Raw genomic sequence first — 72,089 nt, forward strand, 5'->3', positions numbered from 1 at the left:
CAATTTGGGGTCAGACGTGGGATAGCTGAAGATCCGCCGGTGAAATTCAGGACGCTGGCGGGTGACCTCCGGGGTTCAATTCAGACAGCAGCAGCAACAAAGTGCGTGATGCGAATCATCTCCTCCGTGGTGACAAATAAACGTTGACTCCAGTCACCATCAAGCTGCCAACTCCTGACATACTAAAGCCATTGAGAGAAACTGAGACTATTTGCGTTTCTCTGTCTGGTTCTTTTTATTGTTCAACTTCTAGTTCAGTTTTTCACCTTTTCACACAGCGTAATGAAGGCCAGTTGAGCAAGTGGAACAAGTGATTTTATTGATGATTGTGGAAGATACAGATTTCATAAGCACCGTTTCATCTCACACCTTTTCCATTAGGTACGATTAAAAAGACAACTGAAAAGCATAACGTTAAAAAATGTTGTTCCAGGAAAAGGTAATTAATTTCATTGATAATGTTTGATCTAAAAACAAAACAACTCATCATCACTCAGAGACAATGGTTATTCTGGCACTGATCACATTGGCTTAATGTCAATAAAAAAAGCTTTTCAAAATTAAATTTTTCATATTTTATTCAAAATCACATTTACATCTTACCACAAAGAGTCAATTCCTTCCGTTTTTTTTTTTAAGCTTCAAGGATTGCTGCAATTCTCACCAGCACAATTGTGACTCTCAGCACCCTGTTTAGTGAAGAATTTTTTAGCACAAACACTGCAACTGAATGGCTTTTCTCCACTGTGTGTTCTTGTGTGGTTCGTTAAAAGCGACTTACGATAGAAACTCTTTCCACAAACTGAGCAGGAAAAGGGTTTTTCGCCACCGTGTGTTCTTCTATGATTTGTTAAAGTTGATTTTTGAGTGAAACCTTTCCTACAAACTGAGCAGGAAAAAGGTTTTTCACCACTGTGTATTCTTTTATGTTTTGTTAAAGTTGACTTTCCAGAGAAGCTTTTGCCACAAACTGAGCATGAAAAGGGTTTTTCTCCACTGTGTGTTGTTGTGTGTTCTATTAAATTAAACTTTCCAGAGAAGCTTTTGCCACAAACTGAGCAGGAAAAAGGCTTTTCTCCACTGTGTCTTCTTAAGTGGCTTGTTAAATTATACTTTTGAGAGAAGCATTTTCCACAAACTGAGCAGGAAAAAGGCTTTTCTCCACTGTGTTTTCTTGTGTGGATTGTTAAATTAGACTTTTGAGAGAAGCTTTTGCCACAAACTGAGCAAGAAAAAGGTTTTTCTCCACTATGTATTGTTGTGTGTTTTATTAAATGCGACTTACGATAGAAATTATTTCCACAAATTGAGCAGGAAAAAGGTTTTTCACCACTGTGTGTTCTTGTATGTTCTGTTAATCGTGACTTTTGAGAGAAACTTTTCCTACAAATTGAGCAGAAAAAAGGTTTTTCTCCACTGTGTGTTCTTGTGTGTTCTGTTAAACTTGAGTTCCTGGAGAAGTGTTTTCCACAAACTGAGCAGGAAAAAGGTTTTTCTCCACTGTGTATTGTTGTGTGTTTTCTTAAATATGACTTTAAAGAAAAGCTTTTGCCACAAACTGAGCAGGAAAAAGGCTTCTCTCCACTGTGTGTTCTTGTGTGTTCTGTTAAATGTGACTTTTGAGAGAAACTTTTTCCGCAAACTGAGCAGGAAAAATGTTTTTCTCCACTGTGTATTGTTGTGTGTTTTATTAAATATGACTTTAAAGAAAAGCTTTTGCCACAAACTGAGCAGGAAAAAGGCTTCTCTCCACTGTGTATTCTTGTGTGTTCTGTTAAATGTGCCTTTTGAGAGAATCCTTTGCCACAAACCGAGCATGAAAAAGGCTTCTCTCCACTGTGTGTTCTTGTGTGCCTTGTAAATTGTGCCTTTTGTGAGAAGCTTTTGCGACAAAATGAGCATGAAAATGTTTTTTCTCCACTGTGTGTTCTTGTGTGTGGTTTTAAAGACAACTTTGAAGTTAATGAGTCAGTGTGACATGCCCTTTCACCTTCGGCTTGCCCATCATCATCATCATCATCATCGTCGTCATGAGCGTCTGATAATGTGTCCTCATTATGTACTTGTGATGGCCCCCAGTGGTCTTCATCACCTTCTGTTGTCACGTGATGACTTGAGCTGCTGCTTGGAGGCTCCGCCCCTCTCTTGTCCTCACTCTCATCCTTGTTTTCATCTTCACTCTTTATAGAGACAACGTTCACTGGTGACTTGTTGATCTCCTCCTCCTCTTCCTTTTTGATGCGAGTCAAGTCTGGCTCCTCTTTCACAGAACAGAGATCGTTTTCACTGACGTCTGTGGGACATAAATAGACAAATTTGGTTTGGTCAAGTCAAACCTCAAGCGGTGACTTTGTCTAATATTGTTTCTACCGTACTACCTTGCCTTGTGCCTGCCGCACACGGAGCAATGCATGCGACCCCAACTTGGACCGGACCATGGGGGCATTTCACAAAATTACGTCCTACGATGTAAACCTCCCTTTAGCAGCACAACTGTGATAAACGAGCATTTAAAAAGGAAGCACGTTGCGGCTGATGCCCGATTTCATTCCTGACATTTTCACAGATGTTTCTGGAAGCGAGCTGAAGTTAGCACACACAGGCTATTGTGTGCGTCTGATGGAACACCTGTTGTGGGACCCTAACATATTGATGGGGACCACTGGGGGCCATCGCAACATAATGTCATTGATAGAAGAGGAATCCTTCAAGTGAAATATCTTTACAAGTTTTTCATTTTGCATTCAGAGATACAGTGGAACCTCGGTTCTCGAACGACTCTGAGGTCGAACAAATCGGAGTTCGAACAAACCTCGGAGTTCGAACGCCGGTACGACGCGTGAGTGCGCACGCGAGGGTGGGATGCTGAGCGGCGTACGGGTGTAGATCGCTCTCTCTCTCTCTCTTCGTGACCAACTGTTGTCGCGTGCGGACGTGCTGCGTTTTGCTCTCGCGTTTTATAGAGGTGTACGAAGTGTTTTAGCCCCTAATCATGCCTCCAAAGAAAGTCAGTGCAAGCAGCAAAGGAATGGTTTCGGTGTTCGAACAATTCGCTTTTCGAACAGGGTCCAGGAACGGATTATGGTCGAGAACCGAGGTTCCACTGTAGTTTCATCGTGGGTACTTTTTGGTTCCATTATATTCTGGATACCTGAAAGAATTAAAGGGGCCCTGGTAGAACAGGGGGTTGTGACGTTCTCCCTTTTTAAGCCCATAGTAGGCCAAAGATGCAGATGCATTCCTTGCAGCATGCGCTTGTTCACTGATGAGATCCATGCAACCTTGGATGGATGCATTAAATGTATTTTAAATGTTTGGATGAGGTGAAACTATGCACATGTGCACAAAACGGTGCAGGCCCACCCGAGGTTCATTGACCGAGCCAGTAAAAATTTCATAAATAAGACCAATACGTACTTGATATTTTAAAAAACGTAATCCTTTGTGTTATATCCACGAAAATTCATCAACCGCCATTGATCATTTTGCCCCAGTGTGTACAGTTTTTAGAGTCAGATTGAATCATTCCAGAAGGAATTGCTTGAACAAGATTTGTCAAAGAAGTTTTCAAAAACGAGACACGCCTGCACAAATAAATCACCCAACCAAGATTGTCTTTGTCACTTGCGAGGAGCAGTCCGGCAAAGAGAAAAGCTTTCCCGCTCCTGTGCGGCGTTTTATTAAAGAGCAGCAAAGCAAATTTGTATATGACAACCCATAAAGAATGGAAAAACATGAACACTTTGACTTGATCACACCCGTCCACACTCTTCCTGTTGTTCTAACGGTTTCAGCTTACAAGACATGTTTTGGGTCACACTTCTGTTAAACGCGAACGGTTTCCTGTCAAACACGGTTCAAGACGTGCATCTGTTTTTGTGACTTCCTGCTAAACTGCCAGCATAGACACAACTCTGTTACCACTGAACTCACGTTTTCCTGTTTAAGAGGTCCATGTTTTTGTGACCTTCTATTAACCTGTGTGGTATATTTTGTTGTTGATGTGTGGGTCTGGCTCAGCTTCCCTCCGGACAGGTCGCCAAGCATGACAGATTTGGTGATGGAAAGAACCTCCCTGACACAGCCATTTTGGTTCGAAAGAGATTTTATTCTTGTCACATGCTGATGTCAAAAGAAGTCTCCCCAAAAAAGAGAAAGGGAAAGGGTGTCTCCTCCCTTTCCTTCTTATTGGGAATGGCCACACCGGACATGAATGTCTAACTTTACTAAGTATAATAAGGCCAAATTGCTCCGTGGCGTCACTCTAACACCTCCTGCAGGACCACACATAAATCCAGCAATAATTCCAAAAAATCCCAAATCAACCACCTCGGTCACGAAGGAGTTCCCCCCGCAATGTTAGATCTTTAAGCAAACCGGCAGTAACACTCACAATTTCCAGTGTAGTCCATGTGGAGGCATCAAAGCTTCGCTGAACCTTCGTCAAAACCCCCCGCCCCCTTCGAAAGAGTGGGGAAAAAGGGGGAGATCCTTTCTAACACTTTCTAGTAAACCTATATTCACAGGTCAAGTAGGATGAAGGAACACCGTTACAGAACAGAATAAATCCACAGCGTGATAAAGGCATGATAGGACAAGACACATAAACACACAAAACAAAAACACGAGTCCAATGATATGCAAAAACATAGTTGACGCCACGCTCCAGCAAGAGAATCCGATGACATCGTGTCGCTCGAGAGCTGCCAAGCCCTCGTCACTGAAGAGCTCTTGCAAACAGTATTGTTTCAGATTATCACGTCCACATCTTATGACCCTCATAGGAGTCCTCCTCGTCGCTTGCTCCAAGTGAGATTCCAGTCTGCATCCAACTCCATCTACACTTCACCTGAAATACAACAAGCAGACACACTCCACACAAAAATTGAGCACCAGAGATGCCAATGAAATCCATTTTCCACAGGAAAGAGTCCATTCCAGGATGTGGAGGAAACCAAGAGCGGTGCAGTCCTCATCCCAGCCATTATGGCCGGAATGCCCCCCTTTGCCCCCAAGGTGTGCCGGCATTAACTCTGTCAAATGGGGAAGGCGCAGATATAGCAAAAACAAATTGGAGACGCTGTGGAGCAGAGCACAACGTCAGTGAGACCCCGGGTCCACGACCCCTCTGGCAGAGACGCAAACAGAGCTTTCGCTTCAGAGTGACCCATTCATTGTCTACCACAGTGCCGAGAAATTCGGAAAATGTTCCATAACAGAGGAATTCGTAATGGGTGCTGAAACACCACCCTGGTCTCAGAGCTGCCTAATCTGCTGGAACGGAGGACAACATATGCTTCCCCCGGCGGAAGTGCACAGTCAAATTCAGTCCCTTCTGGAAATTCAGTCCCACTTGAATTCCGGTGTTTCACAGGTGCGGGTTTGGTCCAGGGCAGGGACTCGGCCAATCTCAAGAGTCCCACAAGCATGAGAGTATTGTTGCTCATCAAGCTTGCAAAGCGTGGAATATCTTGTTCCACCATCAAAAACTGTTGTCCATCAATCGTCACCGGAATGCCAAGACCTGCCGGTCGTTGAATGCTGAGGCTCCGCGGGCACCCCTATCGTGGAATGGGTTCCCAATCGGGTTGAGGCGTCAAGTGTGCATTTGGAAGCCATAGAAGCGTTGTCGGAGGAGGGGGTAGCGATGGCGCCCCCGTGCTAGTGGAGCTCTTTGTGACTGGCATGGCGCTGGACCACAGGATGGCACATTTCAGGAAGTGGCTCGGTTTGGACCGCTCATCACCCAGTGACCCCACAACCCACAGCAAAAGCACGTCCCACTCACAACCCATGTCTATAACCACCCCTACTTCTGTTTTGTGACCTTGTTGACTGGCCGGTGCGGACAACAAGCCTGCTGTGGCACTGCGTCACCAGAACCTGGCCCAGGAGCAGCGGAAACGGAAAGAGCAGACGCAATGGGAACTGCATGCGTCGGCTGCTGGATTAACTGCTTCCCCCAGTTGTCGTGACCCGTGCCGATCACGCCTGTTTTGTTGTTGTTTTCGTCACCTCCCTGCCATGTGCACTTTTGTTTATGTTTCTCAGCTGAGCAGAGGCGTCTCCTCCGACGACCGACTCCGCCCGCGTCATCACGAGTGGGAGACCAGCCCACCGGCGCCGCACCTGACATCCATCCACTGACTAATTACACACACTATTTAAGCCACCTACACTGACTGCCCGGCGTCGGATAATTTTCCTGCACTGCTCACGTTCATGACCCTGGTATCGATTGTTCTCTTGTTCATGCATTTTTGCTCTTGGATCTCTTTGTGTTCCACGTTTTGCCAGCTATTGCTCGGTCTCTTTTTGTTCCTCGTTTTCTCCAATTGGTTTTCCCTCTCGCCCTTTTGGCAAGCTATTTATGTTGATCGTTTTTCCTTTTCCTTGCCGGTGCAAGCGCTTTTCGTTCCGTCGTTTATCTCCTTCCTGGTGTTAGCTTTTCTCCGCCAGCGCTTTGTGTTTTCTCCTGATTTATCGACGGATGTAATGCTAAGATAGATATATTTGCCTTAATTGATGATTGGACTTCCACTATTGTGAATCAATAAACACTCTTTGTTAAACTGATTTTCCTGTGTCCGCGTTTGGAGAGTCCTGCCACCTTCTTCCCAGCGTTTCGCTGGCAAGACCCTGACAGAATTATCCGACCAGAACACGAGTAATCACAGGGTACGTATCTGAACAGCTCTCCACACAACGGTACGCCTCGATCCTTACTGTGTTCCATGCCGCAAAGTGCCCAATACGATACGTGGAAGCGCGCTTCTCTTCATTATTTCTATTTTCAGCTCATAATTTTCCTGCTTAAATTTACACCCTGGCCAGGGTCTGTGCTCAAACTGAGCTTATTCACGACTATGTTGTCTATAGCTAGAGTTTTACACTTCTTATTTCTCATCTCTTTAACCACTAGACCTTTCTTTTCTTTACCTTTTGCACATTTCTCCCGCGCTAGTCCCCATTTACATAGTTCCTATCATTATTTTTTTTCATTTATTTATTTATTTTTTTATACATTTCCGTATGTTCTTTCACAGTGCGGTTACTTTGACATCTTTTAATGTCTTAATCATTATAGAGGCCTCTTGTTTAAACAATAATTGAAACTAACACAGGGACATTTTCCATGACCAACCAGCCAGCAGACCCACACGCACAAGCTTTCTTTAACGACCCCAAAAGCCCCGACCGCTTGGACACAGGCGCACAACACCCATTGTGAGTAAAAGCATCTCAACCTAAAGTTCAGCCGGCCGGCTGTTGAACGCCTGCGCCCCAGCACCCTGAGACCCTCAATGGAGCAAGAATCCTATTTGTGACGCCAAAAATGGGGTATATTTTGTTGTTGATGTGTGGGTCTGGCTCAGCTTCCCTCCAGACAGGTCGCCGAGCATGGCAGAATTGGTGATGGAAAAAAATTCTCTGACACAGCCATTTTGGTTATTTTTGTCACGTGCTGATGTCAAAAGAAGTCTCCCCAAAAAGCAAAAAGGGAAAGGTGTCCCCTCTCTCCGGCCTTCCCTTCTTATCGGGATTGGCCACACCTGACATGAATATTGAAGGATTGTATTATGATTGCTGGCATTATTTTAAACACTTACGGGACAGAAGGTCAATTATTTAATTGAGCAGCTTCATATTTATTGAATATGTTCAACATTGATTAAACAAAAAGCATTTATCAAATGAAAGTAGAAGTGCAGTGCATAGATAAGATTGACTGGGATTGTAGTCATGGTGTTTACTGATGCATTCATATGCTAAATTTATATGACTAAGTTTAAATGTAAGACCTCAAAATTGCACACATAGTATTTTCATGATCCACTCTCATTCAGAAGAAACAGATTCAGTCGGCTCAGGTCAAACTGATGACAAACCAGATAGCACTTCATGGACAAATACGACTAAACACATTCTCCACATAGGCCATAGAAGATACAAACATATCAAGTTGGGCCGGGGAGGACGTCACAGGGACGCTATCAAGAAGACCCAAAAATATAATCTGATCTGGGAAAACATACACCACACAATCTGTACACTGACGAGATTACAGGGGAATGTGAGCAGGAGAGACCGAGAGACTGCCGCCTGCCTGAGAAGGTCAGCCTTGGACGTGGAAGGAGCAAGGATGACCGATTCAACCTACATGACCCTTGACATAGAAAATAAAATCTGAGGCTGGACTGAGATCAGAGCGCCATTTTTCGATTGTACTCGTCTGAGTACAGTTTCTCGTCAGATTAAGAAAAAGCCGCCCAGATACTATTTCCTGAACTCCAGAAATCGAAGAAACTAAAATATCGCAACCCTAATCAGCTGTTGTTGAGTCTTTATTTGACCCTATTCTTCTTGAGTACAAAAACGAACAGGCATTGGAGTAATTTGGCTTTGAAGATTCATTTACTAAATGTTTCTCATTTTCTCGGTGGCTCAACTCCAACAGTGGACAAACTTAATTTGTTTCACACCATTTAAAAACCGGAATATGTAAAATGTTAAATAATCAGTTCAAATTTTAAACTGGGAAAAAAACATGGAGTTCACCCCCCACTATTGTTTTTTCTTTGGCATTTATTTTCTGCACTGATTTCATTTGGCATAAACAAATGTTCAGCCAACTGGCAAATAAAAGGCAACATTTAAAAATATAACGGCAATAACCTTGAACACATTTCCCCAAACAACTTAATGTTGGGATGCATATTTCTAACGATAGAAAGTCGTTCTTTACAAAGCAAATGAGAGTAAAACGTGTACAAACCTGCTTTGTGTGGCACAACACGAAGCTGCTTGTAACCTGCGCCCAGCAGTTGAAGATGTTGCTCGTTCTCTTCTTTTATTTCACAAAGTTCCTCTTTGTACTTGGGTGTCGTTCTAGCACACATTTTCAAATGATAATTCCAAAAAATCCGCACTTGGTCTTTGCTTGGCGATAACTCGTGAGCTTCTCTTTGTTCGACGAGATGAAAGAAAGTCCCACTGAAAGGATTTCCTGTTCCTCACGAAAGCGGAAGATCAGGACACACCCCGCTGTGATATGATTGGCTGCTGGCTGTGTGGAGCACTGTCACCAACTCACCGACAGATGTCGCCATTTGCGATGCAAATCATTGTTATCTTCTAAACATAGAGAAAAACCTAAGATGCACATGAACAAACATTTTAGTTCCCAAATATGAACTTGAGACATGTATTGAATTTTACTTTTGTTGCTGGTGTGGCGGACATTAGGACCATGCCTCTCACCCAGCAGGCATCCCGTTTGGGGGCGTATTCATGTGAATGTTTGTTGGCGCGAATTTGTGATTGTGCGTTATTCTGTTGTTGGCAGTCTTGGAATAAAGACGTGTTCACAGTCAGTCGTGTGTGCTCATTACAACTGCCACACTGGTTTTGTTTTCACATCTGACACCATGTTGTTGGTTGGACAGTATTCCAAATGTATTTCTCTATTATTAACAGTTGACATGATAAAGTGAAACTTTATATCAACATATTTGCCTTTTTACAGGGTTTTTCGCCAGCGACGTGGTTGCGAATTTTAAATTAAAATACATCACTGTTTTATTCTCTAAATGTTAGAGTCTTAAAAAATGATTTAAGTGTTTATAACTTAACAAACTTAAATATTTCATTATTCGTTTCAGTATTCATTAAACTACGGTGATTCATTATTTATTTCAAGATTCATTGAACTGTTTTAGTAATAATTTAGTATTCAATGTTTAATCGTGACTGTATTTACTTTTTCAATATTTGTGTCACTATTTTGTTCAATCTTAATATTATGGAAAATTATTTTGCAAGTAAGGTTTTTGTTATTTATTGTGGCCACCTGCTTTTGAAGAAAGTGTCTTTCGCTTCTTGTACTCGAGGATTCTTTGTGAAGCCAAAACAACACGACCTTGACTGATAAGTAGGCTCAACGCAGAAAAAGTATCTTTTTGTTTTAAGATTACGCAGTTCCTGTCAAATAAATCTTCTTCTTCCTGTGTGCGTCAGTATCTTCCCACGCACTTCTCTCACTGAGATCACTCTGCAGACTGACTCAAAAGAACATTTATTTTCCAGACTATCTCATTGATCTTCCCTAACTGCTGAAAATTCCACAACAATCTGGGGTCAGACGTGGGATAGCTGAATATCAGCCGGTGAAATTCAGGGATGCTGGCAGGTGACCTCCAGTGTTCAATTAAGACAGCAGCAGCAACGAACAGCGTGATGTGAATCATCTCGTCCGTGGTGACAACCAGCGTTGACTCCAGTCGCCATCAAGTTGCCAACTCCTGACATACTAAAGCCATTGAGAGAAACTGAGACGATTTGCGTTTCTCTTTCTGGTTCTTTTTATAGTTCAACTTCTAGTTCAGTTTTTCTCCTTTTCACACAGCGTAATGAAGGCCATGAGCAAGTGGAACAAGTGATTTTATTGATGATTGTGGAAGATACCGATTTCATAAGCAACGTTTCTTCTCACACCTTTTCCATTAGGTACGATTTAAAAGACAACTGAAAAGCATAACGTTAAAAAATGTTGTTCCAGGCAAAGGCAATTAATTTCATTTAAATGTTTGATGTAAACACAAAAAAATCATCATCACTCAGACACAATGCACTGATCACATTGGCCTTGTGTCAATAAAAGAGCTTTGAAAATTCAATATATCATATTTTCTAAATCACATTTACATCTTACCACGAAGAGTCAGTTCCTTCAGTTTTTTTTTTGTCTTTTTTTAAGCTTCAAGGATCGCTGCTATTCTCGTAGGGCTGGGCAATAAACCGAAAATTTACCGTGATCGAAATTTAATAAAATCATTTTGCCCATGTCGGTTAGAATAGTTCTGTGTTTTAAAAAAAAAAAGAAGTCCTTTCTGTCTGCATCTATGTTCATGCCCCTGTAAGACGGCTTGAGCGGCTGTAGTCACGTGACTCCACCCAGCTGAACAAGAAAGAAAACTGACGACGCGGTCGTAGCTGTCGATTCAAATCTAGAAGCAGCTGACACGGCTGAAGACGACGTAATGTTCGTTGAAATTGTTCCCGTCTCGCTTGTCCCGAAAAGAAATTCCGACATCTGTCGTTAAGAAATGTTTTGGGTTCCAAAAAGACGACGTTTGAGCAAAAGAACACGAACTACAAAGTGCATCGTAAGCACTTGAAACAGCGCGTCCAACCTTTTCTTTTTCACCACCCACAACACAACCATGCTGTTGACTTGGAGTTTGTGCTAAAAGTTCAAAGTGAGAAGCAAGGTTGGACCAGTGACAACAGCCCATAACGTAGGCGACACCGTATGAGAGAACGTCTAAGAGGTGGACGCGATAGCCGAGCACATAGCTAAAGATAGAGCTCCTCTAGTTACAGTGGAGCGCACAGGATTTAAACGCCTCATGAAAGTAGCCGACGAGAGGTACGAAAATATTTGTTGCAAACCGTACTTCCCGATATGGACAACATCGGGACGGGAGCGGACACATGTCAAGCATTTTGCATCCACATCCGACTTATGGTCGAGTCGCAACATGGATCCCTGTTTGAGCCTGAATGTGCACTACATAGACGACAAGTGACGACTGCGCACCGGAGTACTCGAGACGGCATTTTCCTAATGAAGCACACTTGTTTATTTGGCACTGGCATTGCATTGACATTTTTTTCCATTCTAATGAGCATTTTGTTTACGGGCGACTAGCTCCTTTGCACATGGCATTATTTATATTGTTTTCAACATACCTTTACATAAATCTAGGCCTTTGCAAATGGCATGACAGCATCTCGGCACAATCGATTTGCAGAAAAAGATTTTGTGAGAGGTACCCTTTTTCTCCTGTTCTTTGTGACATTGTTCAAATCATGCAAAGCAAGATATTTGGAATGTTTATACAAATGGTTTTTGTACTATTATTTTTCATTGAAAGTAATGTGTACGAGTTGGTTAAAAAAAAAAAACAGTTAATATGCATTTCCTGCATTTATTTTGATTTTGGGGGGAATTTATCGTGCATTGATCATTACCAAGGTGAAATTGCTCAATTTATCGCAATATTGATTTTAGGTCATATCGCCCAGCCCTATATTCTCACCATCACAATCGTGTCTCGCAGCATGCTGTTTAGTGGCGAATTTTTTAGCACAAACGCTGCAACTGAATGGCTTGTCTCCATTGTGTGTTCTTGTGTGGCTTTGTAAATGTGACTTTTCAGAGAAGCATTTTCCACAAACTGAGCAGGAAAAAGGTTTTTCTCCACTGTGTGTTCTTGTGTGATTTCTTAAATAAGACTTTTGAGAGAAGCATTTTCCACAAAATGAGCAGGAAAAAGGTTTTTCTCCACTGTGAGTTCTTGTGTGCCTTGTTAAAGTTGACTTATGAGAGAAGCTTCTGCCACAAACTGAGCAGGAAAAAGATTTTTCCCCACTGTGTGTTCTTGTGTGGCTTGTTAAATGAGCCTTTTGGGAGAAGCTTTTACCACAAACTAAGCAAGAAGGAGGTTCTGCAGTGTGTGTTCTTGTATGTTCTGTGAATCGGGACTTTAGAGAAAATCTTTTACCACAAACTGAGCAAGAAAAAGGTTTTTCTCCACTATGTGTTGTTGCGTGTTTTCTTAAATTAGACTTTCCAGAGAAGCTTTTGCCACAAACTGAGCAGGAAAAAGGTTTTTCTTCAGTGTGTGTTCTTGTGTGGATTGTAAACGTTGACTTATGCATGAAGCTTTTGCCACAAACCGAGCAAGAAAACTGTTTTTCACCACTGTGTGTTTTTCTGTGCCCTTTTAAAGACAGCTTTGAAGTGAATGAGTCAGTGTGACATGCCCTTTCACCTTGAGCTTGCCCATCATCATCATCATCATCATCATCATCATTGTCATGAGCGTCTGATAATGTGTCCTCATTATGTGCTTGTGATGGCCCCCAGTGGTCTTCATCACCTTCTGTTGTCACGTGATGACTTGAGCTGCTGCTTGTCGGCTCCGCCCCTTTGTTGTCCTCACTCTCATCCTTGTTTACATCTTCGGTCTTTGTTGGGACAACTTTCACTGGTGACTTGTTGATCTCCTCCTCCTCTTCCTCCTTTTTGATGTGAGTCAAGTCTGGCTCCTCTTTCACAGAACGGAGATAATTTTGTCTGACGTCTGCAGGACACAAAAAGACAAACATACATTTGGTTTGGTCAAGTCAAACCTCGTGCATCGACTTTGTCTTCTTTTGTTTCTACCGTGCTACCTTGACTTGTGCCTGCCGCATTAATGTTGTGATGCATGCAATGCGTGTGACCCCGATTTGGACCAGACCATGGGGGCATTTCACAAAATTACGGCCAACGATGTAAACCTCCCTTTCCTAGCAGCACAACAGTGATAAACGAGCATTTAAAAAGGAAGCACGTTGCGGCTGAGGCCCGATTTCATTCTGGACAAAGTCACAGACGTTTCTGGAAGCAAGCTGAAGTTAGCACACACAGGCTATTGTGTGCGTCTGATGGAACACCTGTTGTGGGACTCTACATATTGATGGGGGCCATCGCAACTTTATGTCATTAATAGAATAGAAATCCTTCAAGTGAAATATGTTTACAAGTTTTTCATTTTGCATTGAGAGATAGTTTCATTTTGGGTACTTTTTGCTTCCATTCTAATCTGGATACCTAAAAGAATTAAAGGGGCCCTGGCATCATATTCGCTATTTATTGCATTATTTATGTTTGTTTTTTGTTTTGGTTTTTTTCCCCAAAATGACATTTAGCCTGCTAGTACGTTCCAACATTCCCCTTTTTATTTTTATTTTTTAATAAAATTTCTGTTTCTAAATAAATTTTAAAACAAAATTAACGTTTGAAGAGTCAAAATCCCTACACATAAATTAAGCAACAACACTTTCACTTTGACATATTTGAATAACGTATATTTTAAAGTTATCCAATATGTATTAAAATTAGACTAAGATACACCATAATATTTTAAGAGTTCACTGAATTATTTTGTAACTGCAATGACGCTTAACAGCCATAGGGTGTCAGTAATGAGTAACAAAGTAACAACAACTCCCATTGTTCCGTCATCATTTTCATTTGCAAAAATTACCAGGAACTATGAGTTGCGGTGGAGATGCAAACCACCTGGGCCACAGGAACTTTATTATCAGGAACTAAATGTTCCTGGGCTTGTTGGTAGAAAAGGGGGTTGTGACGGTATCCCTTTTTAAGCTCATAGTAAGCCAAAGATGCAGATGCATTCCTTGCAGCATGCGCTTGTTCACCGATGAGATCCGTGCAACCTTGGATGGATGCCTTAAACCAGGGGTGCTCATTAAGTCGATCGCGATCTACCGGTCGATCGCGGAGGTGGTACTGGTCGATCGCGGCGTGACATTAAAAAAATATCATCCTAGCATCAATGCCGTCACTTGATTAATATACAAGGCAGCCATTCAGATGACAACTGAATGTTGCCATTCTGTTGACCAATCAAATCAAACAACGGCTCTAAGTGCAGCAGAACTTACGATGTCAGCCTATCATCCATCCCCGTTACTTGATTGACATACAGGACAACCAGTCAGATAACAACTGAATTTTGACCTTTAGGTCACCGCTCATGCGTAAACAACGACGCAAAGTGCTAAGCTAGTCGGCGAATTGTGTCAGATTTTAAGCCCTCGCTAAAGTTTATGGTCACTAAAATGAGTGAAGGAGCTGGACCAAGTAAAAAGGCAAAAGCATATCAATTCCATACAGAATGGGAGGTGGACTTTTTTTTCACAATGTCATTTTCGAAGTGCGTTTGCCTCATATGCCATTCTATCATCGCAGTACCAAAGAAGGGAAATGTGGAGCGGCATTTTCGGACTGTTCAAGAAAGATACGAAAACGACTTCCCGCCGAAAAGCGAGCTAAGAAAGAGAAAGGTGAATGAACTAAAATCCCAGTTGACAACACAACATACTTCAAAAGCGAAGGCGGCCACCGAAGCATCGTTCCGGGTGTGTCACGCCATTGTTAAAAACAAGAAGTCCTTCCAAGACGGAGAGATGGTAAAAGAGGCATTCGTTGAAGCAGCTGACTCATTGTTCCGGGACTTTAAAAATAAGGCAGAGATATTATCTTCAATCAAAGCTCTGCAGTTGTCAAGACATACAGTTACATGTCCCTGTGATGCCATGGCCGAGGATTTAACCCAGCAAATGTGGACGGACATCAGAAATTGTGAATTTTTCTCACTGCAGTTGGACGAATCTACGGATGTGAGTGACACAGCCCAGATGTGCGTTTTCATTCGCATGGTGTTAAGTGATATCACTGCAAAAGAGGAGCTATTAACAGTACTTCCCATGAAAGAACAGACGCGAGGAGAGGACATATTTCAGACGTTTAAAAACTTTATCGAGAAAACTGAGCTCCCAATGTACAAATTGGTGTCTATCACCTCAGATGGAGCACCTGCAATGGTTGGGCGTGTGAATGGATTTATTGCCAAGTGCAGGCAGGATGATGCGTTCCCAGACTTCTTGAATTACCATTGCATTATCCACCAACAAGCGCTATGCGCTAAAATGTTTAACATGAAAGAGATCATGGATGTGGCAACGAAGATCGCATGTTCTATTCGAGCCAGATCTCTTCAAAGACGGTTATTCCGTGCACATCTGGAGAAGGCTGGCTGCGACCACTCTGAGTTGTTGCTACATACTGACGTGAGATGGCTTAGTCGTGGGAAATTCCTCAAAAGATTTCGAGAGCTCTGTCCGGAGATTAAGGAGTTTTTCCGTGTATCTGGACATGCAGAATACAAGCAGCTAAATGACGGCCAGTGGCTGTTAGACTTGGCATTTTTAACCGATCTGACAAACTTGTTGAATGACCTTAATCTTGAGCTGCAAGGAAAAGACAAAACAGTGACCAATATGATCAGCTCAGTTCACGCTTTCAAACGAAAGATGCAACATTTCTCCACAAAGCTGCAGCGCCATGATTTGGCAAATTTCCAGAACCTGGCGTCAGAGTTGGAGACGCAAGGGAAGGCCTGTGAGCAACTTGACAGTGCACGCTACACGGAGCAGATCACCGGTTGTCTGTCAGAATTTAACAAACGCTTTCAAGACTTTTCTTTGCTCGAGCCAGTTGCTACATTTATGTGCTATCCTTTTCAGGAAGATGTTGAGGTTGATTCACTCGCATCAAACATTGCATCACTGTTTCACATGAACTCTTCTGGAGTGGAAGATGAGATTTTGACTCTACAAACCGACATTGAACTGAAGTCGAGAGCTCATGGACAGTTCTGGAACTTACTCACGGAGGAAAAGTACCCTAACATGAGGAAATGTGCTATCTCTTTGACTGCATTATTCGGCTCCACTTATTTATGTGAGTCAGCCTTTTCTTACATGAAGATCATTAAGTCCAAATACCGTTCCACCATGACTGATGAACATTTGGAAGTGTGTTTGAGGCTGGCTATCAGCAGCTACTGTCCGGACTATGCATCCCTGGCTGATTCAATTCAGTGCAAGTCATCAAAGTAAACTCAGTTAATTTAAAAAAATGTTAATAGCTAATTATGTGTGTCTTGCAATATTGGCTCATTTGGTTATGTAAGGTACATCAACATACATTGTACGTACAAATAATCCTTAATACATTTGAAAATAAATAGATGTTTTGCATTTTTGTAGTGGGTAGATCATTTTGACTCGGTCATTTTGAAAGTAGCTCGCATGCTGAAAAAGTGTGAGCACCCCTGGTCTAGATTATATTCAAAGAAAGCTTTTACAACAGTCTGGGAATTGAAATAGATATAGATATAAAATTTGGTGGGTCTACGTTAATTACAATATCTTATTCAAGTGACTGATACAAGCTTCACAAACAAGTTTAAAAAGGTGATTGAGTGCAATTAATTACGGTAGTGTTGCGATTATTTAGTTAAGAAATTTAATTGCGGGACGGCACTAATTAATTTGTTACTTTTTGTTGGCTCATATAACTTTGATTGGGATCAACCCCACTAGGGGGTGGGGTCATAGTATATTTCTTGCCGCATGCATTTTTTGTGGCCACAGGTTGCGTTTTCATTTTGATGGTAAAATATTTTTCGGCGGGGATTAAAGGATTGTATTACGATTACTGGCATTATTTTAATCACTTACAGGACAGTAGGTCAATTATTTAATTTAGCAGGTTCATATTTACGGAATATGTTAAACATTGATGAAACAAGAAGCATTTATCAAATGGAACTAGAAGCACGGGTCACAAGAATAACTGGGATTGTAGTCCTGATGTTTTCTGATTTATTATATTTTTCTCATATGCTAAATTTATAGTACTTAGTTTAAATGTGTGAACTTTATTGAAATTCTCAGTAGTGAGAACAAATTTGCACACATAGCATTTCCATGACTTGCATTCACAGCACTTCATGGACAAATACGACGAAGCACATTCTCCACATTGGCTGTAGAGATGCAAACATACCAAATTGGGCACTGGAGGACTCACACAGACACTATCGCAAAAAATACATTCCGAAAGACATAACAATTGGAGATCGGAGCACATGAACACGCATGCATACACACAGGCACGTACTTACACCTGCACATACACGTGCACATACACACATACACATGCACACCGACAAGATTACAGAGGAATGCCAGCGAGGAGAGCGACGGAGAGACTGCCCGCCGGAGAAGGCCAGCCTTGGCGTGCCAGTCTTGGGGACCAGACGGGAATCAACTTATCCAGACGATGACTAACCTGGGGAGGACCTTCCCTTGGACGTGGACCCGTGCCGTGGGAGGGAGCGAGGACGACCGATTCAACCTACATTACTCTTAACATAAAAAACTCCTATAAAAACTGAAGCTGGGCTGAAAGATGGTGCACATTTTTCGACTGTGCTCGCCCGAGTGCAGTTTTCTCGTGAGATTAAGAAAAAGCCGCCCAGATATCTGTCTTTGTACTATTTCCTAAACTCCAGAAATGGAAGAAACTAAATATCGGAACTCTAATCAGTTGTTGAGTCTTCATTTGACCCTTTTTTTTCTTGAGTACAAAAAACGAACATGCATTGGCGTAAGTTTGGCTTTTAAAGGTTGATTTACTAACTACTTCTCATTTCCACGGTGACCCAACCCAACAGTAACTGTAATGATAGCAGTTATATCATTAGTCACTAGTTGGCAGTATTGCCTGATGTGTGTTTAGTTACCAGACGAACTCGTGTGTCTGCACATAGACGAGAATGCAAGTCAGTAAATAAAGATGAACAAGCTTGCAGCATCACGTTACCTGCGTGACTTCTTAAGATAGAAGCCAGAACGTTACATGGTACCAGGTCGCGGGTCAAGAAAAGGACTGACGCGAGATGGACTCCGTAAGGCCACCAGAAGCGCTGAAAATGACGGGAAATGTGGACCTTGCCGCCGTGGGAGTCGGAAACAGAGCGGACGAAAGAAAAATAGCCCTTTTGCGAACCAATGCCGGAGCCGAGGCCATCGAGGTATTCAACACCTTTGTTTATGATGAACCCGAAGATAAAGACAAGTTTGAAACGGTCCTGTGGATTTAATTGCAGATACACTTGCAAAGACATTTTCAAGTCGGACCTTTCAAGAGAAGCTATATCGTCCAACACTCACTCAGTGGTGCGTAAGTGTGTTTCTGGATATTATTTGTCCAGTCGTGGTGTCATAAATGATGGTATTTTGTTGGGATTTATTCAAGTAGGACAAAGTAGGACTTCACTGAAGGCTCAGGTGTGAAATGCACTGAAGTAACTTAAAAAGTAAAAGTAAAAAAAAATTACGATTGTTTAAGAATGTGCAAGAAAGAAAAATGTTGACAAATGTTGATAAATAATTATATTTTCCAGAAGGTATTTATTTCTTTGTGGTTAATTCATTCAATTCTATACTTATTTCAATATTTGAGTATTATTTTTCTTTCAATATGTAGTATATTTTGTCTTTGAAGTGTGGGTTCTTGCTGCCTTCCGGAGAGGCAGCCGAGCAAGGCTGGATTGGTGATGGAAAAGAACGAAAGAAAGAAGAAAGATTTTATTCTCGTCACATGCTGATGTCAAAAGAAGTCTCCCCAAAAACGTGCGAGCCCCCTCTCAGACATTCCCTTCTTATAGGGAATATCCAAATAGGACATGAATATCTCATTTTCCCTTGTTGCATATGCATTCCCATCACGCTAGTCTTCGGGATTTCCCTCCAAAAGTCCCCCAGAGGGAGAGCAGATGCGTCTCCCCTTTGATACAACCAGTCTACTCGTGACCACATTAAATTACTCTCATACTCTGGAAGGTCACTGACCTGGCGAGAGAATTGCCCCCACCATAAACAATGCTCAGGCCTATTTTCTCTCAGGGCAGTATCTGGTTACATCGGAACTTCAGAACCAAGACTGGTCACGACTGTGAGCTCCAGTCCCTTCATAGTTTCATAAAGAGAATTACTGCCCATATCTAAATTAGGCCATTTAAAAATACACAACTTATTTTTTCATTTATTTCAATTTATATTTAAGCTTGCTTATGTAATACTACAATATTTATTCAATTATTTTAATGTTAAATTGTATCAATATTAATTTAAACCTTTTTATTTGACTCTTGAATATTTCTGAACAAATTTGTTCATTTGAATATGTATGCAATTTAAATTATTCCATCCATCCAGCCATTTTCTGCCGCTCATCCGGAGTTGGGTAATTGAATTTATTTAATATATAAGTATTTTTTATATTTCAATATTTATTCAAGATTAGGACTCTTCTCATTGAGTTCAATAGTTATAAAATGTTTTATATTTCATATTAATTGAATTAGGTCTGTATGTGGTTGCCAATTTTAATATTTCCCTATTTCATTATAAAAATAATCCAATATATAAAAAATATAATAGAGCATGAACAAAAATATTTAGTATATTTGACAAAATTATACGTTTTTTCCGAAGTAAGATTCTGCTTAGCAACAAGCCCCAAACGCTTGATAGAGCTCAACCTGGAAAGAGGTTTTAGCTAGTCAGAAATTTATTCAGAAAGCGAAATATTAAATGTATGTGAGGGGATATTTGAAGAGTTTGAGTTTTGTTCAATGGACCATACATACCCGAGCCACCCAAACACAGCGAGAAAACCAGCGCTGACTCCAGTCACCATCAGATTGCCAAGTCCTGACATTCCAAAACCTTTGAGAGAAACTGAGACTGCTTGCGTTTCTCTTTCTTGTTCTTTTTCGAGTTCAACTTCTAGATCTATTTTTCACCTTTTCACACAGCGAAATGAAGGCCAATTGAGCAAGTGGAACAAGTAATTTTATTGATAGTGGAAGGCACCGATTTCATAAGCACCGTTTCTTCTCACACCTGTACCATTAAGTAAAAAGACAACTGAAAAGCATAACGTTAACAAATGTTATTCCAGGCAAAGGCAATTAATTTCATTTACATCTTGATGTAAAATCACAAAAAAAAGATCATCATCACACAAACACATTGATAATTCTGGCTCTGATCCCATTGGCTTAATGTCAATAAAAGAGCTTTGCAAAATTAAATTTTTCATATTTTATTCAAAATCACAATTACATCTTACCACTCAGAGTCAGTTCCTTCAGTTTTTTGTTTTCTTTTTTTTAAGCTTCAAGGATCGCTGCTTTTCTCACCAGCACAATTGTGACTCTCAGCACCCTGTTTAGTGAAGAATTTTTTAGCACAAACGCTGCAACTCAATGGCTTGTCTCCACTGTGCGTTCTTGTGTGGCTTCGTAAATGCGACTTTCGAGAGAACCTCTTGGCACAAACTGAGCAGGAAAAAGGTTTTTCTCCACTGTGTGTTCTTGTGTGGCTTCGTAAATGCGACTTTCGAGAGAACCTCTTGGCACAAACTGAGCAGGAAAAAGGTTTTTCTCCACTGTGCGTTCTTGTGTGGCTTCGTAAATGCGACTTTTGAGAGAACCTCTTGGCACAAACTGAGCAGGAAAAAGGTATTTCACCACTGTGCTTTCTTGTGTGACTTGTCAAATTTGATTTTAGAGAAAAGCTTTTACCACAAACCAAGCAGGAAAATGGTTTTTCTCCAGTGTGTGTTCTTGTGTGGCTTGTTAAATGAGACTTTCGAGAGCAACTCTTGCCACAAACTGAGCAGGAAAAAGGGTTTTCTCCACTGTGTATTCTTGTGTGGTATGTTAAACTTGATTTTAGAGAAAAGCTTTTACCACAAACCAAGCAGGAAAATGGTTTTTCTCCAGTGTGTGTTCTTGTGTGGCTTGTTAAACCTTCCTTTTGAGAGAAGCATTTTCCACAAACTGAGCAGGAAAAAGATTTTTCACCACTGTGTGTTCTTGTGTGAATTATTAAATGAGACCTTCGAGAGAAACTCTTGCCACAAACTGAGCAGGAAAAAGATTTTTCTCCACTGTGTATTCTTGTGTGGTATGTTAAACTTGAATTTTGAGAGAAACTCTTGCCACAAACTGAGCATGAAAAAGGTTTTTCTCCAGTGTGTAATCGTATATGTGTTTTTAAATTTGACTTTAAAGAAAAGCTTTTGCCACAAACTGAGCAAGAAAAAGGTTTTTCTCCAGTGTGTGTTCTTGCGTGTTCTGTTAAATTTGCCTTTAGAGAGAAGCATTTTCCACAAACTGAGCAGGAAAAAGATTTTTCATCACTGTGTGTTCTTGTGTGGATTGTTAAATGAAACTTTCGAGAGAAACTCTTGCCACAAACTGAGCAGGAAAAAGGTTTTTCTCCACTGTGTATTCTTGTGTGGTATGTTAAACTTGAATTTTGATGGAAGCTTTTGCCACAAACTGAGCAAGAAAAAGGTTTTTCTCCACTGTGCGTTCTTGTGTGCCTTACTAAATGAGACTTTCGAGAGAAGCTTTTGCCACATACCGAGCAGGAAAAAGGTTTTTCACCACTGTGTGTTTTTCTGTGCCCTTTTAAAGACAGCTTTGAAGTGAATGAGTCAGTGTGACATGCCCTTTCACCTTTGGCTTGCCCATCATCATCATCATCATCATCATGAGCGTGTGATAATGTGTCCTCATTATGTACTTGTGATGGTCCCCAGTGGTCTTCATCAACTTCTGTTGTCACGAGATGACTTGAACTGCTGCTTGTAGGCTCCGCCCCTCTGTTGTCCTCACACTCATCCTTGTTTTCATCTTCAGTCTTTATAGGGTCAACGTTCACTGGTGACTTGTTGATCTCCTCCTCCTCCTCCTCCTTTTTGATGTGAGTCAAGTCTGGCTCCTCTTTCACAGAACGGAGATCGTTTTCACTGACGTCTGCAGGACACAAAAAGACAAACACACATCATTTGGTTTGGTCAAGTCAAGTCAAGTCAAGTCAATTTTATTTGTATAGCCCTTAATCACAGACAGTCTCAAAGGGCTTTACATAGCCACAATCGACATCCCCGATCTTAACCCCCAGAAGGGCAAGGAAAAACTCACAAAACCTCATTAGGGGAAAAGTGAGAAACCTTGAGAAGGGACCACAGATGGGGGAATCCCCCTTCCAGGATGACCAGGCTGCAATGGATGCCAACTGGGCAACATTTGACACATACAATGATGCTATGCAATGATAGATGAGATAATATAAGAGTCAATTGAATGAAGCGCTGCAGGAAGATGACTTCAGTGGAGTGGGTCCTTATCCAGGGCCGTAATATCCATGGCAGCATATCCGAAGATGAGCCTTCGATCTTGTACCAGTCAGTTGGTGTAAATTCAGATCAAACCTCATGCGGCGACTTTGTCTTATATTGTTTCTACCGTGCTACCTTGACTTGTGCCTGCCGCATACGGAGCAATGCGTGGACCCCAACTTGGACCGGACCATGGGGGCATTTCACAAAATTACGTCCTACGGTGTAAACCTCCCTTTAGCAGCACAACCGTGATAAACGAGCATTTAAAAAGGAAGCACGTTGCGGCTGGTGCCCGATTTCATTCCTGACATAGTCACAGACGTTTCTGGAATATGTATTCAACTAAGATACACCATAATATTTTAAGAGTTCACTGAATCATTTTGGAATTGCAATGATGCTTAACAGCCATAGGGTGTCAGTAATGAGTAACAAAGTAACACAAGACCTCCCACTGATACATCATGATTGTCATTTGGATAAATTACCAGGAACTATGAGTTGTGGGAGTGATGCAAACCACCTGGGCCACAGGAACTTTATTACCAGGAACTAAATGTTCCTGGACTTGTAGGTAGAAAAGGGGGTTGTGACGTTCAGCCTTTTTGAGACCATCGTAAGACAAAGATGCAGATGCATTCCTTGCAGCATGCGCTTGTTCACTGATGAGAACCGTGCAACCTTGGATGGATGCATTCAATGTATTTTAAATGTTTGGATGGGGTGAAACTACGCACACGTGCACAAAACAGTGCAGGGCCACACGAGGTTCATTGACTCTCACCCGACCAAGCCAGTACAAAGTTCATAAATGAAAAAGACCAATACGTACTTGATTTAAAAAAAAAAACTTAATATTTTGTGTTTTATTCACTAAAATTGATCAACCGCCATTGACGTTTTTGCGGCAGTGTGCACATTTTTAGAGTCAGGCGGAATTGCTTCCGTAAGGAATTGCTTGAACAAAATATAAAAACCAGAAAATGTTTTGTTATTTTAAATGTAAATTTTATACTGGGAAAAACATGGAGTTCACCCCCCACTATTGGTTATTCTTTGGCATATATTTTCTGCACTGATTTCATTTGACATAAACAATTGCTCAGCAGACCTGCAAGTAAAAGGCAATATTTAAAGATAAAACGGCAAGAACCTTGAACGATTTCCCCAAACAACTTAATGTTGTGATGCACATTTTTAACGATAGAAAGTCGTTCTTTAAAAAGCAAATGAGAGTAAGACGTCTACAAACCTGCTTTGAGTGGCACAACACGAGGCTGGTTGCAAACTTCGTCCAGCAGTTGAAGATGTTGCTCGTTCTCTTCTTTTATTCCACAAAGTTCCTCTTTGTTCTTGGGTGTTGTTCTTTCACACATTTTCAAATGATAATTCCAAAAAATGCGCACTTGATCTCTGCTAGGCGATGAGTCATGTGCCTCTTTTCGTTAGCGGCTAGCTAGCTAACAAGCTAAGCTAACTACGCCGAAAAGCATCAACGCGCGAAGATGAGGTTATCGGGACACAAAGACTTAATGAATTATGTCGTAGTCCTTTAGAGTAGCACTGGACATCCTATGAGAAATTTACAGTCAGTTCCACACTAAATCAGAAGAATTTAGCGGTTGGTGTTTTTATTTCGGAGTGGACGGGTCGGTGGACGTGGTCGAGGTCCTTCGGAAGCTGCGCGCTTGCTTATGACGTCATGCTTTAAGCGCGTATTTTCCAAATATATTTCTTTGCCTCAGTGGGTTTTTTTTTACACCTGGCTGTTCTATTTTAATATATATTTTATATAAAATTTTAATTCGGTTGATAAAAAAAATTAACAAAATATCTAAATTAACGCCACAGTAGCGCGTCATCTCTCGCGTCACTTCCGCCTATGCCCCGAGAAGCCGCTGCTGGAACAGCAGTGGGAAGGTTACGTTTCTCCGACCGAACTTGCAACAATGCTGTGGTTCACTCGTGCTGCAAGATTGTATGAATATAATGTCGGCATATACTCGCATTGCCTCTCAATTATTTCACGCCCGCCCCTTCCAAGAAGAAAAAGATTCGCGCCCCCCCACCACCAATTGTTTTTCTGTCTTTGTAGATTGATATTAGATTGTCAATAAAATATCCCTTAACTAACCTAAATTGATAAGAAATATAATTTTGAGAACTATTATAGTGAGGATCTCGAAACTCAGTACTCTGTTGTGCAAATATTGATGAGATGACAAATATTTGTCATGTCATGTCATTATCCACACGGCTTATCCTGAACAGGGTCGCGGGAGGGTACTGGAGCCAATTCCAGCTGACTTCGGGCGAAAGGCGCACTACACCCTGAACTGGTCGCCAGCCAGTCACAGGGCAGACATAGACACCGTCACTGAGTGGGAACTGAACCCACGCTGCCTGCACACAACTCAGGCGAGTGTACCACTCCACCATCAGTGACATGATAAATATTTACGAATACGTTTTTTGTCAAAAACTTTATTAACATTAACAAACAGTTATTAATACGTACATAATATAGAAAAGACAAAAAGAGCTAGGGGGATTTAAAATAAAAATTCTATATGAATAACATCAAGCAACAGCTTTAGCTTTGTTGGAGTTGAGTCACCGTGGAAATGAGAAGTAGTTCGTAAATCAACCTTTAAAAGCCAAACTTACGCCAGTACGTGTTCGTTTTTTGTACTCAAGAAGAAAAGGGTCAAATAAAGACTCAACAACTGATTAGAGTTTGGATATTTAGTTTCTTCAATTTCTGGAGTTCAGGAAATAGTACAAAGACATCTGGGCGGCTTTTTCTTTATCTCACGAGAAACTGCACTCGGGCGAGCACAGTCGAAAAACGCGCCCCATCTTTCAGCCCAGCTTCAGTTTTCAAAGGAGTTTTTTTTATGTCATGGGTAATGTAGGTTGAATCGGTCGTCCTCGCCCCCTCTCACGGCACGGGTCCACATCCAAGGGAAGGTCCTCCCCAGGTTAGTCATCGTCTGGATAGTTGATTCCCGTCTGGTCCCCAAGACTGGCACGCCAAGGCTGGCCTTCTCCGGCGGGCAGTCTCTCCGTCTCTCCAGCTGGCATTGCTCTGGAATCTTGTCGGTGTGCATGTGTGCGTGTGTATGTGCACATGTATATGCAGGTATACGTGTATGTGCAGGTCTAAGTGTGTGTCTGTGTGTATGCATGCGTATATGTGCATGTGCTCTGATCTCCAATTGTTCTGTCTTTCGGAATGTGTTTTTTTTATAGCGTCTGTGTGAGTCCTCCAGTGCCCAATTTGGTATGTTTGCATCTCTACAGCCAATGTGGAGAATGTACTTTGTCGTATTTGTCCATGAAGTGCTGTGAATGTGAGGGCAGCTCATGGAAATGCTCCGTGCGCAAATTTGTTCTCACTACTGAGAATTTCAATAAAGTTCACACATTTAAACTAAGTACTATACATTTAGCATATGAGAAAAATATAATAAATCAGAAAACATCAGGACTACAATCCCAGTTATTCTTGTGACCCGTGCTTCTAGTTCCATTTGATAAATGCTTTTTGTTTCATCAATATTTAACATATTCCGTAAATATGAACCTGCTAAATTAAATAATTGACCTTCTGTCCTGTAAGTGTTTAAAATAATGCCAGCAATCAAAATACAATCCTTCATTTACCATTGCAGTCGTCTTATCATTGCAGTTGTCAGGGTCGCCGGTCGGCAAGGAGGAGGTGGACCCAGAACGCGAGGAAGCTGGAGAAGGTGTAACTTAAGCAATTTATTAGGGGACCAAAATAATGACAGACAACGGGGCAGGGTGCAAAATAAGAAAGGCGAACTTAACGTGGCTAACTGGATCACAAGAGTGAGGAGCAAGGACAGGGACAAATGCTAGGGGGCGAGAGTGGGGGCGAGAGTGGGGGCGAGAGTGGGGGCGAGAGTGGGGGCGAGAGTGGGGGCGAGAGTGGGGGCGAGAGTGGGGGCGAGAGTGGGGGCGAGAGCGGGGGCGAGAGCGGGGGCGAGAGCGGGGGCGAGAGCGGGGGCGAGAGCGGGGGCGAGAGCGGGGGCGAGAGCGGGGGCGAGAGCGGGGGCGAGAGCGGGGGCGAGAGCGGGGGCGAGAGCGGGGGCGAGAGCGGGGGCGAGATCAGAGAGCGATCGTGACAGTCCGTAACGGAGCAATGCACCACCTATGAGTTGTTGGAGTGAGGTGTTCATATAGTCCAGTAATTAGGGGAGCAGATGGGCATCAGGTGTGTGAGGGTAACGGGGAACAGGTGCGTGGCTGGTGGGGAACGAGTGCTGGAGGGAACGCCCCACTCAGCTGACTAAATAAACAGAATGAGCACATGGCAGGAAGGTGAAGAAAATAATAACATAAACACTGACATGACCGACACGGGTTATGACAGCAGTATTTTTTATCATTGCAGCACTTTATTAATTTTCCCTCTGTACCATAGACAGACATTCGGAGTGTTTCCTTACACTTGTAAATGTTGTGGGATGTAAGTGTGTATATACACATGGGGATTTGTGTGTTTACGTATATACTGTGTATATTCGCATAGGTTTGCTTTTTCTGAATGTCTGCTGCTAATGTTATACATTAACGGCCACATTGCACCGCCGCCTCGGTGTGATCTATATCTTTGCTGCTGTAACACTGCAAATTTCCCCATTGTGTGACTATTAAAGGACATCTTTATCGTTATCTTATAAAACCTTGTGTTGGTGCTTGCAAAATAATTTTCCATAAGATTAAGATTGAACAAAATGGTGAAACAAAAATTTAAAAAGTAAATACTGTAACTATTAAACATTGAATACTAAATTATTCCTAAAACAGATCAATGAATCTTGAAATTAATAGTGAATTATTGTAGTTTAATAAATACTGAAACGAATAATGAAATATTACAGTACTTTAAATAAATACCGAAATCATTTTCAAACACAATAACAGTTAAGTAATAAAAGAGTGACATATTTTAATTTAAAATTCGCAATCACATCACAACCTGGTGAAAAACCCTGTAAAAAGGCAAATATGTTGACATAAAGTATCACTTTATCATGTCAACTGTTAATAACAGGGAAATAGATTTGGAATACTATCCAACCAACAACATGGTGTCAGATGTGAAAACAAAACCAGCAACAAAAGTAAAATTCAATACATCTCTCAAGTTCATATTTGGGAACTAAAATGTTTCTTCATGTGCATACGGTTCAAATCGTACGTTTTTCCAATGTTTAGAAGAAGATAACGATGATTTGCATCGCAAATGGTGACATCTGTCGGTGAGTTGGTGACAGTGCTCCACAAAGCCAGCAGCCAATCAAATCACAGCGGGGTGTGTCCTGTTCATCCGTTTTCGTGCGGAACAGACTGCCATTTTCTCGGAGGATATCCTTTCAGTGCGACTCTGAAAAAACGACGCCATCTTTCATTCGTCTCGTCGAACAAAGAGAAGCTCACGAGTTATCGCCAAGCAGAGATCAAGTGCGGATTTGTTGAGATTGGCGTTTGAAAATGTGTGAAAGAACGACACCCAAGTACAAAGAGGAACTTTGTGGAATAAAAGAAGAGAACGAGCAACATCTTCAACTTCTGGGCGAAGGTTGCAAGCAGCCTCGTGTTGTGCTACACAAAGCAGGTTTGTACACGTCTTACTCTCATTTGCTCTGTAAAGAACGACTTTCTATCGTCAAAAATATGCATCACAACATTAAGTTGTTTGGGGAAATGCGTTCAAGGTTATTGCCGCTTTATTTTTAAATATTGCCTTTTACTTGCCGGTTTGCTGAACATTTGTTTATGCCAAATGAAATCAGTGCAGAAAATGGATGCCAAAGAATAACCATTAGTGGGGGGTAAACTCCGTGTTTTTTTTCCCAGTTTAAAATTTGAACTGATTATTTAACATTTTACATATTCCAGTTTTTATACGTTGTGAAAGAAATTAAGTTTGTCAAGTCTCAAAACTATGCTGACAGATGTAGTGTATTTTTATATCCACTGTTGGAGTTGAGCCACCGAGAAAATGAGAAACATTTAGTAAATGAATCTTCAAAGCCAAACTTACTCCAATGCGTGTTCGTTTTTTGTACTCAAGAAGAATAGGGTCAAATAAAGACTCAACAACAACTGATTACAGTTGCGATATTTTAGTTTCTTCGATTTCTGGAGTTCAGGAAATAGTACAAAGACAGATATCTGGGCGGCTTTTTCTCAATCTGACGAGAAACTGTACTCGGACGAGCACAATCGAAAAATGGCGCGCTGATCTCAGCCCAGCCTCACATTTTCTAGGAGGTTTTCTATGTCAAGGGTCATGTAGGTTGAATCGGTCGTCCTTGCTCCTTCCCCCGGCCCGGTCCACATTCCACGTCCAAGGCTGACCTTCTCAGGCAGGCGGCAGTCTCTCCGTCTCTCATTCCCCTGTAATCTCGTCAGTGTACAGATTGTGTGGTGTATGTTTTCACAGATGAAATTGTTATGTTTTTGGTGTTCTTGATAGCGTCCCTGTGACGTCCTCCCCGGTCCAACTTGATATGTTTGTATCTTCTATGGCCTATGTGGAGAATGTGTTTAGTCGTATTTGTCCATGAAGTGCTATCTGGTTTGTCATCAGTTTAACCTGAGCAGACTGAATCTGTTCTGAATGAGAGTGTGGGTCATGAAAATACTCTGTGTGCAATTTTGAGGTCTTACATTTAAACTAAGTCATAAATTTAGCATATGAATGCATCAGTGAACACCATGACTACAATCCCAGTCAATCTTATCGATGCACTGTACTTCTACTTTCATTTGAGAAATGCTTTTTGTTTAATCAATGTTTAACATATTCAGTAAATATGAACCTGCTAAATTAAATAATTGACCTTCTGTCCCGTAAGTGTTTAAAATAATGCCAGCAATCATAATACAATCCTTCAATATTCATGTCAGGTGTGGCCATTCCCTATAACAGGGGTCTCAAACTCGCGGGCCATTTGCGGCCCGCGCGATGTTAGTTTGCGGCCCCCGCCTTATTATGAAAGTTTAATGTTCGTGCGGCCCGCGAATTTGATATGACTGGCACTTTACAGTGTTTTGTGCGGAGCTGAACGAACCTACCACATCTTCAGCTTTAAAACGAGGGTAGGATTGTAATTTTTTTTTCGATGTTTTAGTAGGGGTTTGATTGATGAATGTTCGGATTTTGTGGCGTCTGAAAATTACTTCCGGTTTTTATTTAGTGAGCAGGCTGGTTGAAAACTTTATCGAAATATAAACTGAGTTTTTATTATTTACTTTTGTTCGTGGCTCAGCTATGCAAAAGGAAGCGCTGCCAGGTCTCTAGCAGCAAGATGTAGGCATGAGAAGCCATGTTCAGAAGATCAGTTCATGTTCAATGTTCCACTCATGTTCATGACAATTCATGTTCAGAAGAAGATTAAAGAACTGTGAAGACAGACATTTCACTCATTATTATTATTTATTACGGATTAATTTTCTTATTAATTTCTTATTTATTTTCTTATTAATTGCTTATTTATTTTTAAATCCTATTTTGTGTTAAAAAATAAAAATAAAGACATTTGAGAAGATTAGATTTTTTTTTTTTTTTTTCTTGCGGAAAACCTGATGCGGCCCAGCCTCACCCAGAGTCTGCCTCTAGTGGCCCCCAGGTAAATTTAGTTTGAGACCCCTGCCCAATAAGAAGGGAACGTCGGAGAGAAGGGTACACCTTTCCCTTTTTTCTTTTTGGGGAGACTTCTTTTGACATCAGCATGGGACGAGAATAAAATCTCTTTCGAACCAAAATGGCTGTGTCAGAGAATTTTTTTCCATCACCAATTCTGCCATGCTCGGCGACCTGTCCGGAGGGAAGCTGAGCCAGACCCACACATCAACAACAAAATATACCACATTTTTGGCGTCACAAACAGGATTCTTGCTCCATTGAGGGTTTCAGGGTGCTGGGGCGCAGGCGTTCAACAGCCGGCCGGCTGAACTTTCGGTGAGATGCTTTTACTCACAATGGGTGTTGTGCGCGTGTGTCCAAGCGGTCGGGGCTTTTGGGGTCGTTAAAGAAAGCTTGTGCGTGTGGGTCTGCTGGCTGATTGGTCATGGAAAATGTCCCTGTGTTAGTTTCAATTATTGTTTAAACAAGAGGCCTCTATAATGATTAAGACTTTAAAAGATGTCAAAGTAACCGCACTATGAAAGAACATTAGAAAAAGTATAAAAAAATAAATAAATAAATGGAAAAAAAAAATGATGATAGGAACTAAGTAAATGGGGACTAGCGCGGGAGAAATGTGCAGAAGATAAAGAAAAGAAAGGTCTAGTGGTTAAAGAGATGAGAACTAAGAAGTGTAAAACTATAGCTCTAGACAACATAGTTGTGAATAAGTTCAGTTTGAGCACAGACCCTGGCCAGGGTGTAAATTTTAGCAGGAAAATTATGAGCTGAAAATAGAAATAATGAAGAGAAGCGCGCTTCCACGTATCGTATTGGGCACTTTGTGGCATGGAACACAGTAAGGATCGAGGCGTATCGTTGTGTGGAGGGCCCGACGGTTTCGCTGCTACGTAGCAATTGTAATGCATTAAGTCTGGGCCGGTTCAACTCCGCTGTTCAGATACGTACCCTGTGATTAATCGTGTTCTGGTCAAGGCCACGCAAAATCAAAAACCTGGCTGTGGTCCGCCCTGTATTGGCTCAGGATGTACGCAGGGGTTTGTGAAGAGATGAGATGAAAGTACGTGGAAGTTCGGCCTAATTAGGGGGGTTGCTGCTTCGTTTGTTTTTATTGTTATTTGTGTTGACATGTGGTGCATGTGTCAAAGGGGGGAGATAGGTGCAGTATTTTGTTCTCATAATTGTTTTTTTGCATGTAAGGATTTTTAATAGGACATGTCAACAATGATCATGCAGAGGTGAAAGAGTTGAAGATTGGGCCCAGCAGGAAGAATGCAAGCAGAGCCCTTAGTGATGAAAATGTTAACATATGGTTAAGGAACAGGTCTCTTTGACGACAAAAGTCTGACTATGGTAAACAATTGATAATTAGACCTCAATGAAGTGATTGTGCAGTTGAAAAAGTTCATATCTTGACTGTGCAAAGCTAAAGTGAGAAACTAGGATTAACTATTTGGCAAACACTCGAACGTATTCAGTCTCGAGGAAGACTGAATGCAGTAAAATTGCAATAAGAAGAACAATAAACCAGCCCAGAGTGTTACAATGTCCTGGAAACAAAAGTTTGGGATTACCCCTGAGGGTGAAATTCCTCTCTGAACTCCTCCTTTTTGCCCCCGGCAGCAACTCATGAAACAGGGATACTGAAAAGAGATGCAATTTTGTTGAAACAGAACATGCAAGGTTAAAGGTCATGCAAAACAAAAAAAACCCCATCTAATGTTCCATACTTCAGTTTTGCGACCGATGTACTACGGTAATTCAATTAATGGAACGACATTTTGAGATGGAAATGACAGGAATGTCATGAATTATCATGTTATGAGGGGACTTTTGATTTACAGTAAATTGATTTAAATTAAATTACAAATTTTTAGTCTGCGGATATTCCACTTCAAAGAATACTGACTCATTGGTTGAGGAAAACGGGGTTATATTAGTTAGTTAAAAAAGAATAGCTAAATTATAGTTGAGATGTTCATGGGGATTGAATATGAATCATAAACAGAAGACAAAACCAATTGGCATTGGCATTTGTAAGATATGATGAGGGATTAAGTTGGTGAGCTCTTGTGGGAGACGGGGCGAGACGCGAATGGATTGAAGCTTCCGCCAGTGACCCGTCCAATAGTGTCACCACCACACAGCTGTGCCGGGTGGCCGTCCTCGAGGACGTGCGCCTCCCAGTTACTGACATCATGCGAAACAGTCCGTCAATGAGAAACTGCTAATCAGAATGAGTAGAACCCCCGTTTTTGCATCGATGAAAGAAAATATTGTATTGGATGGAGAAAAAGAATTGTTACACTTGCGGGTTCAGGGGGCCAAGAGTGCTAATTCACCGGGAAAAGAAAAAAAGAATATGGGGGGGAAAAAATTATATAAAACGGGGCGGAAGCAGCTCATGCAGCAGCCGACGCATGCAGCTCCCATTGCGTCTGCTCTTACCGTTTCCGCTGCTCCTGGGCCAGGTTCTGGTGACGCAGCGCCACAGCAGGCTTGTTGTCCGCACCGGCCAGTCAACAAGGTCACGTAACAGAAGTAGGGGTGGTTATAGACATGGGTTGTGAGTGGGACGTGCTCTTGCTGTGGGGTCACTGGGTGATGAGCGGTCCAAACCGAGCCACTTCCTGAAATGTGCCATCCTGTGGTCCAGCGCCATGCCTGTCACAAAGAGCTCCTCTAGCACGGGGGCGCCATCGCTACCCCCTCCTCCGACAACGCTTCTATGGCTTCCAAACGCACACTTGACGCCTCAACCCGATTGGGACCACATTCCACGATAGGGGTGCCCGCGGAGCCTCAGCATTCAAGGACCGCCAAGTCTTAGCATTCCGATGACGTTTGATGGACAACAGTTTTAGATGGTGGAACAAGATATTCCACGCTTTGCAAGCTCCTTCTGCATATCCCAATGAGCAACAACACTGTCACGTTTGTGGGACTCTTGAGATTGGCCGAGTCACTGCCATGGACCGAACCCACACCTGTGAAACAAACACTGGAATTCGAGTGGGACTGAATTTCCAGAAGGGACTGAATATGACTGTGCGCTTCCGGCGGGGGAAGCTTATGTTGTCCTCCGTTCCAGTCGACTGGGCAGCTCTGAGACCAGGGTCTCCATCCTCCTGCGGGTGGTCCGTCCTGTTCCTGCTCTGGTTTGCCCAGTGAAGCCGCCTCCACCCCTTCAAACCACCAATTGGTCCTTTGCATTGAACACTCAGTTATGATGATTTGGTTAGTCAGGATGCATTCACCCAATTTCGAGGGTCAGAAGTGCGTCTTGCATTAGGATTATGTATTTGTGATGTCTACCGGTGCTGCCTCGCATTTGTGCCTTGCCCCAGAGCAGAGGAAACGGTATGAATTGTCTATGATCGCTGAGCCACAAATCACATTAACTATCGGTGCGCATCATCATACTCAAGATTTAGGCCCATTGGTGAAGACGGTTGGCAGGGTTAATTTTTGATGTCGAATACTCCGTCACTAGCAGGGTGTGGTGTTTCAGCACCCATTACAAATTCCTCTGTTATGAAACATTTTCCGAATTTCTCGACACTTTGGTAGACAGTGAATGGGTCACTCTGAAGCAAAATCAGTTTGCGTCTCTGCCAGAGGGGTTGTGGACCCGGGGTCTGACTGATGTTGTGCTCTGCTCCACAGCTTGTCCAATTTGTTTTTGCTATATCTGCGAAAGTTTTTATATTATCGTGAAAGAAATTAAGTTTGTCATGTCATCATGTTTCAAAACTATGCTTACGGGTTAATAGAAGGTCACAAAAACATGGACCTCTTAAACAGGAAAACGTGAGTTCAGTGGTAAAAGAGTTGTGTCTATGCTGGCAGTTGAGCGGAAGCCACAAAAACCGATGCACGTCTTGAACCGTGTTCGACAGGAAACCGTTTAGCTCGCATTGAACAGAAGTGTGACCCAAACATGTCTTGTAAGCTGAAACCGTTCGAACAACAGGAAGCGTGTGGACGGGTCTGATGAAGTCAAAGTGTTCATGTTTTTCCATTCTTTATGGGTTGGCATATATAAATTGCTTCAATAAAACGCCGCACAGGAGCGGGAAAGCTTTTCTCTTTGGTGGACTGCTCCTCGCAAGTGACAAAGACAATCTTGGCTGGGTGATTCATTTGTGCATGCTTGTCTCGTTTTTGACAAAAACTCTGACATATCTTGTTCAAGCAATTCCTTATGGAATGATTCGACCTGACTCTCAAAACTGTGCACATTGCGGCAAAAAGATCAATGGCGGTTGATGAATTTTAGTGGATAAAGCACATAGGATTCATTTTTCTTTTAAAAATCAAGTACGTATTACGTATTATTCATGAAATTTTTACTGGCTCGTTCAATGAACCTCCGGTGGCTCTGCACTGTTTTGTGCACGTGTGCGTAGTTTCACCCCATCCAAACATTTAAAATACATTGAATGCATCCATCCAAGGTTGCACGGATCTCATCAGTGAACAAGCGCATGCTGCAAGAAATGCATCTGCATCTTTGGCTTACTATGGGCTTAAAAAGGGAGAACGTCACAATGCCCTTTTCCACCAACAGCCCCCAGTGGCCCCCATCAATATGTTAGGGTCCCACAACAGGTGTTCCATCAGACGCACACAATAGCCTGTGTGTGCTAACTTCAGCTCGCTTCCAGAAACATCTGTGACTATGTCAGGAATGAAATCGGGCATCAGCCGCAACGTGCTTTCTTTTTAAATGCTCGTTTATCACTGTTGTGCTGCTAGGAAAGGGAGGTTTACATCGTAGGACGTAATTTTGTGAAAATCAAGTCAAGGTAGCACGGTAGAAACAATATCAGACAAAGTTGCAGCCTGATCTTTGACTTGACCAAACCAAATTTGTCTTTTTGTGTCCTGCAGACGTCAGACAAAATGATCTCCGTTCTGTGAAAGAGGAGCCAGACTTGACTCACATCAAAAAGGAGGAGGAGGAGGAGGAGATCAACAAGTCACCACTGAACGTTTTCCCTATAAAGAGTGAAGATGAAAACAAGGGTGAGCGTGAGGACAACAGAGGGGCGGAGCCTCCAAGCCACAGCTCTATTCATCACATGACAACAGAAGGTGATGCAAACCACTGGGGGCCATCACAAGCACATAGTGAGGACACATCATCAGATGCTCATGACAATGATTCTAATGATGATGATGATGATGATGATGGGCAAGCCAAAGGTGAAAGGGCATGTCACACTGACAGTTGGGTATGTTCTCAGTGTGGGAAATCATCAACTTCAAAGTCGTCTTTAAAATGGCACACAAGAACACACAGTGGAGAAAAACCTTTTTTATGCTCAGTTTGTGGAAAATGCTGATCTGAAAAGTCACATTTACAAATCCACACAAGAACACACAGTGGGGAAAAACCCTTTTCATGCTCAGTTTGTGGCAAATGCTTCTCTCGAAAGTCTGATTTAGTCAGGCACACAAGAACGCACAGTGGAGAAAAACCGTTTTCTTGCTCAGTTTGTGGAAAATGCTTCTCTGAAAAGTCACATTTACAAATCCACACAAAAACACACAGTGGAAAAAAACCTTTTTCCTGCTCAGTTTGCGGTAAATGCTTCACTCAAAAGTCTCATTTTGTAATGCACACAAGAACACACAGTGGGGAAAAACCCTTTTCATGCTCAGTTTGTGGCAAATGCTTCTCTCAAAAGGCACATTTAACAGGGACGTAATTTTGTGAAACGCCCCCATGGTCCGGTCCAAGTTGGGGTCGCACGCATTGCTCCGTATGCGGCAGGCACAAGTCAAGGTAGCATGGTAGAAACAATATAAGACAAAGTCGCCGCATGAGGTTTGACTTGACCAAACCAAATGTGTGTTTGTCTTTCTGTGTCCTACAGATGTCAGTGAAAACGATCTCCGTTCTGTGAAAGATGAGCCAGACTTGACTCACATCAAAAAGGAGGAGGAGGAGGAGGAGGAGGAGATCAACAAGTCACCACTGAACGTTGTCCCTATAAAGACAGAAGTTGAAAACAAGGATGAGAGTGAGGACATCAGAGGGGCGGAGCCTACAAGCAGCAGCTCAAGTCATCACGTGACAACAGAAGGTGATGAAGACCCCTGGGGGCCATCACAAGCACATAATGAGGACACATCAGACGCTCATGACAATGATGATGATGCTAATGATGATGATGATGATGATGATGGGCAAGCCAAAGGTGAAAGGGCATGTCACACTGACTCATTAACTTCAAAGCGGTCTTTAAAAGGACACAGAAAAACACACAGTGGTGAAAAACCTTTTTCTTGTTCAGTTTGTGGGAAATGCTTCTCTCGAAAGTCTCATTTAACAATCCACACAAGAACACACAGTGGAGAAAAACCCTTTTCCTGCTCGGTTTGTGGCAAAAGCTTCTCTCGAAAGTTTCATTTAACAATCCACACAAGAACACACAGTGGAGAAAAACCCTTTTCCTGCTCGGTTTGTGGCAAAAGCTTCTCTCGAAAGTCTCATTTCGTAAGGCACACAAGAACGCACAGTGGAGAAAAACATTTTTCCTGCTCGGTTTGTGGAAAATGCTTCTCTCATAAGGCAAATTTAACAAGCCACACAAGAACACACAGTGGTGAAAACCCTTTTTCCTGCTCGGTTTGTGGCAAAAGCTTCTCAAAAAACGCAACGTTAACAAGGCACACAAGAACACACACTGGAGAAAAACCATTTTCCTGCTTGGTTTGTGGTAAAAGCTTTTCTCAAAAATCAAATTTAACAAGTCACACAAGAAAGCACAGTGGTGAAAAACCTTTTTCCTGCTCAGTTTGTGGCAAAAGCTTCTCTCAAAGGTTTGATTTAACAATCCACACAAGAACACACAGTGGAGAAAACCCTTTTTCCTGCTCAGTTTGTGGCAAGAGTTGCTCTCATAAGTCTCATTTAATAATTCACACAAGAACACACACGGGAGAAAAACCATTTTCCTGCTTGGTTTGTGGTAAAAGCTTCTCTCAAAAGTTTGATTTAACAATCCACACAAGAACACACAGTGGAGAAAACCCTTTTTCCTGCTCAGTTTGTGGCAAGAGTTGCTCTCGAAAGTCTCATTTAACAAGGCACACAAGAACACACACTGGAGAAAAACCATTTTCCTGCTTGGTTTGTGGTAAAAGCTTTTCTCGAAAATCAAATTTAACAAGTCACACAAGAAAGCACAGTGGTGAAAAACCTTTTTCCTGCTCAGTTTGTGGCAAAAGCTTCTCTCAAAAGCTTGATTTAACAATCCACAAAAGAACGCACAGTGGAGAAAACCCTTTTTCCTGCTCAGTTTGTGCCAAGAGGTTCTCTCAAAAGTCGTATTTACGACGCCACACAAGAACACACAGTGGAGACAAGCCATTCAGTTGCAGCGTTTGTGCTAAAAAATTCTCCACTAAACAGCATGCTGAAAGACACAATTGTGCTGGTGAGAATCCTTGAAGATTAAAAAAAGAAAAAAAAATGAAAGAACCGACTCTTTGAGGTAAGATGTAAATTTTGATTTTGAATAAAATATGATATATTGAATTTTGCAAAGCTTTTTTATTGACATTAAGCCAATGTGATCAGTACCAGAATAACCATTGTGTCTGAGTGATGATGATTTGTTTTGGTGTTTACATCAAACATGTAAATAAAAATAATTGCCTTTGCCTGGAATAACATTTTTTAACATTATGCTTTTCAGTTGTCTTTTTAATCGTATTTAATGGAAAAGGTGTGAGAAGAAACAGTGCTTATGAAATCGTTGCCTTCCACAATCATCAATAAAATCACTTGTTCCACTTGCTCAACTGGCCTCCATTACGCAGTGTGAAAAGGTGAAAAACTGAACTAGAAGTTGAACTATAAAAAGAACAAGAAAGAGAAGCGTGAATAGTCTCAGTTTCTCTCAAAAGTTTTGGTATGTCAGGAGTTGGCAACTTGATGGCGACTGGAGTCAGTTCAAAAATCCTCTGGATAAATTCCATACCAGTATTTTGGCGAATCAGATTTTCCCTGCGAAGAAAAGATACTTTTTAGAAAGTTTTGAAGATGCTACCAAAGACGCTCATGGGTATTTATTGGTGGATTTAAATCCTTCATGTCCAGAACAACGGGTGTACTTCCGGATCAGTGGCCTACCGTCTACATCCCCAAAGGCTAACATGTCTAAGCTTTTAAAAACAAACGCTCCGCTCCTCAAGACCCTGTTTAAAGCCTCGACCAAGAAGCGTAAAGACATACTGACCAAGGGTCCGGCCTCTTTGATCAAGGTATTGTGCGAAATTGCTTTCAATCTGTTGAAAGGTCATATACCCCTTTCACCTGCACAGTTTAAGAAATTAGAAAAACAAAAGAAAATTATTAGACTATTGGCCCATAAAAAAACGAGCCTGAAGAAAAAACGCGCCGCTTTGACTCAAAGGGGTGGATTTATTCTTCCTCTGCTGGGGACTGTTGTACCCCTCCTAGGTAATCTTTTAGAAGGATTAATCAACAAAAATTAACCATCATGAGTTTAAAGCAACCCAGAAGATGTTTCTTCTATCGCCTCAACAACTGGAACGACTGAAAAAACCCGAACCTACCATCAGACAAACGGCTGAACAGGCTTTGGATGTGAAGATGAAAGCCAATTTAGAAGATCGATCGTTAACCCAGCATGAAAAAATAACAAAGTATCAGTCTTAACTGCACCGTTATTTAACTCTTCTCAAACAAGGAGAAAAGGAAGAACGACCCCTGGCAATGACCCTACCGCTAACACCAGAAGTTTTGAACTCTTCAAAGAGCTCGGTTGTCGAAGTGCAAGACAAAAAGGTGGGGGATGAAACTGAGTCCTGGTTCGATATCCTGCAAAACGTTCCGACTCGTTATCGGAAAAACGACAACTATGTTTTGAGAAAACTCGAGGACGCCCATAGAAGTTGGACCCCTCGTCACGAATTTATGTATCAAGATAAACCGATAAAAGGATCTCATATGACCGATTTACTCAGACAGATTACTGTGACGGGCAAAAACATCGCGACTCAAACACCCAGTGGCTGGAAGGAGTTTCTGCACACTCTATACGAACTCAATATTCCTGAAACCACCATCGTCAACCCCCACGCCTGCGATGAATTCAGAAGATTGAAACTCAGAGGGTCGTTAAACTCTGATGATGGTGATATCGAGAAGAGGACAGCCATTAGGAAGAAGATGAGTAGAAAAAGAAGACCTGCTTCTGTAAAGTGGTTGGGTTATACCCCCTCAAGTGTCAATGAAAAATCGGAAATGTTTATGTTTTTACATGTTTTATTCAATAAAAAACATTTTTGAAATCATTACAGACAATGACATGTTTTAAATTTGTGAAAAGAACACGGCGCCTGTCCGATACATGGCTTTTCTACACACGTTTGATAATGTTTAACAAAAGTAGACACTATGGCGTCGTTATGTAACACATCATCCTTGTAGCATGCTAGCACATCCTGATAACTCAACCCGCAACCTCTTAAATAATAGACGCAATGTTGACCAAAGGTGATTGACAGTTCGTGTTGTAGCCGTCTGTTATGGTACAAAATACGTCGGGAATGTTTTTTCAAAAATGAGTTTATGGTTTGCGGATAATATTGAAATTCCGGGGGAATTCCAAAAGCATAAAAAAAAGTACTCGTTCCATCTTTTTCCAGCGTTAGAGCTAGCCAATGCTCTCCAGGTAGGTTGCGAGGATGTGTGTTGACGATGTAGAAGATTGGTGGGGTAGGTTGCAGCGAATTTATTTCATCCGAAGCGTAAACGCCTCCAAATAAACGCCCTCGTAGACGTTTCATGAGTTTCTCCAGCTCTCTCCCGTTCATCAGTAATAATCCACTAAGACTTGTCGTTTTGAATTAATTTCCAAGATGGAATCGTAGCAGGCGTACACAATAAGGGTGGTTGTGTGTGGGAGTGGGACTCTGAATCTCATCTCTAACCTCAAACTCCCGTTGGAGACGGGTGCAAGAGCTCCGGAATCATCGTTGGGGTTTAAGTTAAAAACATAGAGCGCGTATCCGCCTGAAAAGTCCTCCCTGTTGATGCAAAGAGGTAAATCTTTCAAATGTCTTCCTGTCGCTGTAAACAAGTTATGAAGCTCTCGAACCGCGTTTCCCGCATTAAATTGGGGTTGGCAGGCTTTGGCTGGAATCTGTCTCCCTTCTTGACATAGCGCTAAATATTCCAAATGATGATGAGCAAAATTAAATGGATTCAAATCTTTTCTGCCCACAAAGGCGTTGTGGTTGACAAGCCCTAACACCACATAACGAGATGTACGGCCGAGGAAAAGGTTGTCTTGCTGACATGTTCTGGAATGTTGGAGGATAGAATAAGTTTTCACATTAATTCTTGATAACGGGCATAAAGCATTTTCTTTGTTGAGCGCCGCAGCATGACCGATAGAGATGGCCGGTGAGACGGCGACTCTTTTCACAAAGAGGGATGCGCCCATGATTTTCAGATGATAGTTCATATCGGGAGGACTCATAAAACAAAATTGGTCGTTGGCTTTGATTAGTTTCACTCGTAGATCCACGTTATTGAGAAGATGTCTCGAATATGTCGGTGTGTAGAGGTCCTATCACGGTGAATGGTCGGGAACCCGTCACAAATTCCGATCGGCGTATCAAACCTTTGTTAACAGCATCCCCCGTTAAGGCTGTTGAATCCATATGTCCTGGTGTATCTTTGTAAAACATAGCCGCTATACTAGCCAGTATACTAGTAGGCTAGTGAGGTATTGACTGTCTGTTTGCTTAGATTGGCTTGGCTTGACGCGCTGGCGGCTTTGCTACCTGTGATTGCTTTGCGATGTTATTCACCAAAGAGTCCATGAGTATCTTGTTAAAAGGTTAGGTTTATTTATCAATCGTCAATATTAAAATCAATCTAAAACACCATAAAGTTGCACACGCTCCGCCCAAGCGGTCAAAAACCTGTATGCCCTTTAAGTCCGTACCTGGGCATACCTTCTTCCTCTTCCCTTTTATATAATCAGTCAGAGCGCCACACAGTGCTCAACAAAAGTAATACACACACACATTTGACCCCTATTTGGCGTCTACACACCGGCCCCTAATTGACATGGTTCACAAACATGGCAATTCCTAAAATATATTCCCCCCCGCCCGAACATTTTAAATAAATTAGGTCTCACAGACTAAGCATAATTTGGAAATTGGTCTTTCAACTATATTGGATTTTGTTCTCAATTTTACGGATCTCACTAACCCAAGTGCATCTGCATAAACTTCCAAGACTCTCCCTAGAAGCCAGGATCCCCGTGGAGCAGATGGATCCATAATGGTCACAATGTCTCCGACAGCCAGGTTCCTTTTCTTGTCATTCCATTTCTGTCTTTGTTGAAGCAATCGCAAGTACTCACGAACCCATCTCTTCCAAAATAAATCAGCAAGGAATTGGATTTGCTTCCGCCTCCTTTTCCCATACTGGTCCTCAGCCGAAAAGACACCAGGCGAAATTGACGGCTTCCCTCGTAACAGGAGAATATGATTGGGCGTGAGTGGTTCCAAGTCATTGGGGTCATCTGACAGCTTGGTGATTGGTCTATCATTCAAGATAGCTTCTGCCTCACATAACACTGTTGCCAGTCCATCATCATCCAAGGTTTGTTGACGTAAAACAGAGTTTAGGACCCTTCTCACTGAACAAATCATCCTCTCTCAAACGCCGCCAAAGTGGGAGCACGGAGGTGGGTTAAAAGTCCAATTAACTCCAACTTGCGCAAGATGTCCTGTTATCGCTGCCTGATCCAAATTGGCTAGAAATATGCAGACCTTTACCAAGGATGACTGGATGCTTGGCCTCCTCTGGCATTGCACCTTTGCCTAGCCTACCTCCAACTCTTAGCAGCCCATCATCTAAGGTAGGGTCCAATTTACAGATAGGGCTATGGCGGCTCACACTCGAACCCTTTGCAAGAGCTTCTATTTCCAACTTAAACCTCTGATGCTGACAGTAACGGATGATGGAAATGTCAGCATCTTGTAAATCTTTTAATGCTAAAATGTGTCTTTGTGGCTTTCTGATGGGCTTATTACATAACACGGTGACATTTCTTGAGGGAAGCAGCTGCTTGTTCCCCTTGCACTTTTCCTTCAACCATGATTTCAACTTTGAATACCCAGACGCTGCTCTTTTTAGCCTTCTCCAATCTGAGAAGAATAGGATCAGCTGATCTGTTGGTACAGGAGTGCACACACTGACAGCATGAGCTGCTGCCTCCTTCCTGACTTCTTTATCTTCCACGTCCAAAGAGACATCCAGCAGTGTCTGTGGCCACTGATCCTCTTCCCTCCACAGGTATTCTGGTCCTTCCAGCCATCTTCTGCTTTTCAAAAAGTCAGAAACACTCAGACCTCGCGACACATAATCAGCTGGATTCTCCCTTGTACCAACATCTCTCCATTGTGCAGGCTCAGACAAGTCTCGTATTACGGCAACTCGATTTGCAACAACTGTATAAAATCGCCGATCTTCATTGCAAACATACTTCAGCACGGATGTGCTATCGGTCCAAAACACAGACCTATTAAGGTGCATTCCAAGCTCAGCCTTGATCATAGCATCCATCTTCACAACGAGAACAGCTGCAGACAGTTCAAGTCGGGGAATAGTCACAACCTTTAAGGGTGTTACTCTACCCTTGCCAAGGAGAAAGGATACGTGAACTTGGTTTTCGTCGCTCACTAAACGCACATCTGTGACAGTTCCATAGCCTCCTTCGCTGGCGTCAGAAAAATGATGTAATTGTGCCTGCTTTACAGCTCCAAACCCAGCTGGTCTAATACACCGGTCAACTTTAAATGTAGCTAGCTGGCCCAAGTCCTCCAACCACCTTCTCCATCGCTTTAAAATGTCTTGTGGCAAAGGATCATCCCAACTGCAGCCCCTTCTACACAGCTCCTGTTGCATTATTTTGGCCTGAAGGGTCACTGGCGCCAGGAAACCCAATGGGTCGTAAACAGAACTGTTGACTGATAGCATCCCACGTCTGGTCAGAGCCCGATGCTTTATTTCCGATCCAAAGACGAAAGCATCCGTCTCCACACACCACTGAAGACCAAGCGCTCTTTCTACTGGAAGCTTGTCATTGTCCAAATCCAACATCTTCAGCTCTTTGACTCTCCATTCTTCAGAGATGGCTTGCAAAACAACACGACTGTTGCTAATCCACTTTTCCAAAGCAAAGCCTCCTTGTTGACAGAGAGCAATGAGGCCCTGTATCAGCTGGATAGCTTTTGTGACAGTGGCTGTGCTCTTCATACAATCATCAACATAAAAGTTCTGTTGAACAGCTTCTATAACAACCGGTAGGCACTTAGACTGATTGTCTTGAGCCGTTCTTCTCAGAGCATAAGCTGCGCAACTTGGTGATGAGATGGCTCCAAATAAATGCACCATCATTCTGTAAGGGACTGGTTGTTGTGTTGTGTCTCCATTAGGCCACCACAAAAAACGTAGAAAGTCCCGATCCTCCTCTGGCACACGGACTTGATGGAACATAGCTTGAATGTCTCCCATGAAGGCTGTTGGCTGTTGTCTAAACCTCATGAGGACGCCCATCAACGTGCTTGTGAGAAGGGACCCTTGCAGCAGCTCCGTATTCAGGGACAAGCCTTTAAACGTGGCACCGTAGTCAGACACGACACGCAGTGTTCCCTTTCTGGGATGATGGACACCATGATGGGGAATATACCAAACTCTTCCTGAATCAAGGTCTCTTTGATCATCAGGTACTTGTTCTTGTAACCGTTGTTGGGCCACAGCAAAATTGTTTGGCAAGAAGACATCTTTCTTCTTGAAAGGTAAGTTTATAGTATACTTTCCATCCTGTAACTTGGCAGATGTTTCCATTATATTGAGAGACTGCTGGTCTTCTCTTGACATTTCCTGGCTTTCCATGTGCTTCTCGCAGAAATCATGATTATACTGGTTCATTAGCAGCTCCTCCAGCCTGCTGACACCAATTCTATTCACAGATACGACAGAAGCTTCCATCCTACTATTCCCATCCAGTGGGCCATTAACCACCCAGCCGAGCACAGTTTTGACAGCATACGGACCATTACCTTGACTATTAATAACTTCCCATGGCTCCAATAGCTTGGGTGCATTGATCCCGATCAACAGGTCAACCTTGGCTTGAATGGTCGGTACCTGTATACCTGACAAATACGGCCATTTACGGAGGTCTTGAGATGTTACCATATCGTCTGTAGTGACTGGCATTTGCGCCTGTGTAAGCACTTTCGGCAGTGGATGGAACTGAGAGCTTTCCAGGCCGGCCACCTCGAGATTAAAAAGTGAAAAGGCATGACTCATCTTTGTTTGACCCATTGTTCGTATCAGGACTTGGGTTCTCTTTCCAGAGAGGTTCAAGCGATTCATCAGTTGTTCAGAACAAAATGTTCCGGTGCTGCCTGGATCCAAGAATGCATATGTTAAGATCACACAGTCACCTTTGGCAGCTTTTACTTTAACAGGCAGCACTGACAACATGGTGCGACAATTGCCGGCCCCTGTATGTCCACAAGTCGTGTGAGAAATGGGAATAAGCTCTGGTGTTTCCAACTCTTGTTGAGGAGCAGTTGCCTGTCTATTTATGTGCAACACTGTTGGATGATTTTGCTTGCAAATGTCGCATTTCAATCTCATATCACAGTCACGGCTAATATGTCCATGACGAAGGCAGCCAAAACATAAACCTCTTCTCTTCAAAATAAACATCTTGTCCGTGTGTTTCTTTCTTCCAAACTGCTTACAATTTTCCGGCAAATGTTCCAGTGAGCAAAAAACACAACGGCCATTTTCATAGTCTTCGAAGGAGTGTGGCTGCTTAACCTTGGGAGGATCTGTCTCAGTCACGGTACTGGCCACCACGTTCCCCTTCACTCTACTGCCCGCATATGACCTGCCTTGACTTATTGATGTTGAGTTAGGGCTGTAATCATGCAGATCTCCAAAGAAGGGGTCCGAAAGAATTCTTACGTGCCGCTCTATGAACTGTACCAAGTCAACAAATCCAGCTCTGTATCCTGTTGATTCCATGATGTCATGAGCCTTGCCACGCCAACGTTCTCGTAATTTATAGGGCAACTTGGCCAAGATTGCCCTCAAGTTCGCAGGCATGTCCAGTTCCTGCACATACTCCAGTTCCTCCATGATGTTACAGCAGCCGCGTAGAAAAAAGGAGTAACTGTGCAGTGCCTTTGTGTCATCTGCTTTTATTGCTTGCCATGACAGAGCCTTACTAATGTATGCAGTGGCCGTTTTGTAAGGATTTCCAAAATGATCCTGGAGCAAAGCCTTGGCCACGGCATAACCACGATCTGAAGCCTTGTGTTGACAACTTCGCACAAGTTCCTGAGGTTGCCCTCGGGTGTATTGCTCCAAATAATACAAACTGTCTGCTGCGGCTGCTTTACTTTCCACTCCTTGCTCAAATGCTTTAATGAAAGTTCTGTAGTGCAATGGATCACCATCAAATATTGGAATGTCTCTTGGTGGAAGTGTCATTGAACGCTGTTGGTTCATTAAGGCTGCTGTAATCTCAGTTTGTCTGCTCATAATGGTCAAAAGGTCTGCAGGAACCTGTGAAGTGGTTGATGAATGAGCTTGCGCATCACTTTGTGTTGACCGTACCTTTACTTCCATTGCTTTTCCATCTTGCTCCACCACAGGGTGCTCCTGATTTGTGTTCCATTTCCTTTGTTCCAGGAGGTTATGCTGTTGCTTTATATTTGATGCAATCAATTTCTTTGGCCTCACATCCGTTGTTTTGTTTTCCATTTGTGGCATCCTAAATCTCTCCTTTTGTTGTGCTGTTTCCATATCATCATGATGAGGTTTAAACTCTTGGACTGTGGGGTTTAAACCTTGTCCATTCATTGCTCCATTTTTCTTTACAGTTGACTGCGCTTGAGACTGGCCCTCTTCATTGGCATTATAAATGTCCATCTGTGCTTCAAATGCCACCAGTTCCGCCTCCAAATCAAGCATCTCCATTCTTCTCCTTAGTTTTGCTTCTTCTTCTTCAATCGCATGTCGTTGTTCCAATATTTTCACACGAGCCAGCACTGCAGCTCTTTCCGCTGCTGCCTTTAGTTTAGCAGATGAAGCAGAGGACTTGGTACTTTTTTTGCTAACCCTGCTGCTCATGTTTGACACACTATCTTCAGGAGAGATTTCATCATTAGCATAACCTTTATCGGTTTCTTTTATGATTTCTTGTATTTGTGTTGAACCTTGAGAAAGCCATAGATTGACCCTTGAAAAACACTCATTGTTTGGGATCATTTTGGCTTTAAACCATATTTCGTGCTTTTCACCCTCTTCAACAGACAACAAACCCATCATTGAATCATGTACATTTTTAGCATCAACACACAACCCTTTCAACTCGTCAAGACCATTTATCACCTTGGTTTTATCACCACAAGACATGAATGCATTCAATTCGCTTCTAACTTTACTCGCATTGTTAAGTTTACATTTCCTATTGTTTTGTAACCTTTCAAGTTTATCAACCAAACCCTTTTCTGTTAATTTAACAATACGTTTTTGAGTTCCCGAATCATTAAGTACTTCATTTTCATTATTTGTGTCCATGTCCGCTGCACAGGCTTCCATTGTACGTGCTGGCAGTAAACGCAACGCAAAGTTCAGCTCAGGTGATCACGCGAAGGTTGGTCAGTGTTGTATCCTCTACTATTAATTCGGGTAAGGATGAATGAAGGCTCAGGTGTAGACGGATGACTTTTTAATTACAACGAAGCAAAACAGGAAGACTTGAAGAGCTCTCATTTACAGTGCTCAACCGCACGCGCTGCTTGATGACGTCACGCATAACCACGTGATTCAACACAGACCACAAATACATAACATCTCCTCCCCTCTTACATCAGAAGCAGTAAATTCCCTTTTTCAGTTTTTTTTCTTTAGACTCTTTAACTAGGTAAGAAAACACCAACAACTCAGAACATTTTTTTTTTTTTCCAACACCTTTCTGACCTACAAATTCAAACGATCAGGTGCCTTCCTTTCCCGAGTAGGATAGCGACGTTCTAGCGCTACAGCAGTCTTTTCCATATGACTAGGTTCTAGTACTGGTGCGCTCTCTTCCACAGACTTATCTGAACCATGAACAACAGCAGGGCTAACGGAATTTGCCACAGGTAAAGGTACATTACAAGGTTCAGGTAAACATTCCTCAACGTTTTTGTCACAATCGATAGTCACAGACAATTCAGGGGTGCTTGGAGACGCCCTTAAAAGTTGGTCCACATGGCGGCGCCAAACACCATCAGCTGGCTGAACTGTGTAGGAGACAGGTCCTGTTTGGGCAATCACAGTAGCAGGAATCCACTTAGTTTTGCCTTGATAATTCCTTGCGAGCACTTTCTCTCCTGGTGTGAAAACTCTGTCTTTTGCATGAATGTCCCGTTGCATTATTTGTTTCCTTTGACTTGCCCGAACAATGTCTTTCACTGCTGCAGGCTTAAGAATATCCAAGTTGGTCCGTAGTTCTCTGTTGAACATCAGGCTGGCGGGTGATGTCTTGGTAGTTGAATGTGGAGTGGTCCGGTATTTGAGAAGAAACTCATGTAGTCTCTGGTGGAGCGTTCCTTGTCCTTGTGATGTTTTAAGTGCATTTTTTAGTGTTTGCACGAACCTCTCTGCTAACCCATTCGTTGCAGGGTGGTATGGAGCTGACTTGATGTGCTGTACTCCATTGACATGCAGAAAGTCTGACATTTCTTTTGACACAAGTTGAGGGCCATTATCTGAAACAAGTTGGGCAGGAGCACCAAATCTACTAAAGATTTCTCCCAATTCCTCAACTGTCTTTTCGGCAGTTGTGGATTTCATTATAGCCACCTCTGGCCACTTACTGTGTGCATCAACAGCAATCAGGAACATTCTGTCTTCAAATGGACCCGCAAAATCGATATGAATCCGATACCAAGGGTCCTGAGGAAAATCCCATGGATGGAGTGGTGCTGCTGGAGGATTGTTACTGGTTTTGTGACAGGATGGGCAACTCATGGCCATATGCTCGACTTCCTTGTTTAGCCCTGGCCACCAAAAGTAGCTTCTGGCCATCTCCTTCATTTTCACTATTCCACTGTGTCCCGCATGAAGCTGCTCCAACATTTTAGCACGCAGTGACTGTGGAATGATGACCCTCCTTCCCCACAGCAGACACCCGGACTGGACAGTAAGTTCCCACCTCCTATTACTGTAAGGTTTCAGTGTAGCACTATCACCTACTGAACGTCCATTCATGACCATGTCCATAACCACTGACAAGTCAGGGTCAGTATGTGTCGCCTTTTTCACTTGGGATGCAGTTATAGGCGCTCTTTCAACGCTCCTGAAGTAGAAGATGTCCACGGTGTTCGACTCATGTTTCGTGACAGGGAGTGGCAACCTTGAAAGTCCATCTGCGTTGCCATGAGAGACTGATTTCCGATACTTAATGTCGTAGGAGTGAGCCGACAACAGTAAAGCCCATCGCTGGAGACGCGAAGCTGCCAGAGATGGTATTCCTGTGTGTGGTCCCAAGATAGTTGTCAGAGGTCGATGATCTGTGAGCAGAGTAAACTTCCTTCCATATAAGTATTGGTGAAATTTTCTCACGCCAAAAACAATGCCCAGTGCTTCTCGTTCCAGTTGAGCATAGTTCGACTCTGCCTTGTTCAATGTCCTGGATGCAAACGCAATAGGTCTGTCCTCACCATTTGGAAACACATGAGAGATGACAGCACCCACTCCATAGGGTGACGCGTCGCATGCCAGTTGGATTGGTAATGACGGATTGAAATGTGTTAACACCTTAGACGTGGTTAATGCATTTTTAGCATCATGAAATGCTTGTTGACATTCACTAGTCCATTTCCATTTCTTGTCTTGACATAACAGTTCATGTAGCGGTCGTAGCAGTGAAGCTAAATTCGGTATGAACCTTCCATAATAATTCAACAATCCGAGAAAAGATCGCAGCTGACTCACGTTCTCAGGTGGCGGGGCGTCCACAATGGCTGTGATCTTTGAAGGTGACGTATGCAGGCCTTTCCCATCGATGACGTGCCCTAGATACTCCACAGATGGTTTCAGGAAGTCACATTTCTCCTTGCGAACTCTGAGTCCATAATCACGTAATCTTTGCAGTGTGGCATCCAAATTTTGAAGATGTTCTTCATCGGTTGCTCCGGTGCACAGTATGTCATCCAAATAACACTGTACACCACGTAATCCACTGAGAATTTGATCCATGGCACGCTGAAATATTGCTGGAGCCGATGTAATACCAAATGGCAGTCTGCAATACCTAAACAGTCCTTTTTGAGTGTTTATGGTTAGTATTTCACGTGACTCTTCCTCCACATGCATTTGCAGATATGCTTGGTTTAAGTCAATCTTACTGAACTTTTGTCCACCGCTCAGTCCAGCAAACAAATCATCAATCAGTGGGAGTGGATATTGCTCTGCACTCAACACCGGATTGACAGTCACTTTGAAATCTCCACATGTGCGTATTCCTCCATTCTTTTTAGGTACTGGCACAATGGGAGTTGCCCATTCACTTGTTAAAACAGGTTCCAGCACTCCACTTTTGACCAATGCTTCCAAGTCTGCCTCGACTTTGTCACGAATGGCATAAGGCACTGTCCTAGCCTTCATAAACACTGGTTTGCTTCCTTGCTTAATGTGTAGTTTCACTGTGATATTTTTCATGCTGCCCAACTCTGGTCGGAAAACCTCCTCATTCTTGTCAAGGATGGTTTGCAGTTGTAAATTCTCGTTTGACAACTGTCTGACTTCTTGCCAATCAAGACGTAATGCTTTCAGCCACACACGCCCCATGATTGGTGCAAAGTTTCCTCTCGTAACATACACTGGTAGCTTAGCAGTTTGACTGTTACACTCAACCGTTATATCGGTCATTCCTTTAATGTGCACTTTGTGTCCTGTATATGCCTTGAAAACAGTGTCAGAGGGGCGTAAAGGAACATGTTTCATGCACCGTTTGTAGATCTGATATGACACTAGTGATGCCTTGGACCCTGTGTCTATCTGCATTTTAACTGGATGCCCTTCTAGGTTAGTCTGAGCCCAATAGCAATCTGAGCTTTCATCTGCATTCATTATACGCACTGTGTTGACGTTCATTTCTTCATCAGAAGATGAGCTTTTGTCATTTTTTACAGTGTACACTTTTTTTTTATTTCTGAATTTGTCTTTTAAATCCCGTTTCTTACTCTTTTCCATAGTTTTTCTGTTCCGACATGCTCTTTCCACATGTCCTTTCTTGCCACATTGACGACAGTCCATTTCTTTACACCAGCAGGTAGATGCAAGATGACCTGTGTTACCACACCTATAGCACGGTCCCGGAGAGCTGCTCTGACTGCCGGCAACGTTGTGCACTCTTCCTGTAGCATTTAGTTGCTGAGCCTCTCTCTGGACGCCATTTCCATTGTAACACTGATGTTGATAGCCTTTTCCAGGGTCAGGTCACTTTCAGTCAGCAACTTTTTCTGTGCTGCTTCATTCCTTAATCCACACACTAGTCTGTCCCTTAGTGTGTCATTTAGCACCTCTTTGAACTCACAATGTTCAGCTAGCTTTCTCAAAGCTGCCACAAACATGGTTACGGACTCCCCCTCCTCTTGACAGCGCTTGTGAAATCTATATCTCTCGGCAATTACAAGAGGTTTTGGTGAAAAATGTCCAGTGAGAACACCCACTATCTCTTCATATGTTTTACTCCCCGGAGCAGCTGGTTGTACCAGACTACGAAGCAAAGTAAATGTCTTCGGGCCCATCACACTCAAAAACGTTGGTACTTTCCTTTCGTCCTCAATAGCATTAGCTTGAACGAAATAGCCAAAACGTTCCGTGTACGAGCTCCACTGCTCAACGTCCTCGTCAAAGGGGCCAATCGAGCCGATAACTCCCGCCATTCTGCGCCTGGTTAATCAGCCTGCCACTTACTTGACTGTCTTCCTCAAAACTTTTAATGTCCGCGGCTTCCAAAAACCTTGTGCCGCCACTTCTCCTCCGCACTCAGCGCAAAGTCCACCCCGAGAGAGAGAGAAAAAAAAACGTCGCAGGTTCAGACGTCCTCGTCGCCACTTTTGTTGTATCCTCTACTATTAATTCGAGTAAGGATGAATGAAGGCTCAGGTGTAGACGGATGACTTTTTAATTACAACGAAGCAAAACAGGAAGACTTGAAGAGCTCTCATTTACATTGCTCAACCGCACGCGCTGCTTGATGACGTCACGCATAACCATGTGATTCAACACAGACCACAAATACATAACAATTAGAGTTCCGATATTTAGTTTCTTCAATTTCTGGAGTTCAGGAAATAGTACAATGACAGATATCTGGGGGGCTTTTTCTTAATCTCACGAGAAACTGCACTCGGGCGAGCACAGTCGAAAAATGCGCGCCATCTTTCAGCCCAGCTTCAGTTTTTATAGGAGTTTTTTTATGTCAAGGGTAATGTAGGTTGAATTGGTCGTCCTCGCTCCCTCCCACGGCACGGGTCCACGTCCAAGGGAAGGTCCTCCCCAGGTTCGTCATCGTCTGGATAGTTGATTCCCGTCTGGTCCCCAAGACTGACACGCCAAGGCTGGCCTTCTCCGGCGGGCAGTCTCTCCGTCTTGCTACCCGCTGGCATTCCTCTGTAATCTTGTCGGTGTGCATGTATATGCAGGTATACGTGTATGTGCAGGTGTATGTGCAGGTGTAATTATATGTCTGTGTGTGCGCGTGTGTATGTGCACGTGTATGAGCACGTGTATGTGTGTGTCTGTGGGTGTGCATGCGTATGTGCATGTGCTCTAATCTCCAATTGTTCCGTCTTTCGGAATGTGTTTTTTTTATAGCGTCTGTGTGAGTCCTGCAGTGCCCAATTTGGTATGTTTGCATCTCGACAGCCAATGTGGAGAATGTGCTTCGTCGTATTTGACCATAGTGCTGTGAATGTGAATGCAAGTCATGGAAATGCTATGTGCGCAAAGTTGTTCCCACTACTGAGAATTTCAATAAAGTTCACACACTAAGTAGAATAAATTTAGCATATGAGAATAATATAAGAAATCAGTAAACATCAGGCCTAAAATCCCAGTCTTTCTTGTGACCAGTGCTTCTAGTTTCATTTGATAAATGCTTCTTGTTTCATCCATGTTAAAAATATTCAGTAAATATGAACCTGCTAACTTTAATAATCGACATTCTGTCCCGTATGTGTTCAAAATAATATCAGTAACTGTAATACAATCCTTCACCTTTTACTTGTCGGTTTGCTGAACATTTGTTTATGCCAAATGATATCAGTGCAGAAAATAAACGCCAAAGAAAAACCAATAGTGGAGGGTGAACTCCATGTTTTTTCCCTAGTATAAAATTGGAACTGATTATTTAACATTTTACATTTTCTGGTTTTTATATCTTGTTCAAGCAATTCCTTACAGATACTTTTTCTGCGTTGAGCCTACTTATCAGTCAAGGTCGTGTTCTTTTGGCTTCACAAAGAATCCTCGAGTACAAGAAGCGAAAGTCACTTTCTTCAAAAGCAGGTGGCCACAATAAATAAAAACCTTACTTGCTCAATATTTTTCCATAACATTAAGATTGAACCCGCCAGGACATCGTGGACATTGGATAGAGGAATGTTGCTATATGATCGCAAAATTCCGGACGAACTGGCGAGGCCGCCCGGCTCACTGTGGCTTGTCATCGGGACCGGGAGGCGGCGCAGGCGACGCAGGGAGAGGAAGCAGAAGCGGGGCTGCAGGTTCGGTGTCTTGCTACGGCTGCAACGGCAGCCCCACAGGCAACCACTGCCGAGTCTCTACCAACGCCCCTCACTGTCGGACATCTACACCGCCCGGTACCTCAGAAGGGCTCTCAACATCGTTGTGCCGTTATAGCGAGGAACACCTTTCTTATATCAATGACTCTGCAGACATGGCTGTTGTCAAAGCAGGTTTACTGATACTCAAAAGGGTAAAACTGTGAAAATCAGAAATGAAATACAATTACAAAATGTATAAACAAATTGTACATCACATTATGCTGTATATAAGCATCCTAGACACCATCTTAAGCACTCTCATGTTCGTGAGTAGCAAGCTACAAACAACACTGCTACGGGCCATTTGAAAATTACAGCCGGCAAATATACATCAAACCAAACAATTCCGCTTTTAAACACAAATGAATTATACGCACCGGCGATGCAACCTCGAAATAAAGACATGTGCGATCTCTCAGGACCGCAGAGAAACGTGCGTCGTCGTGCGTCTTGTCGTCTATTTGCAATACGGCACGTCACTTCCGCATTGTAATAAAAAAAGGCACACTAGTTGTAGTTACCCGTAATTTCCTCTAGAGAGCACCAAAGGCATTTGAATATTTTCAAACAGTCTCAGAACACCGACACACAGAAACAAACACAACTTTTACTGCGTAACAGAACATAAATATTTCCCGATTTCATTATATAAGCAATCCAAAGTATAAAAAATATAATATGGCATGAAAAAAAATATTTGGTATATTTGACAAAATTATAGTTTTTTTCCGAAGTGAGATTCTGCTTAGCAACACATCCCAAACACTTGATAGAGCTCAACCTAGAAAGAGGTTTTAGCTAGTCAGAAATTTATTCAGAAAGCGAAATATTAAATGTATCTGAGGGGATATTTGAAGAGTTTGAGTTATGTTCAATGGACCATACATATACAAGCCAGCCAAACACAGCGAGAAAACCAGCGCTGACTCCAGTCGCCATCAAGTTGCCAACTCCTGACATACCAAAACCTTTAAGAGAAACTGAGCCGATTTGCGTTTCTCTTTCGTGTTCTTTTTATAGTTCAACTTCTAGTTACGTTTTTCACCTTTTCACACAGCGTAATGAAGGCCAGTTGAGCAAGTGCTACAAGTTATTTTATTGATGATTGTGGAACGCACCGATTTCATAAGCACCGTTTCTTCTCACACTTTTTCCATGAAGTACGATTAAAAAGACAACTGAAAAGCATAATGTTAACAAATGTTATTCCAGGCAAAGGCAATTAATTTTTTTATTTACATGTTGGATGTAAACACCAAAACAAATCATCACTCAGACACAATGGTTCTTCTGGCACTGATCACATTGGCTTTGTGCCAATAAAAGAGCTTTGCAAAATTCAATTTCATCATATTTTATTGAAAATCACATTTACATCTTACCACAAAGAGTCGGTTCTTTCAATTTTTTTCCTTTTTTTAATCTTCAAGGATCGCTGCAATTCTCGCCAGCACAATTGTGTCTCTCAGCTCCCTGTTTAGTGAAGAATTTTTTAGAACAAACGCTGCAACTGAATGGCTTGTCTCCACTGTGTGTTCTTGTGTGGTTTCGTAAATGTGACTTTTGAGAGAAACTCTTGGCACAAACTGAGCAGGAAAAAGGTTTTTCTCCAGTGTGTGTTCTTGTGTGATATTTTAAAATTGACTTTACATTAAAGCTTTTGCCACAAACTGAGCAGGAAAAAGGTTTTTCACCACTGTGTGTTCTTGTGTGTTCTGTTAAATATGTCTTTTTCGAGAAGCATTTTCCACAAACTGAGCAGGAAAAAGATTTTTCACCACTGTGTGTTGTTGTGTGGCTTGTTAAATGCGACTTACGCAGGAAGCTTTTGCCACAAACCGAGCAAGAAAAAGGTTTTTCACCACTGTGTGTTCTTGTGTGGCTTGTTAAATTAGACTTGTCAGAGAAACTCTTGCCACAAACAGAGCATGAAAAAGGTTTTTCTCCACTGTGCTTTCTTGTGTGATATGTTAAACCTGTCTTTTGAGAGAAGCATTTTCCACAAACAGAGCAAGAAAAAGTTTTTTCACCACTGTGTATTCTTGTGTGGCTTGTTAAATTACACTTGTCAGAGAAACTCTTGCCACAAACTGAGCATGAAAAAGGTTTTTCTCCACTGTGTGTTCTTGTATGTTGTGTTAAATTTTCCTTTCGAGAGAAGCATTTTCCACAAACAGAGCAGGAAAAAGATTTTTCACCACTGTGTGTTCTTGTGTGAATTATTAAATGAGACCTTTGAGAGAAACTCTTGCCACAAACTGAGCAGGAAAAAGGTTTTTCTCCACTGTGTATTCTTCTATGTTTTGTTAAAGTTGATTTTAGAGAGAATCCTTTGCCACAAACTGAGCAGGAAAAAGGTTTTTCTCCACTGTGTGTTCTTGTATGTTGTGTTAAATTTGCCTTTCGAGAGAAGCATTTTCCACAAACTGAGCAAGAAAAAGGTTTTTCTCCACTGTGCGTTCTTGTGTGCCTTACTAAATTAGTCTTTCGAGAGAAGCTTTTGCCACAAACCGAGCAGGAAAAAGGTTTTTCACCACTGTGTGTTTTTTTGTGCCCTTTTAAAGACAACTTTGAAGTTATTGAGTCAGTGTGACATGCCCTTTCACCTTTAGCTTGCCCATTATCATCATCATTAGTATCATCATCATCGTCATGAGCATCTGATAATGTGTCCTCATTATGTGCTTGTGATGGCCCCCAGTGGTCTTCATCACCTTCTGTGTTCACGTGATGACTTGAGCTGCTGCTTGTAGGCTCCGCCCCTCTGTTGTCCTCACTCTCATCCTTGTTTTCATCTTCAGTCTTTATAGGGAGAACGTTCACTGGTGACTTGTTGATCTCTTCCTCCTCCTCCTTTTTGATGTGAGTCAAGTCTGGCTCCTCTTTCACAGAACAGAGATCATTTTGTCTGACATCTGCAGGACACAAAAAGACAAATTTGGTTTGGCCAAGTCAAAGGTCAGGCGACGACTTTGTCTTATATTGTTTCTACCGTGCTACCTTGACTTGTGCCTGCCGAACACGAATCAATGCGTGCGACCCCGATTTGGACCGGACCATGGGGGCATTTCACAAAATTACGTCCTACGATGTAAACCTCCATTTTCTAGCAGCACAACAGTGATAAACGAGCATTTAAAAAGGAAGCACGTTGCGGCCGATGCCCTATTTCATTCCTGACATAGTCACAGACGTTTCTGGAAGCGAGCTGAAGTTAGCACACACAGGCTATTGTGTGCGTCTGATGAACACCTGTTGTGGGACCCTAACATTGATGGGGGCCATCGCAACATAATGTCATTGATAGAATAGGAATCGTTCAAGTGAAATATGTTTACAAGTATTTGTTTTTGCATTTAGAGATAGTTTGATCGTGGGTACTTTTTGCTTTCATGATAATCTGGATACCTAAAAGAATTCAAGGAGTCGCTATTTATTGTATGATTTACGTTTGTTTGTTTTTTACCCCAAATGACATTTATCCTGCGAGTAAGTTCCGACATTACCCTTTTTATTTTTATAAAATTTCTGTTTTGAAATAAATTTTAAAACAAAATTACGTTTGAAGAGTAAAAGTTCTTACACATAAGCATTAAGCAACAACACTTTCTCTCTGACTTTCATGTTGACATATTTGAATAATGACTGTATATTTTAAAGTTATCCAATATGTATTCAAATTCGACGAAGATACACCAAAATATTATGAGTTCACTGAATTATTTTGTTACCGTAATGATGTATAACAGCCATAGGGTGTCAGTAATGAGTAACAAAGTAACACAACACCTCCCATTGATACATCATCATTATCATTTGCATAAATTATCAAGAACTTTGAGTTGCGGGGGAGATGCAAACCACCTGGGCCACAGGAACTTTATTACCAGGAACAAAATGTTCCTGGCCTTGTTGGTAGAAAAGGGGGTTGTGACGTTCTCCCTTTTTAAGCCCATAGTAAGCCAAAGATGCAGATGCATTCCTTGCAGCATGCGCTTTTTCACTGATGAGATCCGTGCAACCCTGGATGGATGCATTAAATGTATTTTAAATGTTTGGATGGGGTGAATCTACGCACATGTGCACAAAACAGTGCAGAGCCACCGGAGGTTCATTGACTCTCACCCGACGAAGCCAGTACAAAGTTAATAAATAAATAAATAAAACCATTACGTACTTGATTTTTTTTTTTAAAACTTAATATTTTGTGTTTTATCCACTAAAATTGATCAACCGCCATTAATGTTTTCGCCGCAGTGTGCACATATTTTAGATTCAAACAGAATTCCTTCCGTAAGGAATTGCTTGAACAAGATATAAAAAACAGAAAATGTAAAATGTTAAATAATCAGTTCAAATTTTATACTGGAAAAACACGGAGTTCACCCCCCACTATTGGTTATTCTTTGACATTTATTTTCTGCACTGATTACATTTGACATAAACAATTGCTCAGCAGACCTGCAAGTAAAAGGCAATATTTAAAAATAAAGCGGCAATAACCTTGAACGATTTCCCCAAACAACTTAATGTTGTGATGCATATTTTTAACGATAGAAAGTCGTTCTTTACAAAGCAAATGAGAGTAAAACGGGTATAAACCTGCTTTGTGTGGCACAACACGAGGCTGGTTGCAAACTTCGTCCAGCAGTTGAAGATGTTGCTCGTTCTCTTCTTTTTTTCCACAAAGTTCCTCTTTGTACTTGGGTGTCGTTTTTTCACACATTTTCAAATGATAATTGCAAAAAATCCGCACTTGATCTCTGCTTGACGATTAGTCATGTGCCTCTTTTCGTTAGCGGCTAGCTAGCTAACAAGGTAAGCTAACTACGCCGAAAAGCATCAACGCGCGAAAATGAGGTTATCGGGACACAAAGACTTAATGAATTATGTTGACGTCCTTTAGAGTAGCACTGGACATCCTGTGAAAAAATTACAGTCAGTATCACACTAAATCAGAAGAATTTAGCGGTGGTTGTTTTTGTTTCGGTGTGGACGGGTAGGTGGATGTGGTCGAGGCCCTTCGCAAGCTGCGCGCTTGCTTATGACGTCATGCTTTAAGCGCGTATTTTTCAAATATATTTCTTTGCCTCTGTCTTTCTTTTTACCCCTGGCTGTTCTATTTTAATATATATTTTATATAATATTTAAATTCGGTTGATAAAAAAACAAAACAAAATAACTAAATTAACGCCACATTGGCGAGTCATCTCTACGTCACTTCTTCCTTTGCCCCGAGAAGCCGCTGCTGCAACAGCAGTGGGACGTTTACGTTTCTCCGACCGAACTTGCAACAATGCTGTGGTAATGTCTGCATATACTAGCAGTGCTTCTCAATTATTTCACGCCCGCTCCTACCAAGAAGAAAAAGATTCGCGCCCCCCCACCACCAATTTTTTTCTGTCTTTGTATATTGATGTTAGATTGTCAATAAAATATCCCTTAACTAAGCTAAATTGATAAGAAATATCATGTTGAGAACTATTATAGTAAGGATCTCGAAACTCAGTTTTGCAAATATTGATGAGAGGACAAATATTTGTCATGTCATTGATGGAGTTGGGTCACCGTGGAAATGAGAAGTAGTTAGTAAATCAACCTTTAAAAGCCAAACTTACTCCAACGCGTGTTTGTTTTTTGTACTCAAGAAGAATAGGGTCAAATAAAGACTCAACAACAACTGAATAGAGTTCCAATATTTAGTTTCTTCAATTTCTGGCGTTCAGGAAATAGTACAAAGATATCTGAGCGGCTTTTTCTTCATCTCACGAGAAAACTGCACTTGGGCGAGCACAGTCGACAAATGCGCACCATCTTTCAGCCCAGCTTCAGTTTTTAGAGGAGTTTTTTATGTCAAGGGTCATGTAGGTTGAATCGGTTGAATCGGTCGTCCTCGCTCCCTCCCACGGCACGGGTCCACGTCCAAGGGAAGGTCCTCCCCAGGTTAGTCATCGTCTGGATAAATTGATTCCCGTTTGGTCCCCAAGACTGGCACGCCAAGGCTGGCCTTCTCCGGCGGGCAGTCTTTCCGTCTCTCTCCCCGCTGGATCATCACGTTGTCGTCGTGCGGTGGCAGAGTACCCATACGGGGAAACCAAGAATGATCCAAAAACCCGGCGTCCGAACCGAAACTCTGTTTCGCTCCCGGACCCACACCTCTATGAATAGAGGTGTAGCCATGCGAAACTTACTTACTTCTTTCTCCCCGCTGGCATTCCTCTGTAATCTTGTTGGTGTGTGCGTGTGCGTGGGTATGTGCAAGTGTGTATGTGTGTGTGCTCCGATCTCCAATTGTTATGTCTTTCGGAATGTGTTTTTCTTTTGATAGCGTCTGTGTGAGTCCTCCAGTGCCCAATTTGGTATGTTTGCATCTCTACAGCCAATGTGGAGAATGTGCTTCGTCGTATTTGACCATGAAGTGCTGTGAATGTGAGGGCAGCTCATGGAAATGCTATGTGCGCAAATCGATTCTCACGATTGAGAATTTCAATAAAGTTCACACATTTAAACTAATTACTCTAAATTTAGCATATGAGAATAATATAATAAATCAGTAAACATCATGACTACAATCCCAGTCATTCTTGTGACCCGTGCTTCTAGTTTCTTTTGATAAATGCTTTTTGTTTAATCAATGTTTAACATTGTAACAATATTATTGTTAGTTATGTTATGTTGCTTTGGGGCCGATTACAGTGACGGACGAGAGAAAGAGGAAGTGACGTTTTCCCTATGTCAACAGACTGAAGTAACGTACTGTACTGCAAAAGTTAAGAAGTTAATAAAAGTGAAGTAAGCAAGTCAATGCTTTAACCGTCCACTCTGTATGAGAAACAGAACAGAGTGAAACATGGTGGCAGCGCGTGAGTCATAACTGGCGACGGGAAGAGAGTGTTGAAAGGATCGCTAGCTTGTTAGCACGGAAGCTAACTACGGACAGTCGCTACGATGGAAGGACTGCGACCGCCGCCGATTCTGGCTTTGGATTCAAACAATTTGACGAAGACGTGGAAAGCGTGGAAAGAGGAATTCACATTGTATGTGGACCTGACAATGCCGGACTCGGAGGAATCCACGAAATGCAAGCTGTTTCATTAGCTCATAGGCAGGAGGTAGAGAACTGTTGAACACGTTGTTGATGGATGATGTGTCGGCAAGAACTACCGTGAGGGAGATGATGAGAAAATTCGACGAACATTGTAACCCTAAGTTAAACGAGACTGTGGAGAGATACAGATTCTTCATGAGAGATCAGACACCGGGCGAAAATGTGGACAAGTACGTTACTGAATTGAGAGTTTTGGCCAGCACCTGCAATTTTGAGCAGCTGAGAGACTCATTGATAAAAGATATAATCGTGTGTGGCACAAACGACAATGCGCTGAGGGAAAAAGATAGAATCGTGTGTGGCACAAACGACAATGCGCTGAGGGAAAAAGATAGAATCGTGTGTGGCACAAACGACAATGCGCTGAGGGAAAGACTGCTGAGAGAAGACAATCTGACATTAGAAAAACGCATGAAGATTTGTCGAGCAACAGAGTTGTCACGAGAAAATGGTCAAACACTGCAAGGGCAGTCAGAGGAGGAAGTGCATCTACTCAAACAAGAAAAAGCAAGCAGAGGTGATGTTTGCTGTAAGTTTTGTGGCAAGAAGCATGAGTGGAATAAAAAGAAGTGCCCTGCTTTTGGAAAAAAGTGTAAAAAATGTGGGAAGGATAATCATTTTGCTGCTATGTGTAAGACAAAAAATGCACATGGTAAAAATGATAGAGCTGTGAATGCAATTCAAGAGCAAGATAAAAAAGAATATGAAGATATTATGATGATAACCCACATCGTTGAGACAAAAGAGAACGTGAACCAGATTGGAGACAGACATACTCCAGAAAAACAACTCTTTGCTGGTATGCTAATTGACACTACACAAGTTAAATTTCAAATAGACTGTGGAGCGAGCTGTAATGTCATTCCTGTGCATCACTGAAGTGAAATATGGTTTATTAATGTTGTTTTACCACATAAATGCTGCATAATAACCATTTTATACCTATATACATGCGTTAGTAGATGTCTGTGTCTGTGTTATGAGAATGGGAATAATTGGAGGGAATTTGCACAGGCTGTGTCTATGTGTTATGAGAATGGGAATAATTGGAGGGAATTCGCACAGGGCCTAAGCACCAGGAATGTCTGACTCATGCGAAAAGGTACAGCCGATAACGAAAAAAGGGAGTATCGAAAAGGGAGTAAGGATTGGCAAAGGCCAAGGTTGTGCAAAGGGCCATGCAAACCATCAAAGCGCACTCGAACGGGAGGGGATGGGGTGCGATATTGGCTATAAGAATGTGACGGAGGCAAAACGTAAGTGGAGTCGGCTGAGGGTTTTACGCGCGGACGCCCAGCATCGTATTTTTTGCTCGCATTACTGAGGACGCCGGGGCTCTCCGTCCTTCCAGCACACGGTAATGAGATTTATGTATTGCATGTAATCTATGAGCTGAGATACAATTGTTGCTTGCTTGCTTGTACACTTTATACTGTGGGTTAAATAAAATGTGCCGCTTGTTTAACGCAGTGAAGTGTTTGCTGTCCATGTAAGTCGCCGACGATCCGCGATCCTGAAGTTAATAATAAGTCATAGCAATTGATCATGAGTTGTGACTATTATATTATTTGATACTGTAACTGATTATAAGCAGTGTCTACTCAAGGGCTCACGCTTGTCTGATTGGATATAACAGACAGCTTAACCCATTGTAGCCTGGCGATTGGGTATCAGTCTCGCTACTAGTCACTCTTATTGATGCTGTAATTGATCATAAGCAGTATCAGAATTGTTTCAAAACAGGATTACAGAGTTACATGCGGGACAAAATTTACTTGTCAGGAACTGTCCTTACTTGAGGCCGAGGCCAGACCTACAGACCAGCATGACGGTCACCGGCTGAATGGGGACACCTCAGGTGAGATTGGCCGTGCCGTGCATCAGATATTTCTGGCCCTGTTGGGGCCGATGTGGCTGTATCTTTCAGGTGGGGAGCGGAGGAGACAGGCCTGGTCTATGTGGCCAGGGCGAGACGTGAATGGAGTGAGACTTCCGTCAGTGACCCATCCAATAATGTCAACATTACACAGCTGTTCCAGTTGGCCGTCCACAAGGGCGTGCTTCTTCCGGTGGCAGACATCAGGCGAAATAGTCCATCAATGAAAAATGCTAATCGGTCCAAGTAGAACACATTTTGTACATAATTTTGCACGACATCAGAAAAGGAAAATATGGGATTGGATTAAGGAGCGTGACTAAACATTGTTGTACTTGCAGGTTAAGGAGGCCAAGAGAAAAAAAAGGGAGGGGAGCAGCTAATGCAGCCGTTGACGCAAACAGGTCCCATTGCACCTGTTCCTTCCACTTCTGCTGCTCCTAGGCAAGGTTCGGGTGACGTGGCGCCACAGCAGGCTGGCTGTCCGTACCAGGCTGGTCAACGATTGCGGTAACAGAGGTAGGGGTGGTTGAACTAAACTGAAACATCTGAGGGCAGCTCTGAAACCTGGTTCTTCATCCTCCCGCGGTGGGTATGCCCTGTTCCTGCTCTGGTCTGAGTGGTGTAGCAACCTCCACCCATTCAATTCACCAATTGACATTACATTGTACATGTGGTCACACATGATTTGGTTTATCAAAATGCATTCATCTAAATTTAGTCAGGAGTAGATCTTCCATTAGGATTATATATTTGTTGTACGTTGCCTCGTACGCCTGCCTTGTCCCTGAGCAGCGGAAATGGTATGAATTATTTACTTTCACAGAACCACAAATCACATTGAATATCGATGCACATCATCATACAAAAGATCTAGGCCCCAGAGTTGTTGAATACTCCGCGTCACTATCAGAATATCATATTTTAACACCCACTACAAATTCTTCGGTTTTGGCAACATCCAGAATTTCACAAGACGGGTCACTCGGAAGAGGTAATTCGGTGTGTGTGTATTGTTTTTACTGTCTCTACACCCTCCCCAGTTGACAGAATCAGTGTGGGCACGGCCTGTAGGTGGATTGAAGCATTCGGGAGACAATAGGAGGTGAAGACTGCAGCAGTCTTGGAGCTGTCTATGTCTTGGAGAACACCTATTCTTCCCGTTAAAAAAGAAAAAAAAAAGGTTTAATTTGGTATCTGCGTTATTATAGTTTTGGGATATTTTAAGCATAAATGGTTACTATTTCATTTGGGTTGCTTTAAAAATTTGTCAAAAAACAGTCCAAATTGGAGCGTTAGATCGAGGCTTAATTTGTAATCTCTAAACACAGTTAGATATTTGAACTCAGTGAACTAAATTTTATTTAATTCAGGAATGATTTACCCATGTTGCGAAGTCAAATTCTAATATTGTGCCATATTAGCTGGATATCATTAGGACATTATTGCGAACCAACACTGCTGGATTGTGGTGATTATCAGCAAAACTAAATTCATACGTTGGAGAATTGTTTCTGGGGGCAATGCCTGTGAGGATGACACGGTCTAGATTATATTCGAAGAAAGCTATTACAACAGTCTGAGAATTGAAATAGATATAATATTTGGTGGGTTTACGTTGATTAAAATATATTATTCAAGTGACTGATACAAGCTTCACAAACAAATTGAAAAAGGCGATTGAATACAATTAATTATGGTATTATTGCGATTATTTAGCATGCATTTTTTGAAGGATTGTATAACGATTGCTGGCATTATTGTAAACACTTACGGGACAGAAGGTCAAATATTTAATTTAGCAGGTTCATATTTACTAAATATGTTAAACATTAATTAAACAGAAAGCATTTATCAAATGAAAGTACGGTAGATACAAAAGGTCGTAAGTGGTTCCATTACTCACAACTTCGACCCGCACCGGAGTTCTTTCCCCGCTATGGTAAGCCTGAAGGTTGACCGCCCGGACAGGCAGGTCAAGAGAGGGTGAGATACTGACCAATTGAAACACATACAAATCAAACATAAAAATGGACACGGCTGTCCTTTTCCTTATTATTTCTGAATGATAGGCTTGCTTTCCGCGCTTTTAGAATGTTTGCTTCTAATCTATGAGACTGTTTTTTAGACAGACGGAGGGGAGACAAAAATTGTGATGTTACAGTACCACTGCAACCAGACGGTCATGTACGAGGAACGGGAGGACAGCTCGGATAGGTTGACAGACGCACAGGTGATATTGTTTTATAAAATTTGTGACCAAGACCCCGAGGTTGGTATATATGCGGAATTATTCAATCACACAATTTTACGTGTTTGAAGTTGAATGGAGCAGGACACACAATTGGACAAATACCGTGGGATTGGTGTGAAACGAATGTGTCTCTTCCAGCAGGACCCCCGCTTTCCCGTGCAGACGTCTGGTTGTGTTATGGTGGAAAATTTCTATACGACAGGCTGCCGACCAATGCCTCTGGCAGGTGTGCCCTGGTGACTTTAATTATGCCGGTGAGTGTGACACCTGTAGATTTGGACCAGTTAAATTGGGATCAATTAGAGGCGGTACATAAACAATTGTCAAAAACCTTATTAATAATGTTTCAAAATAGGATTGCTTTAGATAGGTTATTGGCTGAAAAACAAGGAGTGTGCGGGATATTTCGGGATCAATGTTGTAGTTTCATCCCAAACAACACGGCACCGGATGGGCGTCTCACCAAGGCATTGGAAGGTTTGCAAACTTTGAACAAGGGGATGAAAAAACATTCAGGTGGAGATTCGGAAATGTGGTCAGGATGGTTGAATGTCTTTGCTAAATGGACAGGTCTGATTAGCTCTATATTAATCTCAGTGGCAGTATTTACAGCTAATTATGGTGCTTTGCGGATGTTGTTGTATACCTTGTATCAGATCTCTTACAGTTAAAACCCTCGAGCGCACCTTGGGCCCGTTGCGACCGGGTGGCAAGTACATGATGATCCCCCTGTCGGACCCACAGCCAGTTCCTCTGGCAGCCAGCAGGTCCATGGGGTTCAGCGGAGTCAGTGGTAATGGCCTCAGTTGTCTGAGGCCATGAGAGGGAATAAAATTTTAGATATCATTCTACATTTTTTACTGTTATTATTTTTCTATTATTATTTTGGCGGGGGTGATGGCCTCAGTTCGCTGAGGCCATGAGAGGGATTAAAGGATTTTATAAGCTTGACTACAAGTGACATGTATTCAGTTTAATGCAATAAAGATATATACTGATTGGGCTTTAAATCAATGCATGAGAAAAGGTCAGGCCAGGCTGTGTGAAATGCATGGGTGGCAGATGTTTTGTGCAGGATGAGCCGCACGTCGGAGAACTGAGTGTGCAGACGCGAAGGGTCCCGGACTTCGATCAAGGCCACCCGGCTGTTGTTGTGTGAGATGGTCACACGGTCGACCGTGAGAGCAGAATAACAGATCCAGTGGTTCATCGGCAGTGGAGCGCACAAACAACTGCCATGGCGCGCACCGTGGGAAGAGCCGACACGTCACCTTGCGGGCAGAAGACGTCCACTAAGAGAAAGCTAAAGTTAACTGCAGATGACACATAGCCAATAGGGGAAGAGTAGGAAGTCTTGGCTTTGTTTGCTGAAATGTATAAATGATCCTGGGCAACTTAGGGGGGGGGCGTTGTTTTTTCCTGTTGGTTGCTGTAACCGGGCCTCTCAGACTTTGTACTAGATCTCCTGTTAAGAATAAATCCACTCCCGTGTGAAGTTGCCGGCATCCTGGTCATCTTTCTCTCAAAACGAGCGCGCATAATTGTTGGATGAATGGAGGTTGTGTTTGGTTAACCATTAATGGAGTCAGATAATTAATTAAACTATTTTGGTAAACTTTTGGTACATTTAAAGGTAAAAACTCCAACAACACACGCAGACATATACTTACACCTGCACATACACATGCTCATACACGCACAGACACTTGGACATACACAAGCGCACACCGACAAGATTACAGAGGAATGCCTGCGAGGAGAGAGACGGAGAGACTGCCTGCCGGAGAAGGCCAGCCTTGGCGTGCCAGTCTACGGGACCAGACAGGAATCGACCATCATCAACTACCCAGACGATGACTAACCTGGGCAGGACCTTCCCTTGGACGTGGAGCCGTGCCGTGGGAGGGAGCGAGGACGACTGATTCAACCGATTCAACCTACATTACCCTTGACATAAAAAACTCCTATAAAAACTGAAGCTGGGCTGAAAGATGGCGCGCATTTTTTGACTGTGCTCGCCAAGTGCAGTTTCTCGTGAGATGAAGAAAAAGCCGCCCAGATATCTGTCTTTGTACTATTTCCTGAACTCCAGAAATTGAAGAAACTAAATATCGGAACTCTAATCAGTTGTTGAGTCTTTATTTGACCCTTTTCTTCTTGAGCACAAAAAACGAACACGCATTGGAGGAAGTTTGGCTTTTAAAGGTTGATTTACTAACTAGTTCTCATTTCCACGGTGACTCAACTCCAACAATAACATGCCAAATATTTGTCATCTCATCAATATTTGCACAACAGAGTACTGAATTTCGAGATCCTCACTATAACTTCTCAAAATTATATTTCTTCTCAATTTAACATCTAACATCAGTACACTCAGACAAAAATATAATGGTGGTTGGGGGGCGCGAATCTTTTTCTTCTTGGTAGGGGCGGGCGTGAAATAATTGAGAACCACTGTTAGTATATGCAGACATTATATTCATGCAGCCCGAGTGAACCACAGCATTGTTGCAAGTTTGGTCGGAGAAACGTAAACGTCCCACTGCTGGAGCAGCAGCGGCTTCTCGGGACAAAGGCGGAAGTGACGTAAGAGCTGACTCGCCAATGTGGCGTTAATTTAGTTATTTTGTTATTTTTTTCTATCAACCGAATTAAAATATTATATAAAATATATATTAAAATAGAACAGCCTAGTGTAAAAACAAACACAGAGACAAAGAAATATATTTGAAAAAATACGTGTTTAAATCATGACGTCATAAGCAAGCGCGCAGCTTCCGAAGGACCTCGACCACATCCACTGACTCGTCCACACCGGAACAAAAGCAGTCCACCGCTAAATTCTTCTGATTTAGTGTGGAACTGACTGTAATTTTCTCATAGGATGTCCAGTGCTACTCTAAAGGACTACGACATAATTCGTTAAGCCTTTGTGTCCCGATAACTTCATCTTTGCGCGTTGATGCTTTTCGGCGTAGTTAGCTTAGCTTGCTAGCTAGCTAGCCGCTAACGAAAAGAGGCACATGACTCATCGCCAAGCAGAGATCAAGTGCGGATTTTTTGGAATTATCATTTGAAAATGTGTGCAAGAACGACACCCAAGTACAAAGAGGAACTTTGGGGAATAAAAAAAGAGAACGAGCAACATCTTCAACTGCTGGACAAAGTTTGCAACCAGCCTCGGGTTGTGCCACTCAAAGCAGGTTTGTACACGTTTTACTCTCATTTGCTTTGTCAAGAACGACTTTCTATCGTTAGAAATGTGCATCACAACATTAAGTTGTTTGGGGAAATCGTTCAAGGTTATTGGCGTTTTATTTTTTAATCTTGCCTTTTATTTGCAGATCTGCTGAACATTTGTTGATGCCAAATAAAATCAGTGCAGGAAATAAATGCCAAAGAAAAAACAATAGTGGGGGGTGAACTCCATGTTTTTTCCAGTATAAAATTTGAACTGATTATTTAACATTTTACATTTTCTGGTTTTTATATCTTGTTCAAGCAATTCCTTACGGAAGGAATTCTGCCTGACTCTAAAAAATGTGCACACTGCGGCAAAAACATCAATGGCGGATGATCAATTTTAGTGGATAAAACACAAAATATTAAGTTATTTTAAAAAATCAAGTACGTATTGGTCTTATTTATTTATTAACTTTGTACTGCCTCGGTCAATAAACCTCGGGTGGCCCAGCACTGTTTTATGCACGTGTGCGTAGTTTCACCCCATCCAAACATTTAAAATACATTTAATGCATCCATCCAGGGTTGCACGGATCTCATCAGTGAACAAGCGCATGCTGCAAGGAATGCATCTGCATCTTTGGCTTACTATGGTGTTCGAATAATATTAAGAGGTTATTATACATTTGCCGTGACGCAGCTTATTTTAATATGTAGTGCATAAAACATGTTGCAGTTTAATAGAGTGAACTATGCTTGAGTGTTTACAGTTTGAGTGTGGCAGGGCGGTGGCACTTCTTCAGAAGTGCCGATGAAGTAAACAACACCGTGATGAGCCCTGATAAGAAGAAGTTGGCCCCAAAGTCTGACGCAAACAGCATCGTGCTGGGTCCTGATAGAAGATGTTGACGACAAAGTCAGCTGCGACCCATGGCGGCACGCCAATGATAAACCGGACTAAACCAGCTTTTGAGAAGACGAACTGTACCACCCTTGAGTGTAATCTGATTTCTTGAAGTGTAATCTGATTTCCCGATGTTATAAAAGGGAATGTGTGAAAAGCATCGGGGAACAGAGGGGAGATAAAGTTGTCAAATAAACTTTGTGAACCTTTCTGTAGCCACTTGGGCTGCATCTCTCTCTCCTTCCAGCTATGAACCCTATATGTCAAATTGGCGAACCTGACATATGGGCTTAAAAAGGGAGAAGGCCACAACCCCCTTTTCGACCAACAAGCCCAGGAACATTTAGTTCCTGGTAATAAAGTTCCTGTGGCCCAGGTGGTTTGCATCTCCCCCACAACTCAAAGTTCTTGATAATTTATGCAAATGACAATGATGACAGAACAATGGGAGGTGTTGTGTTACTTTGTTACTCATTACTGACACCCTCTGGCTGTTATACATCATTTCGGTTACAAAATAATTCAGTGAACTCATAATATTTTGGTGTATCTTAGTCGAATTTTAATACATATTGGATAACTTTAAAATACACTGTCATTTTTCAAATTTGTCAACATAAAAGTTAGAGTGAAATTGTTGTTGCTTAATTTATGTGTAGGGGTTTTGACTCTTCGAACGTTAATTTTGTTTTAAAATGTATTTAGAAACAGAAATTTTATATAAAAGTAAAAAGGGGAATGTTGGAACGTAATAGCGGGCTAAATGTTATTTTGGGCAAAAAAACAAACAAACGTAAATCATGCAATAAATAGCGACTCTGATTCCAGCGCCCCTTTAATTCTTTTTGGTATCCAGATTATAATGGAAGCAAAAAGTACCCAGGATGAAACTATCTCTAAATTCAAAAAGAAATACTTTTAAACATATTTCACTTGAAGGATTCCTATTTTATCGATGTAATTATGTTGCGATGGCCCCCAGTGGTCCCCATCAATATGTTAGGGTCCCACAACAGGTGTTCCATCAGACGCACACAATAGCCTGTGTGTGCTAACTTCAGCTCGCTTCCAGAAACGTCTGTGACTATGTCAGGAATGAAATCGGCATCAGCCGCAACGTGCTTCCTTTTTAAATGCTCGTTTATCACTGTTGTGCTGCTAGGAAAGGGAGGTTTACATCGTAGGACGTAATTTTGTGAAATGCCCCCATGGTTTGGTCCAAGTCGGGGTCACACGCATTGTTCCGTGTGCGGCAGGCACCAGTCAAGGTAGTACGGTAGGAACTATATAAAAAATAGTCGCCACATGAGGTTTGACTCGACCAAATTAAATGTGTTTGTCTTTCTGTGTCCTGCAGACGTCAGTGAAAACGATCTCCTTTCTGTGAAAGAGGATCCAGACTTGACTCACATCAAAAAGGAGGAGGAGATCAACAAGTCACCAGTGAACGTTCTCCCTATAAAGACTGAAGATGAAAACAAGGATGTGAGTGAGGACAACAGAGGGGCGGAGCCTACAAGCAGCAGTTCAAGTCATCACGTGACAACAGAAGGTGATGAAGACCACTGGGGGCCATCACAAGCACAAAATGAGGACACATTATCAGATGCTCATGACGACGATGATGATACTAATGATGATGATACTAATGATGATGATGATGATGATGATGGGCAAGCCAACGGTGAAAGGGCATGTCACACTGACTCATTCACTTCAAAGCTGTCTTTAAAAGGGCACAGAAAAACACACTGTGGTGAAAAATCTTTTTCCTGCTCAGTTTGTGGCAAAAGCTTCTCTCAAAAGTTTGATTTAACAATCCACACAAGTATTCACAGTGGAGAAAAATCTTTTTCATGCTCAGTTTGTGGAAAATGCTTCTCTCAAAAGGCAAGTTTAACAGAACACGCAAGAACACACACTGGAGAAAAACCTTTTTCATGCTCAGTTTGTGGAAAAAGCTTCTCTCAAAAGTCACATTTAACAAGTCACACAAAAACACACAGTGGAGAAAAGCCTTTTTCCTGCTCAGTTTGTGGGAAAAGCTTTTCTCAAAAGTCACATTTAACAAGGCACACAAGAACACACAGTGGAGAAAAACCTTTTTCATGCTCAGTTTGTGGAAAATGCTTCTCTCAAAAGGCAAGTTTAACAGAACACACAGTGGAGAAAAACCTTTTTCATGCTCAGTTTGTGGAAAATGCTTCTCTCAAAAGGCAAGTTTAACAGAACACACAAGAACACACACTGGAGAAAAACCTTTTTCCTGCTCAGTTTGTGGCAAAAGCTTTTCTTTTAAGACAAATTTAAAAACACATATACGATTACACACTGGAGAAAAACCTTTTTCATGCTCAGTTTGTGGTAAAAGCTTCTCTCAAAATTCAAGTTTAACATATCACACAAGAACGCACAGTGGAGAAAAACCTTTTTCCTGCTCAGTTTGTGGCAAAAGCTTCTCTGTAAAGTGGAGTTTACGACGCCACTCAAGAACACACAGTGGAGACAAGCCATTCAGTTGCAGCGTTTGCGCTAAAAAATTCTTCACTAAACGTAGTGCTGAGAGACACAATTGTGCTGGTGAGAAAAGCAGCGATCCTTGAAGCTTAAAAAAAAGAAAACAAAAAACTGAAGGAACTGACTCTTAGTGGTAAGATGTAAATGTGATTTTGAATAAAATATGAAAAATGTAATTTTGCAAAGCTCTTTTATTGACATAAAGCCAATGGGATCAGAGCCAGAATTATCAATGTGTTTGTGTGATGATGATCTTTTTTTTTGTGATTTTACATCAAGATGTAAATGAAATTAATTGCCTTTGCCTGGAATAACATTTGTTAACATTATGTTTTTCAGTTGTCTTTTTAATCGTACTTAATGGAAAAGGTGTGAGAAGAAACGGTGCTTATGAAATCGGTGCCTTCCACAATCATCAATAAAATCACCTGTTCCACTTGATCAACTGGCCTTCATTACGCTGTGAAAAGGTGAAAAACTAAACTCGGAAAAAGAACAAGAAAGAGAAACGCAAATAGTCTCAGTTTCTCTCAAAGGTTTTGGTATGTCAGGACTTGGCAACTTGATGGCGACTGGAGTCAGCGCTGGTTTTCTCGCTGTGTTTGGCTGGCTCGTATATGTATGGTCCATTGAACATAACTCAAACTCTTCAAATATCCCCTCACATACATTTAATATTTCGCTTTCTGAATAAATTTCTGACTGGCTAAATACACTTTCTAGGTTGAGCTCTATCAAGCGTTTGGGGTTTGTTGCTAAGCAGAATCTCACTTTGGAAAAACGTATCCTTTTGTCAAATATACTAAATATTTTTGTTCATGCTCTATTATATTTTTTATATAATTTTTATAATGAAATAGGGAAATATTAAAATTGGCAACCACAGACTTAATTCAATTAATAAGAAATATGGAAACATTTTATAAATATTGAGCTCATTGAGA

The 72,089-nt window shown here is 42.1% G+C and overlaps 2 protein-coding genes across 2 annotated transcripts; both read right to left on the reverse strand.

Annotated features, from left to right (window-relative positions):
* Positions 1–20,407: 20,407 nt before the first annotated feature.
* Positions 20,408–42,999, reverse strand: LOC148342144 (uncharacterized). The gene is made up of 3 exons (XM_088288079.1): positions 42,920–42,999; positions 42,630–42,754; positions 20,408–21,968 (listed from the first exon to the last, which is right to left on the reverse strand). Exons 1-3 carry the CDS (start codon positions 42,997–42,999, stop codon positions 20,671–20,673), a joined length of 1,503 nt encoding a protein of 500 aa, XP_088144205.1. The 3' UTR covers positions 20,408–20,670.
* An 11,413-nt stretch (positions 43,000–54,412) lies between these two features.
* On the reverse strand, positions 54,413–65,311 carry LOC148342145 (uncharacterized). Its single transcript, XM_088288080.1, has 3 exons — positions 65,225–65,311; positions 57,903–57,927; positions 54,413–56,215 (listed from the first exon to the last, which is right to left on the reverse strand). Exons 1-3 carry the CDS (start codon positions 65,309–65,311, stop codon positions 54,726–54,728), a joined length of 1,602 nt encoding a protein of 533 aa, XP_088144206.1. The 3' UTR covers positions 54,413–54,725.
* Positions 65,312–72,089: the final 6,778 nt, after the last annotated feature.

This window comes from Idiotropiscis lumnitzeri, chromosome 2, assembly GCF_059441095.1.
Source record: "Idiotropiscis lumnitzeri isolate Australia: NSW breed Sydney's pygmy pipehorse chromosome 2, RoL_Ilum_1.0, whole genome shotgun sequence".
Lineage (NCBI taxonomy): Eukaryota > Metazoa > Chordata > Actinopteri > Syngnathiformes > Syngnathidae > Idiotropiscis > Idiotropiscis lumnitzeri.

Coding starts and splice junctions, on each gene's coding strand:
- LOC148342144 (XM_088288079.1), bottom strand. CDS start 42,999: ATGGATGCTATGATCAAGGCTGAGCTTGGAATGCACCTTAATAGGTCT. Junction 42,755..42,919: donor GATAGCACATCCGTGCTGAA/GTATGTTTGCAA, acceptor TTTGAAAAGCAG/AAGATGGCTGGAAGGACCAG. Junction 21,969..42,629: donor GGCAGCAGCTCATGCTGTCA/GTGTGTGCACTC, acceptor TGTCTTTAAAAG/GGCACAGAAAAACACACAGT.
- LOC148342145 (XM_088288080.1), bottom strand. CDS start 65,311: ATGGACCTGCTGGCTGCCAGAGGAACTGGCTGTGGGTCCGACAGGGGG. Junction 57,928..65,224: donor CCGGTCGCAACGGGCCCAAG/GTGCGCTCGAGG, acceptor GTTTGCAACCAG/CCTCGTGTTGTGCCACACAA. Junction 56,216..57,902: donor TGTTGTGCCACACAAAGCAG/GTTTATACCCGT, acceptor TGTGTCCTGCAG/ATGTCAGACAAAATGATCTC.